A 72089-nucleotide genomic window follows, 5' to 3' on the forward strand; every position below is an offset into this window, starting at 1 on the left:
GTATTCAGCAAACTGATTGCCAAATTTCAATTTTGAGAGAATTTTTTGTTGATCTCGTATGATGAAATAAATTTTGTATGGTTGGAGGCAAAAAAGATTTTGTTCCACATCATAAAGTGAAAAAACCCGTCTAACAGGTACATTATAACACGGGGTGCACTGTTATGAGTTAAAAAAATTTACTGACACGTTCAATAGAAGTGCACACTGCCCTAGCTTTAATTCTATTATCTATAACCTCCTGAATGTTTTATATTTACTATTACAACTATTAGTATTTTTAATAAATTGCAACCAAAAAACGTTCAGAATAGGTGTAATAGACCTAGAAAATATGTACCTAATACCACTTACTCGCTGTGCTGATACTAAAGAGGTGATCGTCACTCAACCCACCATCATCAGCTCCGAGGTTTATCCAGAAACATAAAGTGCTCTCAGACATTTCTGGCAGGCTCTGCTGATAGAGAAACTCATCAGTTGTGTAGCCCTGAGTGTAGACAGGAAGCTCGAGTGACCCAGCATCTGCGCAAAAAGATGAAGCAGGCAAATCTTACCAGTGATTCCAAATTGTAGAATATGGTCCTAGGATATTTATTGACCAGTAGCAGGTATTATGTGCAAAGGGTTTCTTTTGTTCGCACTTTGCTTGAAAAGATATTAAAAAGAAACATTTATTATTGCTTCAATACTCAATTTGCACTTGTAGGTTGCGAAGAAACATCCTGTACTAAATAAAAGATAAACCTGTATACTATCTATTAGGTGAATGCTTGGCGTGGCCCGGGTAATAAAAGGATTTGCACAGAAAATCTATTTTTATTTAATGTAAAACAACAGTTACCATTCTAACTTTCAAACTTCATTTCATGAGAAAGGTGTTTTTTGTAGTTAAAATAAATTAAGAGAAAAGATAAAACAAATGTAAAGGAATTCACACTTTGTTAAACAACCGTAACTTTCAAACCTCACATCATGAGGAAAATGTTTTGTGCAAGCCAAATAAGTTAAGAAACAAAATAAAACAATTCTAAATGTGTCTAAATGCAAATCTAACATACTTAGCTAGTGATAGCTAAATTAAGTCTGTTTTGCTATGATTACAATAAAGGATGATTTGTTAATGATAAAATAATATGAACTGAAAAAAAATAAAAATCTTGAATATGTTGAATTAATAATAACAATTCGGGCATAGAAGTGTGTGTAAAAAAAGTTACTGTTTCAGCAAAAACTATTCATCAGAACTTTGAATACAATGATACCGATACCTCTCTATACTGGTACAAATGTAAAACTGAGATATTGGACTGTCTTTGTCTGACCGAACGGATAGAGAATAAATAGGCTATTCCTATTCAAAATAATACATGTACAATTGTTCACGTGAAAAGATTAGCCTTTCCTGATTTAGCAATCGAACTTTACAAAAAAATGGAAATAGAAGTGTAACGGCACATTTAAAATTGAGACAGCATATTTAAAAATTACAAATTAAAAAAATATGCAATGGTAGCAAAAAATTAGTTTTTAAACAATTTCAAAAAATAAAAGTGCCAAAGGTAATATTATTTAATAATCAAAAGTCCGCATTTAGCGTGTGCATGCGGTATACGATATATGATAAGAGCAATAGAATGCTATGGACTGTATAGCTCAGTGGTTAATCGCGTGGTTTCAAACTTACGGTTGTAATCCCTGTGAGTTCAAATCAAGAGTGCAACGAGCTTTTCATTCCAAGATTTTAATAGCTATGACTGGACATCTCAAAGGACGCACAAATTTTCAGATTTATAAATATAGATATTTCTACAACAAAGTGATAAAGAGAAGGGAGTGTAAATTTAAGCAGAATTATATAATCTGTGTTGAGTAAGAAACAGGGTGCTGAGAGCCAATTAATTCTAACATAGAATTTTGTTTTTATTCAAAAATTTTTAATTGAGATATTTTATAATACATAATCTTTTTAAACTGAAGAGTTCATGGCTGAAAGCAGAATCTCTGCCACATTATTATTTGTAGTTGTTTCCACTGCTAGCTGTAAGCGCCCTTCACATACTATACATACTCCTATCCAGTTTTCAGCAGTTTGCAATCTAGAGTTTTTGATACATCTGTAGTTCACCAACAATAGATAAATCATGTTCATAGAGTCTACAGGAAATATTTAAAAATGTTTCCTGTCATATTTTATTTATAATTTGGTAGTACTTAATATACTTTGTACTCTCAGCATAAAAGTTTGTTTTAACAACTTAGAGGATGCGAATACCAGTGTGGTATGATGGCAAAAACAAACATTTTAAGAACTATTTGAACGCGTGACCTCATCACTGGAGTCTCAAAAGGGAGATCTATCAACTCTTTTTAAAATATTAAATTAAAAGCGCTGTTGCAGTTTACTAGTACTTCAGACACTTTAGCCTTAACTGCTTGTTTGCTAAATATGTGCTTGTTTCTCATTAGCAGCAACTGCTGTGTGGGTATCACAAAATTTATTGATACAAAAAAAGTCAGGCACTGCAGCAATTGTATTGGTAGGAGTAGAAAACTCTGACAGAAAGAATGATAGGCAGCACTTATTTTATCTGATTATTTGTTTATGCTGTTCTTGCAGTTCATTTTTATGGCTATGGGAATTGAAAGTACACATATTTTCAATTGCTGAAAGCAACTGTGTTTTCCCATTGAGAAGACAGACCCCAACTTCTGAATCAGTGTCAATGAGCCACAATTTTGTTTTCAAATGAAAGATGCACATGTGGTATACACCTTCATTCGAGTGGGTATGTCAAAATTTGCTTGTGCAAACATTTTAAAGCACTCATCAAAGCCACAGCTTCAGCAGAAAAAAACTAGCTGTATATGCTTACTCTCACAAGCACTGAAAAGATAATATGAAAAAATATTAGATGTAAAAATTCCTGGTCTGTTGTTACGACTAAAATGTCTTGTTTTGATTAAATTTGGGCATTCCTATAGCTTACATTCCCACAGTATTTTTACCAATCTATGATATTTAAATGATAGCAAAATCACCCTTGTTTGTTTATAATTCTGGCCTCTGAAAATAATGCTAATAATACTCAAAGTAAACATAACGGTGAATGCAGTTTAAAAATGATGTGTAATCAATAAAATTATAGAAAGCTATAAAATTTTAATCTTTACTACTGGATGTGGCATTGTTTAGATGTAGAAGAGCACTTTAACAATAAGTACAGAGAGCTCAAATCTATACTATATTAGGAGCGGGGTCTGTTTGTCAATTTGTTGGAAGCCATGCTAAGAAAGTTAAAAAATAGTCAGAAGCTATGCTAAAAGCGTTAAGAAAACGATTGCCTTCCACGATTGCCGCATCAGGGCCTTTGGATCCAAAAAAAGCATACCACTACTGGGCTACCCGAGACAAATTGCTGTGTTATGTAATATGTATGGATATAGTAATTACACGGAGCAATTTCTCATGGCACACTTGACTGCTAGCGTATTAGTAAATATAACAAATGTCAGTTACTAAGCAATAAGCCTTTCATATCGACTTTTATATAATCTTATTATTGTCTGCCGCCTCAGGAAGTTATCTGATGACACAAATGTATCAGGTATTTGTTTGCTGAATATATTTATGTTACAGGATGCAAAAAGAAACAAGTATAACAACGTGTGCATTTTCAATCTATTTCAATTGGCTTTGATTACTGGTAAAGCTTGCTTATTGCAGAGAAACCATGAATACATATCAAAAACAAATGTAAACAACTTCAAATAGATTTACACCATACAACTCCTTTGAGCTGCATGGCTCCTGATATAAAAATGCTTGTTACACAAGAGTAGAGATTCAGCTGTATTCTCATTTTCAATCTTGTCAATTGAGTAAAATTTACATTATTTCTAATTCATGAGAGTGTGAAACAAAGCTCCTTAATTTCCAAAATATGTTACCAACATAAAAGCTATGTCTAGTGTCAGTATATATACATGTATGTACCGTCTTCAAATAATTATTCTCTGGTCTATCCTAGGCATGCAGCTCTATGAATTTTGTATAGTGCCGGTAGAGTCAGTTGTGACAAACAATGTTTATTGTAACCAGAGTCAGTTGTGACAAACTATGTTCAGTGTAAGTATATATATGTACCGTCTTCAAATAATTATTCTCTGGTTTATGCTAGGCATACAGTACCATGAAGCCAATACTCGGAAAGAACTGATATGGAATGCAATCCCTTATGGCCTTCAAATGTGAGATAGACTATCATTGATTGTAACTCATTGAAAGTTTGTACAGCTAAAAGATGTCAAATACAGTTTTGGCAGGAGCATCACATGCTGTTTGCGTAGCGGCACCTGCCGACATCTGTTAGTATAAACATCACATATACACAGTTGCTCCTGCAGACTTCTGCTAGCATAAACACTGACTTCTGCTAGTAGAAATATCCCATATAAACAGCTGTTCCTGCAGACTTCTGCTAGTATAAACGCCACTTATGCATAATTGATTCAGCAGACTTCTGCTAATGTAAGCCAACTATAAGAAAAAAATCTGCAGTTTTTGATAGTTTGTAAATCATTGAATCGTACAAAAATCTGCATGATATTTGTACAATACAAAGTACTGTCATAGACAAAAGACAATTTTAACGTTTTTGTTATTTTTGCATACTTACTACTAGGTTAATGACTGGCCTTGCATGAGCAATGAAAAAGATTTTGCACAGAAAATTTATTTTTAATCAGCATATACAACATTTACCTTTCTAACTTTTAAATGAAAGTGTTTGTTTATTTTTGTGATGTCTGGCCAATGCATAATTCAAGTATTTGAAAGCTTAGGGCATAGCTAAAACAGGTCTTTACAAACATTTCTTACTTCTTACGCTACACATTGGTTAAAGATTCAAGACAGCTTACAAACAGTGGCAGGTAATCTAGTTGCCAGTAGCTAAGTTTTTTTACTTTATGATTTTAGTAACCTAAGCTAGTCTAAATCTTTACTATAATAAAAGCCCTGTCCATCCTTCCATCTGAGCACTCAGGAAAAAATCAAAAAGATACAATTAACAATTTGTAAAAAAGTTACATGACAATATGTGAGCGTCAAATTATAAAGACCATATTTACAGTTGATATGATTATGCCTTTACGATACATTAATCAACATTCTTGAAATTTTTAGTAGTATTTATTTTTAGATATGGCTGGTAAGATCAGCTTTATAGAGTCTACGGTAAACATTTAAAATCGTTTCTAAAAAAATGCCATATTTTATTCATTATCTGGTAGTCAATATATCTTGTATTGTCTGTATGTTTGTGTCTACAACTTCAAAGATGCTAATATCACTGTGGTGTAATAGCAAGAACAAGCATTTCAAGAACCACTTGAAAGCATGACCTCATCACTAGGGCCACAAATAGAGAAATCTATCAACGCTATTTAGAACATTAAAATACAAGCACTCTTGTGGTTTGCTAGTACTTCAGGCAATTCAGCCTTGACTGCTTGTTTACTAAATATGTGCTTGTTACCCATTTCTGTTTTTGTCAGCAATTGAATTGCTGTGTTAAGCTGTGTTTACGCCAGCTGATTTCATGCAGAGTGGCTAGACGAGTTGGCCTATTGGCTGAGAATCTCCTTGAGCAAAAAGAACTACGGATTTCACGATCAATTTTGTTCAAAGAGAAATTTTATCAGGCTGTGATCGATCGGTGGCCTATAATTGTAGACCAGTTTTTTATTTGAGTAGCCAATGAAGTTACTTTTACAGCACATCACTTACTGTCATTTAAAATGAAAGCCATTCTTTTACATTTGTGCCCATTTTTGTCATAGTTCCAAAGGTAGGTAATAGTTTAGTTGAAAGCACCACTGAAGAGTGATAATACCAGAATTACTGTTCACATTTAATTATTACAGCAATGGCATAATAGTTAAAACATCTGATTCAATTATTACACTGTTGCTGTAATAAATAAAGCAGAGCATGTTAGAAAAATATGGTCTTCCATATATTTATCCATTATTAGTGACGAACTGGGCAGTGCAAATTAATTGGTAAATTTGCTAAAATCGTCCATGAGAACTTTGTAGGAATTAGTAAACAAAATGTACACCTTAAATAACTAAAATTTATAACTAAAGTTATTTGACCAAGCAAACCAAAAATGGCTACATTATGCACTCTCGGGCTAAACTCGAACTGATGTGAACGAAAAAACTCCCATAAATTTTTTTAAAATATTGCCTACATAAACTGTGTTTGAAAATAGGCTGGTGGGAAAGCACCTTTAGTGTCTTAAAAATGTTGATACAAACATTTTTTAGAAATTCAAATTTTTTTGAAAAATTCCATATTTACTAGAATTTATTAACAAACAAAAAATACCTGTCAGTGTGAATGCAGCGAGTATAAGTATTAGCTTAAGGAACTCTCTTCTCATCTTCATCCTAGAAGCAACCAAACAGCCCTGTATACATCTAGTTGCTGAAGTGGATAAACTCCAACAGTACTAGTTATAATTTTCACCCATTTTGAGTTTATTGATTTTTTGAATGCCCAATGAAAATAGAGCGCCTGGCTTATCTCTCGTTGCTACAACACAACGTTAATAATTGCATTGCAAGATAAGACAACTTCTAACAAGTATCAATAAATTATTTATATAAACCGTGTTACACATTTGATTTACCTATGATACTGAGTAAAGAAGTAAAAACTAGTGATAAATGTTGTTGTTATTCACCCCACAAGCACTCTAAAATACTGCTATTATTAAGCCCATACCAGTAGTCAAAGAAACCTGACTTGTAAACAACAGGTTGAGATTTGATTCTTAAAAAAATGCTACCACTGTGACAGGAATGGCATCCAACCTTAAATTTCTTTCCGCGACCAGTCATGCTTCTGGTAGCCGAGGCTTCCTTATCACTGAACTCAAACATGCTCAGCTAAAATTACAGGGCTATTGTTTGTTTGCCAATTCTTTTAAAGCACATACAGCCTTTGTTTGCTGCAAGCCAAAAAGACATCATACTCGACCATCGAGGGATTGTTTACACCCACTATTAGTAGTACCTGGTTGAAGATGTGTTTACCAGAGACAAGCAAGTTAGAGGCAGATCACCAATTACAGTAGGCACTCCCACAGCATAAATGATCCATTCCAGGAGCATTTACTTTATAGAAATTTTATGTTATTAAAACAGGAAGAGACATGTAGATTGCCTAATCATTCCAACACTTTTCCAAACTCACTCCTTTAGGCATACAAAAAAGACAAACTGGACTTTACTTGTTTAATTTGTGGACTTCACCGTAAATGTAGTGGCAGTCGGTTTGCCCGTCAACTTTCCTCCATTTTATGATCAATCCCACTGGTTATATAGACCATGATTGCGATCATTTTACAATAAGTTGACGAGGCACATTTTTGACGTCCATTTACAACGATTTGCTTGTCTTTTCTAAACAGAAGAGTTTACTCTGCAAGGTAATACTGTAAAGGTTTTGTGCCACCCTTACTTACTCCACCAGTATAAGACTCGATGCATAAGCTTATACATGTATTTCTGCTTTGTTCATAAGAGTACAAGAATAGTCAAGCACATGCAATGAACAGGCCCAGAACAGCTCTGCTCTCTACTACAAATGTTCAGGCTGATATAGCGGGTAGGCCTTGCCTCTCGTTGCACTTGGCTCGGCTTTGGCTCGGCTTGGCTCGGGTTTGGCTTTGCTCAGCTTTGACTTGGCTTAGCTCTGCTTGGGTCGGTTTGGCTTAGCTTGGCTGCAGGTGTACGCCATCTACCACACACTCCCCCATTGGTGACTAGGGTCTCCAATTAATATCTTGGGGAAGTACCAGTTGCGCCAGGGCTTCATGCTGGCAGGCTCCGTAGCGAAAGCACTCCACCTCGTCTAGTAACAGCTGGTGTTCTTAGCCCTAAAAGTGCCCTTGCCTCAGCACATTCTGCATCGTCTCTGCAGCGTTCTCCCAATTCCGTGCATCTTGGGCCAGCAGCCGAGCCTGGCTACGCTGGGTTTGCAACAGTGCCTGGCTAGCCGGGGCATGTCCTTCACTTGATCTTCCACTTGTGCAACAGTCCGAGCAGACAGATATTTGACAGCTTTTACCACTGTCTTCTTTGGTGCATTGTTTTCCTTTGGCTCTGATTCTATGACGGGCGTGCTTTCCCTAATTGCAACAGCCGACGGAGAAGAATGCAACTTTGGTGAGGGAGGCTGATCCGTCTTTCCTTGGTCTGTATGGCAGCCTCCCGGCACTCCTCTCCCTCCTCCGTCAGGGTCTCATTTAGCAGCGCCTCTGCTCCCTCCTCTATTATTTCTAACACGGCCAAGCCCGGTCTTTGTGCCATGTCGATTTCCTCGTTGTCTCCCTTGTAGGCCATAACATTTGCCGGTGTTGGCCTGTCTATCGCTTCCTCAGCTTCTTTCAATCAAGCTAATTTTGACCGAAGTCAATAAATCTTGTAGTGAGGTGTTACCTTTGCTGTCCATCTTCTCGAGTGCTTTAATTTCGTCCAGAGAAAATGAGTGTTTTAAAAGAAAAGCTTTGGTCGCATCCGTGAGAGCTGTTTTACTGCTTTCCTGTTCGACCTTCATACCGTTTTCCGACAAGTCCATAGAGTAGCATATCTAATCTCCGTACCATTCTGGCTTTCTAGTGTTCCGGGCCAGCCTCGGATTGTGCCGGACTGGAGTTGATGAGATTTCTGGCGCCGCGGTTTCTCCGGCCTCTTCCTGGTTTGATTCCGGTTCTCCGGGAACTTCTTCGAGTGGGACCGAATTGATTATTACTGAGCTCGGTCTTTGCTGATCCTTTTCCTCCGGTCCGGCCAGGTTTTCTTCGGGAGTTGTCTCCAGCCCTTGTTTTTCTGCAGCCTCCATCAACATTTTCTCCCAGTTGGGGGGAGGCAGCATTACTGGTAATGGGTCGTTCCTGACTTCCTCCGGCTTTCTCTCTGGCTTGCTGTGTCGAGCCTCCTTCATTTTAGGGCCCCTTTTTGGTTCTAGAATGGCCGGGGCTTGCCCCAGCCTTTCTGGACAAGCATGGTAGGGCTTCAACCTTGCTTTGTTCTGGATGGAGGACTGACCTGGTCACTCTACCAGATAAGTGTGGTTGCCCCAGGCCTTCAGGATTTGGTATGGTCCCACGAACTTTGCCTGTAGCTTGAGGTTTTCTCCCCGCCTCCGGCGTTGTTCGTGAGCCACACCCAGTCGTCAGAGGTGTACAGCGGAGGGTTCCTCTTGATCCTCCTGCCTTACCTTTATCTGGTTTCGCCAGAGCGTTTTGAGCATGGTTTGCAGCTTTCGCTGCACTGCGAGTGTATGCTCATGGGTAGGGAAAAACTCAGTGGGTGGGGTGACTCTCCGGCTGGTCCGGCAACTTCAGCTCCCGTCCCAACATCAGCATATTGGTTGTTTCTCTGGTTGTGGAGTGGGGAGTGCCTCGGTATGCCCTCATCAATTGGGGCAGTAACAGGTCTCACTCGTCTTGTCTTCGGGCTAACAGTAACGCCCTCATGGAATCCCCAAGTCCATGGTTGTTCCACTCTACGATTCCGTTGGCCTGTGGGTGGTACGGAGTGGTACGCGTCTTCCTCACGTTCCAGAGTTGGCACGTTTTGGTGTTTAGTTGACTTTCAAACTGTGCCCCCTGGTCCGTGTAGATCTGCTTCGGTAATCTCAGGTAACAGAACACTCGTTCATCCAGAGTGTTCGCGACCAACGCTATCGTGGCGTCGGGCAGTGCCAGTGCGTCCTACCATCGAGTGAAGTGGTCTGTGAAGACCAGCACCCACTTTTTCTCCCCTAAAGTGGCTGGCAGTGGCCCGACCAGGTCCATGGCCACCTTCTGCCAGGGTCCTCTGGGGTAAAACCTCTTCTTTCTTCCAGCCGCCTTGTCCCTCCATTCTTTGCGGCATGGCACACCTCGCAACTCTTTACGAGCCGTTTGACCATGGATGTTAGTCCGAGCCACTACCAGGACAACTGGAGGTGGCTTGTCGTCTTTACCACCCCAGAGTGGGCCAGGGTATGCGTTTGCCACACCGTGGTTTCCCGCATAGCCGGCAGGCAGATGGCGCACCATCTAGCACAGCCTTGCGGGCCAAGCGTGCCTCCAGCACGCTGTCTTGTCGGATGCTCAGGGAGCCTAGCATGTGGCTCAGTATGCTCAGCTCTTTGCTCCCTACTTTTAGGTGTTCTGCTGACACCTCTTCTGCCGTGGCGATTGCATGATAAATTATGGCCACTGGTCTTTGTCCTGTGGCCTGTAGTCTTGCCAGCTCGCCTTTCTGTCCTGACTTTCCTGGCGGGGCAGGTAGCCCCTCGGGGTACCAGCAGCACTCAGATTCAATTCCACCACTATTGGGGCCGGAGTCCCATGCGAGTTGTCGGCCGGCTCCCTGGGGTATGCGACGTTGCTCAGGGTCAATCCCGCTCTGTCGAGGGCGGGAGTCCCATCCGAGCAACTGGTCGGTACCCATGCAACTAACGGTCCTTGCTCCCTTGCCAACTTCTTCTGAGAGGGGCCTTCGTCCCTCTGTTCAATGCTCACGCAATGTCGGCAGTCCTCGCAGGTTTGCCTACTCAACCCATCTGCGTTCCCGTGGCGAGTTCCTGACCAGTGTTCCAGGATGTACCAGAACTCTGCCAGGATCTCGAGTGACCTGGTTCAAAGGTTCCTTTCTTCTACACAACCACCAGAGTGAGGAGTGATCTGTCCGTAAAAGGAACTCTTGTTTATACAAATAGGGCCAAAAGTGCTTCACCGCCTTAACCACGGCGAGCAATTCTCGTCAAGTGACGCAGTAATTGCGCTCCGAGGGGGTGAGGGTTATGCTGTAATAGGCAATGACCCTCTCGCAGCCCTCTTGTACTTGGGACAGCACAGCCCCTACTCCACACCCACTGGCATCCGTGTTCAAGATATACTGCCTCTAGGAGTCTGGGTAGCCCAAGATCGGGGTGGTGCTGATACTGTCTTTCACCTGCTCCTCCTCCGTCCATCTCCAGGACTCTCTCTTCGCAGTCAGCCGGTGCAAGGGATGTGCTATGGTGGCGAACTTTGAAATATATTGTCGGTAGTAGCCGACTGTCCCAAGGAACCCTTGGAGTTCCTTAACCCTTTTGCTGCCAAACATGTACAAATTTTGCTATCGACCTAGTGCCAGCGATTTTACCAAAAATTGCCGATATTGCTTCATGATATGTATACAACATTTTTTCAATTTCAAACTCCATCTAAAACATTTTTCGTAACATATTTTATTTTCCTAACATTTAAACTAACACTGCTATGCAAAAAATTCAATGTATCTATACTTTGTGTGATAATAAAGCTATGTGAAGCAATCACTACGAAGCTAAGACGATCCTCCACAATGTTCCTTACTCTTACAAAACTATTACTTTTACCACTATCAGAGTCACTACTGCTACTTTAATTATTTGTATAATCATGAAAATCTAAGTCTGAATTGGCTATAACGTCATCAGCATAAGTAATTACTTGTTTTCTGACTCGCACGCGGTATGTATTGAATTCACACAAAAATTGTTCGTTTTTAGGTTAGTAGTTCTCATACAAAAGTTTAAAATTGCTTCGTTATTTTAGGCTAATTTTATAAAAAATATCTTCGGACAACATTTTCAATACCTTGAAAGTCCTAAAGACCGTAGGTTATGTTGTCTGTGAATAATAAAATGAAGTTACTACGCAATTGCTGGGAAAGTCGCAATTATGCGTCTGTGGCACTCAACCCGAGAAAACGCATAAGTGCGTCTGTACAAATTTAGTTGGCTCTCGAACTGCGCCCCTTGGTTTTTGGAACTGCCCCAAAAATGCATAAGTGCGTCTTTGGCAACACAAGGGTTAACTCCGCGCGAGTTTGGCCACTCTATGACTGCCTTGACCTTGTCGGGATCCATAGAAACTCCGTTCTGGCTCACGATGTGACCAAGATAGCGGACCTGGAGTTGCAATAGTTCTCATTTCGACGGCTTCAATTTCAATCCAGCCTTATGTAGTCTTTGGAAGACCTTCTCCAGTCGGTGCAGGTGTGTGTTAAAATCCGGAGCGATGACTATGATGTCATCGAGGTATAACAACAGCGTTCTCTAGTGAAGGCTATGTAAGACGCGTTCCATGAGCCTTTGAAAGGTGGCTGGGGCGGAAGTCAGTTTGAAAAGTAGCACCTTCCACTTCCACAACCCGGATCGTGTCGAGAAGGCCGATTTCTCCTGTGCTTACGCATCCAGGGGCACTTTCCAATACCCGCTCACCAGGTCTAACGTGCTAAAGTAACGACTGCCAGACAGCGCTTCCAGGCTGTCGTCAATCCTGGGTAGGGGGTAGGTGTCCTGCTCGATGATGGCGTCTTGCTAGGTAACGGCGTTCAGCCACCGGTAATCTATTCAGAAACACTACTTCCCGTCTTATTTTTGGACTAGCACCCTCTGGGAGCTCTAAGCTTTTCCAGCTGGTTTGATGAGTCCCCTCTTGAGAAGGTCCTGGACCTGCCTTTTGGCCTCCACCTCCTTTTCCGGCACAAGCCTGTTGGGGGAGGCTGCTGGATCGGCCAAGTGCCTTCCTTGAGTGAAATAGAATGTTCCACCTCGGAGGTCCTTCCTACGTTATCGTCGCCCGTGCTGAACACGGTAGCATACCGACTCAGCAAGGAAGCCAACCTCACTGTCTGACTCTGCCCTCACAGATCGGTCAGGCCGACTGAAACAACTCCTTAAAGATGTGGTTGCGTCAAATTTGAGTTGATCTTAAAAGAAACCATTTTTTGATGTCACACCAAAATGATGTCACGCGTGATTTATCTGTCAATATATCTCGTATTCACATCGGCTATTTGCGATCAAAGTCTAGTCCTACGCGGCTCTATTGGCATATATTTTATTTTGTATTTTCTCATGTCGGTTAGAATAAATCTTTAAACCCCGCTACAGACACATTATTATGAATGTTTCAAAGGCCTCAAATAACGAAAATTGAAAATCTGTCTTACTCACTTTCTCTAAATGCTGTGTAAACATTTGACTACCGACTACCAATTCTACCGGTCTACGGTAATTCTGTCAAGCAAACTATGCAGAATAAGATCTTTGTATCAGCACAGTTCCGCCGCTACCCACACTAACGATATACAGCCTCCCAAAAGCCTCGCCCACATTATGTCCGTTGCTTATCCTTGGGGCGGGGCTGTATATCATTGCCCACACCGAAAACTAGTTTCTTACTACCGTAAGTAAAATAAGCAAGCCGCGTCTTTCAAAAGAATATACATAGGGATAAAGTTTTAAGGATGAGAAGTCTGCTGCAAACTGGATTTAAACTCACATTCTCCAGTTCCGCGGACATCTATATACCGTATCCAATTCACTACAATATTCTGCAAATCATGTTTTGCATTATCTTCAACAATATAATTTTATTATATAATTTTTACAAACAAAAAGATTTGCATTCCGGCATAAAGCTTTTATTACAAATATTCATCAAGTCGTGGCAACCCACATAGTTTTAGCTGATACAATAAGACAAATTCATCTACTGCAACAAACTCAAACAAAACATCATGGTTTATGCAGCACACATTCAAGTCTCTCTTTCCCCTTTATGGCAGTTTCTACACTGACAAAGCTGCTCCGGGTGGTGGGACGACATAAACATCCTGTAATTAGTAAATCAAATGCAATAAATATATGACATTTATAAATATGTCATTCTAAAGCGTATCTACTGTAATCTTTCAAATTGAGAGTTTGATAGATTGCGAGTGTAATTTTAAAAATGAATAAATGTTTAACAAAGACACAATACGCCAAGCCAATGATTTGAAGCTTTGATTCTGGAAGTTAAAGATTTGCATTGGTCAATCGATTTTTTTCACTTTCTACAAGTAAAAAGTGAACATCTAAAGTCAAATCATACATCTAATTTACTAGATAAAGCTGCCACAGAAAATTTGAAGCAAATGTAACTAGGTGAACTGATAAAAAAACATAAAACGATGATTAGTGATAGCAAAAAGTTATAATTATATTAATTAGTACATGTATTAATGAGTACTAAAGTGCTACCTTTAGTATATTCATCAATCTAAGCCATTGTATTGTTAGATGCCAAAGAATAAAAAGAAGCCGTCAAGAACTCACTGTACATACGTATCTCGCACCCCAGGAGGTTACACTTTAGCCTCACACAGGGAAATATAATCTGAATGTAAACTCAACAGGAAACTCTATAGGAGACTTAAAGTAAAAGATAAATTTACCTCCATTCTCCGATCTTCCTCCGTAGAACTTTAACTACCTGATGTCAAGAAGAAGTCACCTTCGCAGTAACTTTACAGCAATTTTTACAATTATGTTGTTCGCCAATAAAACATGTCGATTGAGTAATTCATTAAAGTAACGATGTTAATTAATTTAGTAAATATCGATGTCCATGCGATTTAATAATAGAGTAAAATCCGTAAACTTGAGATTACAGACAACGTGTTTTACGAGTGATAACATTTATTACGGCCTATATAAAAATTTCGCGCTGATGATTGGCTAAGGAAGCGACCTCATATTTATCACTCGTGGTTTCTTTTCAGATGTATTGCTTGTGACGTCACAAAAGAAGCACCCGCTGGAACGTGAGCTTTTTAAAAGAGGGTCTCATTTAAACGCATATATCTCTGGACAGGGTTGGTCTACAAAAACAAAAATAGCATCAAATTGTAGCTGATATTTTAGCCTTTTATGGGGCTTAATATCATTAAATTGAATTTTTTGACGGAACCACATCTTTAAGGAGAATCGGCACTTCATCGGTTGAAGTTGGACCGGCTTCATACAGTAAGGAGTCGTCCTCCTCGACCTGTGGGATATCCACCCTGTGTAAGTGCCAATAGTGGCTCCAGACTGGAAGGTCAATGGCCGTTCCGTCAAGTTCATACAGCGGGTGATGACCTGTCCTTTGGCTCCCGGCTGATTTATGCCACTCGCCACCAGGGGTCCGTTGAGGAACCATTCGATCAGCCCCATGGAGCAGTAATTCCGTGTAGTGATGCGACAATGTATCGCCATCTCTGTCTGGGCTGGTACCACCACCCCTTTGATCACCTGTACTTTACTTTGAAACAGTCGTCCTTGCCTGTCTGTGCAGACTAGCTGCCTGCCATCCACTCGGACCACTGGTTGCTCAAACTCGAGAGAACACTGATAGGTCATGAAGAGTGGCATTCCCAGTATGGCATCTTCACTTAGACGACTGACTACGAAAACTTCCTCCGTCCTTGCGCCGCTCAGACAAATTGGCAACCGGATTATCCCATAGAAGGAGAGCCGAAGCCTGTCAGCCAACAAATGGTGGCTGTCGCTCTCCTCGAGCTGGTCTCATGTGGCTCCCGGTAGTCGGTGAAAGATCTGTTTATTTATCAGTATCGTAGTGCACCCGTGTCTAAAAGAAACTAGATGGGCCGCCCCTTCACTCTTCCTGGAAGGAAATAGCTGATGGAGTGAGGTCGGCTGAGAGCGCGCACTATAGTAGGGTTGTCCAAGGCATCTTCCGTGGAGCCTGGAAGACTCTCTTTCCGTGACGGGGCGAAGTCAGTCCTTTGAGCCGTCTCATGTTCGTGGTAGACCCGTAGTTGCTGGGGTTGCCACTCCCAAGACGGGGAAAGTGCCGGTCCTGCCGCTTTTAAGGCAGGCTTTTGACTGTCTTATCCTGTGGGGGTGGTCCTCGGTGTCTTGGGTGGAGGGGATTTGATAGTCACCCTCCTTCGTTTCCGGTTACATCCTTGCTGCTCATACAGAGGGGAGTAGGCGGTATCTGGGATCGGAAAGGCATCGAGGCTGGCCTCACTCAAGGACTGATAGCAATTTCGTGTTTCCACAAGCCCTTCCTGTGCATGAAATTCTCTCAGTCTAGTCCTTGCTGGTTGAGACCATCCGTCAGCGTTCACCGAATCTCGTGTGGCTTTGGTATGTCTCCGGGGTTGTTTTGGTCTTGGCACAGTCAGTAGCCGGAGCTACTGCTTTGGCCTTTCCTCATATCCAAAAGCCGGTTTCGAGTAGCAAGGGCAGTTCTTTCGTACGCCCCCTGGTTGGCCACAACCTCAGCAAAGGGTAGCTGGCTGACTTATTTTTTTGGTCGGAGTGTAAATTCGCTCCTGGAGCCGTTCCACTTTCTCCGTGAGAGATTTGACTAGCCGGGCTAGTCGTCCAATGACGTTGGTTTCGGCCGAGTTTACCTGGTCAGAGGATTTTCTTTCCAGGGCTCGCACCAAAGATCTGGCGGGTTTGCTTTTGCCCCCTTCAATATAAAGGTAGTCATTTCTGGCTCATACAGCGTCAGTTAGTGTGGGCGTGTGTACGGCCAACAGATGTCGCTGCAGGGCAGGATCCCTTAGTGAGCTGCAGAATGTCTCTATGGCCATGTTATTCTGGTGACGGTTCGGCAGGTCTCTGTATGCAATGCGTACCAGCCTTTCGACCTCCATGGCATGTTCCTAGAATGACGTTTCCTCCTCTCGTCTAAGGGCGTTAAGCCGGTTTAGCGCCTGTCTAGCGGACAGCCCGAATCTTGCCCGGAGGGCATTAAAGATGGCCTCCAGATCTTCAGCTCATCTACAGTCCTCGGCTCGTTTGCTCAGTGCCTTTTGGAAGTGCAACAGCGTTGCTCCTTCTGTCCACTGGTTGGCGTCGTCCATCTCCAGGAAGCAGGCAATAAAATATTCTACGTCTCCATTTCTTGTGTGCTGGGGAGTCCTAAATCGTGGTGCCGGTTCCTGGGCCCTTGGCATCAGTAGCACCCGTTCTAGTGCTTTGACTAGTCAGTCGGGTCTCGGATCGGTGCTTCGTGCCCCTCTATTGGCCATGTTTGGGGCTTTCAGTAAGTTTCTGCTCTTTTCCTAGAGCAGTACATCTACTGAGTCCGCGGCCGTCGGCTCTTTTTTGAGTTTCTTCCTGTTTCCAGGAGTTTCTTCAAGTAGGAGAAGTGCTGCTTTCTTAGGCAAGTCCTGTCGAAGCCTTCAGTAGGTTTCTGCTCCTAGATCAGTGCATCTACTGGGTCCGTTGCTGCAGGGTTTTACACAGCTCTTTCTCTGGGTTTCTTCCTGTTGCCAGGAAGTTCTTCCATTAGGAGCAGTGCTGCCGTTTTTCAGGCAGGCCCTTTCCTGTGTTGTCTGGGTTTCTCTCTACTGCCACTTTTAAGGCAGCAGAGAGTTCATCCAGAAATCCAGTGATCCAGTACGAGTCTCGTGGTGGAGTTCTTTGGGATCGTCAGAACTCCCACTGCTGTCACCAGTGTAAAGGTTTTTGCCACCATTACTTACTCCACCAGTATAAAACTCAATGCATAGGTTTATACATGTCTTTCTGCTTTGTTCATAAGAGTACATGAATAGTCAAGCACATGCAATGAACAGGCCCAGAAAAGCTCTGCTCTCTACTACAAATGTTCAGGCTTATATAGCGGGTAGGCCCCGCCTTTCATTCTACTTGGCTGGGCTGGGCCCGGCTCTGCTCGGCTTTAGCTTGGCTTGGCTTTGGTTTGGCTCGGCTCGGCTCGGCTTGGCTGTAGGTGGACGCCATCTACCACAATGGTGTATTTTTGGAAACAATTTTAAGCATTTGCTGTAGGCTCTATAAAGCTGATCCTACTAACCATATCCTACAATTAAGACTACAGGAATTTTTAAGAATTTCTATTAACGTATAGTGAAGGCATAATCATAGCAACTGTAAATATTTTCTTTGTAACTTGATGCTCACATATTGTGATGTACCTTACCATAAACATTATACAACTACAGCTGGTGATCTACAATGGTTACCTATACACCCTTGGAACAGGGATGTCATATGCATATATCATATGCATTCACACACGTGTAGGAATTCTGAATATATTTTTTGCCTCATACCCTTTTGTAAAAAGTATTTGGCTTGTAATCCTTTGTTTTTAGTTTGTAAATTTATGATTCGAATGGCTCTAAAACTTCTTTTAAAAAAGCAAAAACTGATTAATCGTAACAATAGCAAATTTACAGAAAAAACAGAAACATTAAACTTGTCTCTTGTCTATTAATTGTATTTTGAATTGCACATGTACTGTAAAAATGCACTAGCAGAAGTTAGCAGGAACAGCTATGCATCTATGGTGTTTATACTAGCAGAAGTTTACAGGAGCAACTATGCATATGTGGTGTTTATACTAATAGAAGTTTGCAAGAGCAGCTATGCATGTGTGGTGTTTATACTAGCAGAAGTCTGCAGGAGCAACTATGCATGTGGGTTGTTTATACTAGCAGAAGTCAGCAGGAACAGCTATACATACGGGTGTTTATACTAGCAGAAGTCAGCAGAAACAGCTATGCATTTAGGTGTTTATACTAGCAGAAGTTTACAGGAGCAACTATACATATGTGGTGTTTATACTAATAGAAGTTTGCAGGATCTGCTATGCATACAGTATGTGATGGTTAAATGCGAATACAGCTAAACCTCTACTTTTGTGTTACCAGCATTTTTACATTATGACCCCACGCCGCTGAATAGACTTGCTTGATATAAAGTTATTTGAAGTTGTTTGTACTTGCTTTTTTTGTTTTTTCATGACTTCTATGCAATAAGCAAGCTTTCCTATTTATCAAAGCCAATCAAAATAGATCTAAAATATACACTTTGTTATACGCGTTTCTCGTTGTATCCTGTTACATAAATATATTCACCAAGCAAATACCTGATACTTTTCTGTCACCAGCTGGTTTTCTGAAGTGGCAGACAATAATAAGATTATATGGAAGTGGCTGTGAGATCAAAGTGCTCTCCCATGTTTGAACAATGTTACAGGTGGTAGGACAGATATGTGTTTCAAAAGCTTCATTCATTTTATTGATTACACATGTTTTGTAAACTGCATTTACTTTTCTGTTTGATTTACCGCATGTCAGCAACAATTTCAGAAGCCAGAATTATAAACAAAGCAATAAGGTTTTTGATATAGCTCAATTGTTATAGAAAGGAGTGTAGGTCATAGAAATGCCCAAATTTAACCAAAGTGAAACATTTGACCATGTAAACAGACTAGGCGCTTTTAAACCTAATTATTTTGTAATCGTCTTCTCAGTACTTGTGATAGCAGGCATATATATGTAGCTAGTCTTCATCTGGCAAATGCTGTGACTTTTGTGAGGGCATAAGATTGATTGCACAAGCAGATTTTGACATACCAACTCACAAGATGGTGTAACATATCTGTGGATCTTTCATTTTTAAACAAAACTGGTTCAATGGCACTGATTCATGAGTTTGAGCTTATCTTGTCCATGGGAAAAGGTCGTAGCCTTTAGCATGTGAAAAAGTGTGTACTTGTGATTCCTCTTGCTATAAAAACCAAATGCAACAGCTGCATTGACAAAGAGTCAAGTGAAATAAGACGTGTCTATCAGCCTTCTTGTCATAGTTTTCTGTTCCTACCACGATGCAAATGCTATAGTGCTTGATTTCTTGTATCAAGAGATTTTAAGATACCAACACAATAATTGAATTGCTAATGAGAAACAGACTTGGAAAACAAAAAACATATTTAGCGAACAGTTAGTTAAGGCTAAAGCGTCTACATTAATACATTAGTACAACACAACAGTGGTTGTAATTTACTGTTTGGAAAAAAGTTAATAAATCTTCCTACGTGAGACTTCAAAATCTGTTATAGGTCATAGTTTCAAGTGGATCTTCAAATGTTTTTTCTTGCTAGTACACCACAGTGATATTAGCATTTTTCAAGTTGTAGATTAACATTTATATAGACAATACAAACTATATTAAGTTCTACCAAATCATAAATAAAATATGGCATTATAAGTAAGTCATGTGATAAGATTAAAGAATTTTGCCTGACAACTCTTAGATAACACTATGTGTAGTTCCAAGTCATTGGTGAACCATTCAAAGTTGTTTCAAAATATTAGTTATTTCATCATCATCGTCATTATTGGTATTAATTCTGCCTATCTGCTATTCATCATTTAAGTTTTTTAAAGTGGGCTCAGCAGATTTTTTTTCAAGACATTTTTGATAATAAAGCTTTCAATGATTAACATATAACACAGATTATGTCCATGTGGTTGAATTTAAACTCCCATCTCTTTATTACCACCAGTGTTGTATAATATAGATGGTACCAAGGTCTAATATTTATTTAGTTCAGGACATTGCTTTATAGCTTAAGAGTGCAAGTTGAGTAACGAAGCAATAGTAAATGTCATTTTAATATCATTCAAAACATCACATCAAAAGGGTGAATGAGAGAAACCTATTGAACAGAATCCATGCTATTGGTCAATTAAACCTCTCAAGCTGGTGATGAAAAACCGAAACATTCAACAACTTTATTATGGAAGTAAAATTATCAGTGTAAACGATGATTAAAGTTTGTGATCATTGGTGATATCTGCCTGCTTTATCTAATTGCGCAGATGCTGGGTCACTCAAGCTTCCTGTTTACACTCAAGACTACACTAATAATGAGTTTCTCTATCAGAAGAACCTACCCGAGATGTCTGAAAGCACCTTTTGATTCTGGATAAACCTTGGAGCTGATGATGATGCTCTGTCTTATGACCACCTGTTTAGTGTCAGTACAGAATTTGAATGATATTGTTAAGAAGATTGTTTAAAAAATAGCTTGTCTCTGAATAAAATAACTTTCATGAACCTTTTGTTTTTTTTCATTAGTTGATTAATAACACAAATCCTTTTTAAACAATGTATATTATAAAACAAAAAGCTGTATTTCTTCGCAGTCTGCTATGCACACCAGTCTATTAAAAGGCACTCTGTTAAATGCGGGTAATGCTAAGAGATATTTATTTGGTCAGTTGGCTACAGTTGAATAGCTGGTAGCGTTGGATCAGACCATCCCAGATAAAAGATGAGGTTTTGTGAAAAATAGTACAGACAACTAGCTAATAATGCTGGTCTATGGATATTCAACTCACTATGTAGAAGTTTTCACACCCTACAGCTTGCTGTTGTTAATTTAAATCTCTTTAGAGACTACGCGATAGAATTTTGGCAATTATTTTATTTGTGAATATTTATTCAAAGTTACAATAATAGTTTTACTTATAAATATATGTTATTAAAATATAACAAAATACGCATATTTTGGTTATAAGCCTATGAAAACTCAAAAACTTCTACTCCTACCAGATTACAAAAATCTTTATACTTCCAAATCTAACTTTCACTTCAAATAAATTACTGGTTTAGCAATCAGTTTATAAAAATTTATCAAAACTTGTTTTTGTTTTAGCGGTTGAAGCTGTAATTATGTGTTTCACAAACTAAAGGTATCTGTTTTTTCCACAAAACATGCTTTGATGTTAGTAGCGCTGAGAATAAGCACTGCATTTGTTGGAAGTGCCCTGTTTGTTAAATATGTACATGCACCATTTGTTAGCAATACAATATTAGTTGAAGATGCATTAAGTGTTAGAAACACTCTATTTGTCAGAGATGTACACATCACTATATACTATCTTATTCTATACTACTAAATGCATGTGTACTTCTGTTATTTCCCCCAGCTGAGGTCTCAGTCTATGTTGTTATTTCACCAACTATGTATCCATCATTGATTTATCTAGTCTTGCTGACTAATATGTATTGATGACCTGACAGAAGCAGCAATATAAGGTAGAGTACCCTCTTTGTAACCCACAGTAGCCTTTCAGGGAACTGCACGCCAACCTTTTGCAGTCATGTCAGGCACTTCAAACAATCAGGTCATAATTGTTCAGTACACATGTGTGCTACTCAGTCATATATCATACATTTTAGACTAGATGTTTAAAATTATGTTTTTTGATATTTTAGCTACATACAATGCCTATATCATGGAGTTTCACCAAGGTGTTTACATTGACTATGGCAACACTAGACACATTGTTGCCACTACTCTGGCAGATGTTATCCATCTTTTCATTGGTTGGCACAGGCATTTCCCTACTTTGATAAGTGGTAGTTTTCTCAAGGTACATTAGGTGCCCACAACTCATATTACTTGAGTTTAGCCTTGAACTTATACTTGATCTGAATATTGATTACTTACAACAATGATTCACAAATAAAATAACCATTTGGTAATTGATAGTTTATAAAATATTCTGATGACAAATTAATTGATAGTTCTGTTTACTTTATGCAAGGATTGAAAGCTTTTTTTAACTTTTGGGCCAGAAAGATCGTCTGCTCCTCTACATGTCATGCTAGACTTCTATTGTTGAAATGGTGAACAAGGTTTGCAGCTACCTTTAGTAAATTTTATGTATAATAACAATTATATGTGCATTAAATATCTAGGAATTTTGGCACCACAGTTGCAACTGATTGTTGTATTTATGTAAGGCCAATTAATTGCATGGTTGAAATAATATCTACCACTAAACCAATATATTAGTCATTAAAACCTTTTCTTGTTTTTTGTCTATGTCAAGAATAATAGCTTTGGCATCTATTAGGCTCAAATGAAGCCATGATAGAAAAATACTTATATAAAATGATTGAAAATAGCTATCATTCCTGACCTAGCAATAATTCAAGCCTAGCTTGTTGGTATCTCATAGGTGATCCTTCCCTATCAAAATGCATTGTTACAAACTTAAGTATATAAACTAACAATTGATGATAACTCTAATATATTTTAGTGGTATGCAGAAATGAACACGCTTGGTGACCTTGAGCTGCTAGCTACTATTGACATATCTTCATACACTATACCTTCAGGAGGGGCTTTGATACTCATGCAGAAACAAGATGGACACTGTAAGGATTTGTTTTGTTGCCATTTGACATACCGATAAGAAACTTTGTCTCTCCATTCTAGAATGTTCCACAAGTTATGGAGACATTTAAGATGAGAATAACAATGAAATAGACCTAGTAGACATCTTGCACCATTGCGTCTAGTTGTAATATTACTGCGATGGTACATTTCGTAGGCACGTGGTATATCAATCAGATACTTTGACTCTCTATTCAAAGTTGGGTCAAGGTTGCGTTTTGAAGCTTTGAAACTTTCATGTGCTATCCATTTTGGGTTACAAGTGTTTTGCTTTTTACTAATTCCCTTAAAGGTTGACTCGCAACAAAATTCACATTACAGTTATTTGGTATCAAAAGGTTCACCATGTCTTACTCTGTTTTGTTGCAAGTGCAAAATATGTGGAAATGTGATTACAAGCTCTTAAAAGCTCAAAAACGAACCGTTAAAGTTGATTCAAAGTTATTTTTGGCGCTTCGAAACTTTCATGCGCTGTCCATTTTATCTTACAATTTTTTTATCTTTCTGCTAGTTTTCTGTAAATATATTTATATAAAATTTAATTACTTCCAGTGCAGCAGCGCCTTTTCTCATTACATATATAGACACTCTCTACTAACAGCCTTAAAATATATTTTGGTGCAGTCACCTCTCTGGAAATAAACCAACTTGCAGTTGGAAAGATTGCTTGGGTCAACATGTGGGACTATGCTATGAGTGATGAGGAGATCAAAATGTTGAGATGTAGAGATGAAGGAAATGTTGTCAACTGGAACACTTTGTCTCAACAAGGTGCCTCTCACATCCACTATGAGGTGTTTGAGTGCCAAGGTAACCTGTGAAAAGTATGAAATTTTAAATTATGTCAAGCTCAAAATACTTTTGATTGGGGAATGAATGCAACACAATGTTCTTAAGTGAAAAATTGTTTTAGAGCGAGTAGGCAATGTTGTAAAAGTGAATGAAAGCCAATTGAAAGTTAATTCATAAAATTTAACATAATAAATGGTTAACATTTGTTATAGGAATTAGATGCTGATCTGCATGAGTACAAATCATCGACATGTGACTCGAACTCAATCCAACATCCAGACTTTAAATAAATGTCTATGACTGTTATAGTAAATATGCTCTAGGTACTGTGTCTTGACATTTTGATGGAAAAAATTATCAATAATTTAAGTATGTAGAGTTTTGATTGAATAATTTACAGGAGAAATGGAGATCTTGAACACTAAGTATGTTACTAACAACAAACAGGAAGTGACTCTGTGTAAGATCTCAGGAGAATCTCTGAATGTAGCCATGAACTCTGAGGTAGCAGACACTCCTACTAGATGTATCCTCCTTTGTACCAGATCTTACAGTTGTTTATCAGCTAACTACCAATATTCTTCTGGCATGTGTACACTGAATGATAATATAGATCAGGGTAAGGAAGGTGACTTTATCACTAACCTTGGCTCTGATTATATGCATTTTACTGCAAGGGAATGTGTAGAGGCATAATTTTTTAAAAAGACTCTTGTTTGGTGTTTTTGTAGATTTGAATTTTCGCTCGAATCTGATTTGTTGAATTTAAGAAAAAATGTCTTGGAATTTCATTGGCCTAAAAACTATTTGTTTTTAGCAGCATTTTATTGTTATTTTTAATTAGCTGCAGGTTTGCCAATAACCAAATAAAGTTTGGTAATATTTATCCCATTTGTTTGTCAGTAATTAAATACAATATTCAGCAAGTTTGTTTTCTCAAAGAAAAAACTTTGGTAAAAACTAACCAAACAAAAGCATGAGTGCAGTAGACAAACTTACACAAAGGCGTGAGTGCAGTAAATTAGAAACAAACTTACTTACAAGAGACATAATCAGATAGGGAAAAGTTCAAAAGAGAAAGCTAGTTTAAAGTCAAACAAAATTAGTACACTAACCAATCAAATATAAAAAGAGTATGCTGGCCAATCAGATATAGCGAAATAATACATTAGCCAACCGGATATAGAAAAAGAGTACACTAGCTAACTTGACATATAGAAAGAGAATGCTAGCTAATAAGATATAGAGAACGAGCTCACATAAGGTATTGTTAAAACATGGTTCATTGCAATTCAATACACAGAACTTAGAAACCTAGTGTCTTTAACGCCAAAGTCCTGGCACCAACTATAGTAAACATGGGTTGGCCATTCAAATATTAGGCTTCTCAAGCATTTGATAGAATTTACAAACAGTTTCAATGATATCCACTACCCAAACAATTGTAAAAAGATTACACTAGCCAATCAGACGTAGAGAAAGAGTACAATAGCCAATCAGAAATGGAGAAAGAGCACACTAGCCAATCAGATATAGCGAAAGGGTACACTAGCCAACCAAATATAGAGAAAGAGCGCATTAAAGGTATTGTTAGAGCCTAGTACATCGCGATTCAACAAACAGAACTTAAAAACCTGGTGTCATCAACACCACAGACCTGACACCTAGTTACAGTAAACCAGTATTGATCATTTGAATACTGAGCCTTCCAAGTATTTAAAAAAATGTACAAACAGTGATAGTGATATATTTTATACCCAAAGAACATTTTATACCTAAAGGTATTCTTGTCATTTTATACAATAAATTAATTAAGGTTATATTTCAGAAATCTTAAATTATTGTAGGTGGCTCAATACTTTTGCACATGACTGTGCATTGAAGAACCGCAGAAACTATGAATAAGCCATGCATTAAGTTTATTTATACCATCTTATTACTGTATATATATAGCATATTTATATTTGTAGCAGGTCTGACTGTCAACCATGAGGTTGGTAGTTCGAGTCCCGCTTGATGCTGATCTGACAAAAAGGTCTCAGCAAGCTTTCAACTCTGATTTTCTGGGTGTTCCAAAGCTAGACCATAACTTGCAGGCCTGGTGTACTACACGTACATTGTGGGCACGTTAAAAATCCACCTCTGACCTTCACACATTAGGCAAGTGAAATAGGTATCTGGCTCTGTCAGACTGCACGTCTTGCGGAATGCATTCCCTCAGGTTAGTCTGACAGTTCCAGAAGTGGTAGACACTGAGAACAAGGTCACCTCTACTGTACCATACTGCTTGAACCAAACATGCATTGGTAAGATGCAAGCCATTGTCTATATCAACAGCCAGCCAATAAAGTACACCAGTACTTTCAGGTTGTACTAATATACTTATGGGCAACTTTTAGAGGCTTATGATGGTTGTAGTGGTCATGATGTCCTGGACTGTCCAGTCAGCAAACAAAATAGATAACTTCAATGCATATATGGATACATCATCACATTTTTTCAACATCTGAAAGTCAGGGAAGGGCGAACTGTTATACATGTTTACCACCTCGAGACCTTTATAGTTTTATAAACTTTAAGATCCAACTTCTACTTGTTTTTCTGTTATAGACTAAAGTCTCTATATGTTTAGTATTGTTATTTTTCTAGTTGATTATTGCTTCTTTTTGCATCCCCATGTGTTTGTATCCAGGTTTCAGGCTAAGTTGAGTTTATAGTAAGCGACGCGTTTATTTAAAAACAAAATAAAATTAAAAAAAATTTTTTTTATAAATAAAACTATTATTGCAATTTTATTTGAGTAAATATTTGCAAGTAAAAATAATTGCTAAAACTTCCATCACCAAATCTTTAACTAAAGAGATTTAAATTACTGAGAAAGCTGTAGGACGCGACAACTCCCACACAGTTAGTTGAATATCCAAAGACCAGCCTTAATAATGTAGCTAGTTTTCTTTACTATTGCTCACAAAACCTCATCTTTTATTAGGGATGAGCTGACCCAATGCTACCAGTTAGCTAACTGTAGCCAAGTGACCAAATAAACATCTCATGGCATTATCCGCATCTAACAGAGTGTTTTTAATAGACTGGTGTACTTAGTAGAGTGAGAGGAAACATATTTATTTATTAACTTTATTTTATAATATACATTGTTATGAGGGTTTGTTTTATTAATCAACTGATGAAAAAGCGTAAGGTTCATGAAGTTTATTTTTTTAGAGTCAAGATATTTTTAAACAATATTCTTAACAATATCACTCACATCCTGCACTGACACTAAACAGGTGATCATAAAACAGAGCATCATCATAAGCTCCAAGATTTATCCAGAAATAGAAAGTGCTCTCAGACATCTCTGGCAGGTTTTTTTGATAGATAAACTCGTTAGTTGTGTAGCCCTGAGTGTAGACAGGAAGCTCGGGTAACCCACTATCTGTGTAAAACCGAAACTGAGTTTTCACTCAAATATCATAGTTTTGGGCAATTAAACCTTAGCGATTTAGGAAAGAGAGTTTTCATGTCTTTGTCTGTCTCATAAAGCCGAGTATTACTGTATAAGAGTGCTACTTCCTGTTACTAAACTACATTTTTTTCTGCAAAACTGGGTCATAAAAGTTTTTGGACAAAGTACAATAGCAAATTTACTCGTATAATAAATTTGTTTCTGAAGCTGTTTTATAAATAGAAACTCATTTTACCATATACGTAAATATGCTGATTTGTTCAGCTCCAACAAAACTCAGGCATTATATTTGTATGAATTATAAACATCTCCACGTTTTTAAATTTTTGGCTTCCAATCTTTTGTATTTAGAAGCTTACTTTATTCAGAGTAATATTTCTACAAAAAAAATATGTTGCAACTTGGAAATTCAAAGTAAGCTGCTTCGTTGAAAAGCTTGGAAATTTTGAATTTACCAGTCAATGGCTGAGCAACACAGTCGCACTACATTTTAACTGAACAGTCCATTTGCTCAAATGGCCAGCAGAACATTTTTAAATTTTTTAGTTTTTTCACCTGAAACTGTTAATTGCTATTTGGAGCAATACTTTTTCAAAAAAGACTTTTCATAGCTTGGAAGTTTTGTATTTGGAGCTTTTTGTTAGTTGTGGTTCTACTGTCAAACATAAAATGTTTATTCTGCGTCTGTTATTCTCATTGCTCCAATCCTCCAGTATTTGTAGTTTTAAGGTAATCGAGACATTTATACGAGAAATAACTTGAAATAATCAGATTCAGTTAATGAGTATCTTGACCAAAACATCACATTTTTAGATAGAATATTTAAAAGTGAAAGCCAGGCAGTGTCTAATTAACTTAGTGAAGCAAAAACCAGTTTATTTATCACCAACCTGAATATATAAAACTATATACCAACTCTATTAGAGTCTACGATATCTGTACAATTGTAAGCTCACTGCGACACATTCTTCTAAGGGAAGTTTCAACTTTGGTGTCACAAATTCTCAGCTTAGCTGTACAACCTAGGACAAATATATATATATATATATATATATATATATATATATAATATATATATATTATATATATTTAATATATATATATGCGTATATACTGTATATATAATATATATTATATATATATTATATATATAATATATATATTATACATGTATATATATAATATATATATTATATATATATATATTATATATATATTTGCACTGGATTTGATCTCAAAACCTCAAGATTTAGAGGCAGCTAGCTTAACCCTTAGGCTTGGTTAAAACCTCGCAAAAACACCCAAAAGTTGGGTAATTTATTTTTGAAAATTCAATAAAATCGGTATTTTATGAACATGCATAGCTCAAACTGAAATTTATTTCTATGAACAAAATCTTTTGTACACCAACATTCATTTACATGTGTACTACTACAAAAAAAACTTCAACCATGTACATTTGTCCCTGTATGAAATGCTTAGAAGCATTCCTTTTGGTAGAGTCCAACGCTATAACATAGCCGCGCGAGCTACCATAACAATCGTTTTTCTCTGTATATTCCAAGTATATTAAAAGTCCCAAAAAGTTTATATCACTTCTATCATCTGAATTATTTTTATTCTGATCAAAAAAAAATCGCTAACGTTCGCAGGATCAAATAAATTTTATTTACTGTTTTAAACGACGAGCCGATGTTGACTGGTTTTTCCAATTTGTATTCTTTTCCAAGGAGGAGCAATTTCTTTAGCTTTTAGCACAAAGCAACGTCTCTCAGATAATCGTTTCATATTGTAATTCATCAACTAATATCTTGTTGATGATACTTAAAACTTACTACCGTTCATATCATTTGTTTAACGTTACTAGGCAACAGCTTTGTAAAAGTCTACCGAAAGCGACATAAATGTCGTTTCCCCTTGCAACCAATAAACAAAATTTTTGTCATTTCCCCAGCCAACGGGTTAAACATTACACTAGGTGTTTAACTGAGCATAGCTATTAATAATAGGCGAAATATTCATTACATCTGTAGAAATACTCATGCTCGAAGCGGTTGATGCTTGCATGGTTGACAGCTACGCGTAATGGAACGGTTATTAAGCCGTCTGCAAACACGGGAATTGTTTTAGCAAAGGTCAGCCTACCTTTACTAGCATACCAGGTAAGTTAGTCAAATTCATTGTTTTATTGATTTATTATCCATGCAATGCCGGGGCATTCAGTTAGTTCTATAATTAGATGTCATTGGTTTATTATTCCCTATAAATGGCGACTAGACTTTTCCTGATAATTGTAGTCAAGTTTTCGTTTAAGTTGATTTTTTGGTTAAGTTTTCTATCTCAAGATAGTGATTGACAGTCATGCATCATCTTGTTAGCTAACACTACTGCCTTATTGTGTCAAAAAGTTATGTAGCTCCTGAAAATTGGATCACGGTGCATTGAAATAACATAATAATGATTTGTCATCTCTGCTGACTCTTAATAATTTATTTGTTTGTTTACTAAAATTACTTGTCTTTTAAAGATTGAACATATTAAATTACTTATGTTGTGGTTCTTTTTGTAAATTCAAACAAATAGTTTCCAGCATAGCTTTGAATGGAGATCATTTTTAGTGTGGAAATGTGCCTACAGCTAAAGTTATTAGTTAAACATCAGATGTTAAAGTAGGAAAATCAGTAAAGGCAGTGTCACTTATCTCACAGAAGCTAGCATCGACAGCCGGATGTATGAATTGTGGGAACTCAGTATTTCAGTATGTAGGTACATCAAACCTTCCAAGTTGACAAGAAAAATAGTATAAATTTATAAACATTCATAACGTAGATAAGTACACTTTGGTGAGGGCTTTAGATTCTCACAAAATAAGTATTGACTTACTACAAAGGTGTGTTGACTTTTAGCTATTATAATTATTCCCTTAATAATGGTTATTATTTATAGTTATTGCTGTACAACATGAAGTAAACAAATAAGTAAAGTTTAGCCCACCCATGTAGCTAATGCCTTTTAGTTTTAAAATGGTTTACATTTAAAAATTATTTTAATAAAAATACACACTCAGCAATTATGTAGCTCTCTCTCAACTCATTTATTGAGCACATTTAATAAAATCCATAGCTACAATACGCTGTATTACTTGGCTAAATAACTTCAACTTTTCTAAATAGTTATGTGCCTTTAAAAATTCAACTTGAAATAATATGATTTAAATTTCATGAAATTTTTAATAGAGAAACTTGTTTATGCTGCTTTAGGCGTAAATAGAGCACTTATTTTCAGTTTTATGTGAGTATTAACTTTGTTTTTGCGTATCCAATTGACAACCTTTGAAAACATAACATTCTTTCACCAAGCTAGAGTTGTGAAACCAAAGCATTAGATGTTCGGAAGGCAGCATCAATTACTTAGTATTATTTTTATCAGACAAAGGTAGCTTCAGCAGTCAAGAATACATAGAATGAGAATCTAAAAATTAAATCATTACATAACCATGACACAAAATCTTTTTATAAATTATAGTAGAACACATTTTTTGCTCTGCCACTTTTATTGATTTTTACAAAACTATGTTTTTTGCAAATACTTAACTCAATTATGTTTAACGAAGAAAATGCAAGGAGATAGCAGTTTCTAGAAAAAAACGTGTATGACTGTCTACATAACTTACGACATTTGATTTATGCAATACATTCATACAGGTATTAATTTTTGTGTTGGTTGTCATGTTGTGAGTTTTAATAAAATCAGCAGATACTAATTCCAATTTTTGACTTTAATTTAGATTAGCAAAAAGCTGTTGTGAGTTAAAAAATACCTGTTAAGATGAATTTAGTCAGTAGAGCTATTATAAACTTCCTTTAGATGATGATTTCAGACTAACATTAACAGCACATGATATGTCTACTTCCTAGCCTCAAGTAAAACTGCTCCTACAGTGCCTACTGCTGCTCATTAGCTCTGTGAAAATAACATTTTGATTTTTTTCAAATAATGTTTTATTTGGTCGTGTCTAACTATATATTTTACTTATGTATATTGATCATTGTTTCCTATACGCTTAAACCATTGTGTTTGATGTACAAGCTGTGTTTTCAAGCTCTTTGTATGTCCAATATTCTTACAAAAGCTTACGCTCTCAAGGTCCTTGTGATTTTACAAACTTGGAACACTTTTGTGCTTCTAGCGCATCTATCACTTCCATCTCCGACTATAAAAATATGACATGTGTCAATGGGTGCAGCAAAACTAAAAAAAAAGAAACTAGCCAAGAGTTTCACCAAATAATTTGCGCCGATTAAAACTTAAGTTGATTTGATGAAATGCAAAATCACAGCCAATGAAAAATGGAGACGACAGTGCCTTTATATTGAATGTTAAAAATAAGAATTCCAATTATTGAGACGCCATGTGAGTTTGTTATTAAGTTTCAAAAGTCAACACATTTGTTCAGGAACCAGATGGCAACCTACATAGTTTACTTTTTTAATGTTTTAGCGTTTCTTGTCATAATAATTATAACTATAACTGTTATAACGTTTCTGACAAGCCTTCCTATTTATCAATCAGCTGCAGAGGTTGAATCAGTTTCTTTGTTTATTCAGCGATAAAATATATGCAGTCATCATATAACACAAACATCCACAAAGCTTAAAACAAACCAAACAGGCAATGTTATACAACACTTACATAAAATGAATTATTCCGAGTAAATAATGTTTTTAATTATTTTCAAATGTTGCACTGTTCAATCACAAAAGCAACAACATTCATTCAAAAAACAGCTAATCAACACAACACGACTAGACATTTTAATAAATAACTCTGGAGATTTGTTTGTTATAGTCTCAAGCTTCTACACATTCTTTTGCAGTAAAATGCACATAATCAGAGCCAAGGTTGATAACAAAGTCCCCTTCATTACCCTGATCTATATCATCATTCAGTGTACACATGCCAAAAGAATGTTGGTAGTTAGCTGACAAACCACTATCAGATTTGCTACAAAGAAGGACACATCTAGTAGGGGTGTCTACTGTCTCAGAGTTGATGTTCATGGCTCCATTCAGTGATGCTCCTGAGATCTTACACAGAGTCATTTCCTGTTTGTTGTTAGTAACATACTTAGTCTTCAAGATCTCCATCTCTCCTGTAAATTATGAGATGAAAACTTTAGAGACTGGGATTATTAGTAATTATAGCCTTCGTAGTAGTATGTAACTATATTTTAGTACACAGTTTTAACAAACTTCATAAAAAAGAGCAATATCATTTTCTGTAACAGTTTACAAATTGAACTTTTTTGCAAACACCATTAAATGGGTTATAAAAATCAAGAGCAGATAACCCTTAACTTTATTCAAAGAAACTTAAGTGTCTGTGTCCTAAAAGCGCGACACTTGAATTTCATCAGCTCTAAATAACCTAAAAAGTATTCATAATACTATAAAACTCCCAACAACCTCTAGAAGGTTTTATGGATTACATGATCAGCTCTTTAATCAATCTCAAAATGCCCTATATTAAAAATAAATAAGCATTATTTTGTAAATAAAAGTAATACAGTCATAACTTGACATACGAGTGCAACAACATGCAAGAAATTTGAGATTCGAGAAAATTTTGACCAAGTTTTTGCCTTGAGAATTGAGACAAATTTGAATTACGAGCATAAAAGACAGTTCTTGATGCGACGGCGCTATAGCCAAGTATGCTATAGCGCTATAGCATACTTGGCTATAGCACTATAGCCAAGTATGCTAGAAGCTGCTTTTAATAACAGCATTGTTTAATCGTTCATGTCAGTTCAGCTTGGAAAGTTTAAAAAAGACAAACTAGAATATTGTAAATAGTAAAAGGGAGGCAACCAGCGTCAAGTCCACCCATCAAGTCTCTCTCAAATCTCTATTAGCCACTTTGTCTGCCTCAAAGGTAAGAACTCCATACAGTACTGTACATAGTAATGTTAAATTGTTTTGCAGATCACAACCACTAGATAAGTATTTGTTACTTTGTGAGTGTATGTGGCTAATTAGAACAAATAAAACATGTTTTCTATTGTAATATTCTGTTTTTAAGTGTGTCTTATGAAAAAAAACAATGAACTAATTTGTATTTAGTTATTTTATATAGGAAATATGGCATTGAGTTATGAGAAAATTAACATATGAGCTCATTTCCGAAACGCATTAAGCTCGTATGTTGAGGTGCGGCTTTAACATTGAATGACTTAAGCTAATAAGCAACCAGAAATTGATCTACATGGTATATTGCATTTTTAAGCTGCTGAAGACTTGTAATTGAAGTACCTTACATTTACATGTTGATGGAAAGAGCTTATTAGCACACATCACACATTTCCATGTATGAATCTAGTTAAAATAATGTTCATTTCACTTTGTTAGAGAGTATGATAAAAAGAATATGAATGATACCAATATGAATTGGAAGATAATAAAGAATGAGTCAAAAGTTAATCTACAACTGTAAAAGTGAGTACTAAGGAATCACTATACTGCCAACTTTTATGTAAAAGCTACAAAATAAGTAATGAAAATGCGCATAATGCGGCTGTTATATATTTCTTTGATTCAGCAATCTGTCTGAGCTAAAATATGTCAGTATACACAATAGTTGTGCTCTCATGCATATAGTTCATATCACTGTTCTCACATATCAGTTAAAATAATTCACCTTGGCACTCAAAGGTCTCATGATGGATGAGAGAGGAACCTTGTTGAGACAAAGTGTTCCAGTTGACAACATTTCCTTTATCTCTACATCTCAACATTTTGATTTCCTCATCACTCATAGCATAGTCCCACATGTTGACCCATGCAATCTTTCCTACCGCAAGTTGGCTTATGTCCAGAGAGCTTACAGTATCAAAATATATTATAAGGCTGTTAGTAGAAAATGTCTATATATGTAACAAGAATAGGAGCTGCAGTACATGAAGAGTTGATGGAACCAGAAATATCTTCTATCCAACAGACTAGAGGGGCAATAATTACCGTTATTGTTATAGTTTATAGTATCACACTGCGCTGTTTAAATATACACTCTCATGCTCTCTCTACTGTTTTAGCATACAGTTATCTACTGTTATAGCTTTTGTCGACAACATGTAAATATTTGTATTAATTCTTTATAATTATGAAGAAAGTTAGCAGTATTTATATTACTGTTAACATAGAACTAATAGTACTATAGCAGGAATATTAGGACAATATTTAACTGTACAGCCAATCTACTAGTTTATATGTTTATTGTTTCTATCTCAACAGTTTCAAAAAGACATTGAACACATAGTCAAAATGTTTGATTGATATATTACATGGCAACAAAACAAATCCTTACGGTGTCCATCTTGTTCCTGCATGAGTATTAAAGCTCCTCCTGAAGGTAGAGTGTATAATGAAATAGATACACTCGCGAGCAGTTCAAGGTCACCAAGCGTGTTTGTTTCAGCATACCACTAAAATATATTAAAGTTAGCTATTTCTCTCTCTTTGCTTGTAATTCAGTGTATATAACACATTGGAAAATAAAAAACGAATGCAAAAAGGAAAGGTGTTAATTGTATGGTTCCCAGATGCCAATGTTGCAATAAAGGCAATAGATTATATTACATAATTGGTATCAGAGAGGCAGATGTTGTCATGAATAAGCCATGACTAAAATAACATATTTGCAAAATCAGTCTTCAGAAACAAGAAACTTCCAAATCTACAGCTTTTAGTATTTTAAGGTACTATAAAAACTGCAGAATATTTCTTCAAATACTTAAAAACTCCAGTTGTTTAATGCAACAATTCAAATGATGAACATGAAGTTCCTCGTATGACTAGTTCCAAAATGAATTCAAAAATCTTTTGATGAGCAGATGTTTTAGTTAACCTTGTTTGAATATATTTATTGGAGCGTAATGCAAACACTTACATGTATTTTGTATTTATATTATATTACATTACATAATAAGCTAGATTAAACAATATATTAAAGTAATACAGAAATATCTAGCAGCTAAAAACTGTTGTAAGAAAAATAATTATACAGTTGTGACTTGAAAAATAATGTTTTTATCTACATGTATATAAGAATGTCAATGTAACTATCAATCAGAGTTGTCCTCTCCTACCCTTAGAAATCCACCGCTTATAGTAAAGCAATGCTTGTGCCAACCAGTGAAAAGATGGATAACATCTGTTAGACTTGAAGCAATTTCGTAATCTGTACCACCATAAAGTATGAAAACATCTTCGTAGAATCCCATTGTGTAGGCATTATCTGTTGCTAAAACAATAAAATAATATAAACTACACCAGTAGAATTTTAGAGGAAAGTAGAAATGATGGAGGAGCAAACATATTTCTAAAACAGACTGCAGTAAAAAGCATTTAGTATTTCACCATCGTCAGGTCCAAAAAAATATTGCTAAATTCAAATTGTTGCTATAATTTGAAATTACATAAATATCAACTGTATTATATTGCATCATAAACAAGGAGTCAAGAAGGTTATTTACCCTATGGAAGCGCTTTGGAATGCTATCCTTGGTGACTGTCCAAAATTAAAATGGAAAATGGGTTGAGTTTAATTTGGTGAATGTTGTGTGAAACACTGTTAGTTGTGTCTACTATCTCAACTACCATAACCATGAAATGTCAGTAAATATTATCATTTTAAATGCTGACCTATGAACTATGTGACAAGGTTATGTAATAAGTGTCAATTCCACCTACCATAAAACCTCTATTTGAATGCCACCTTTATTTGAACACTACCTCTATTTGACCACCACTATAGGAGAAGGGTTGAATTTAACTTAATGTCACCTCTACTTAACCACCACTTTGACATTCGTTTATCTTTACAAACTCCCAATAGCAAGTGATCAATAGAAAGTATCTACAAAATTGTGCTAGTAATGACTTGGTTACATCATTACCAAATAATTATTGTGTCATTATTGTTCATATTGAAGTCAATTTTTTAACTCCAAAGCTTACAAGTTTTCTTTTAAAACTTTAAAAGTGACACCATAGAAATAATTAATAACTGTATCAGACTAATAGTAGATTTTTGTTTAACTCGATTTTGATACTTTGACATATGTAAAAGGCAGTTCCAAATATGATGAACTCCGTAGGTTACCACTATTTTGATTTTAAAACTTAGGCTTAGCGCGCATGCGAGTAAAAGTTTATCATTATTTTTGTGAAAAGTGTTCTAAATAGCAACGCGTAAATGTTTTGTTCTAACAAAAAATTGTTCGGACGCTAATATCCACTAGTTCAGCAGTGTCGGTGCAGAAAAAGAGTTTAGGCTCGAAAACAATGTAGAAAGTATTGAACAGCCCAAAAAATATGAAATGGTTCCAAATGAAAGCAACAATCAGAACACAGCTGGCCAAGCAAATGATGCAAATATTATTGTTTCAAAAAGGTTAATTTTTGTTTTTGCATGTCTTATAAGGATGGTTCGTTTATTTCTCTTGTCCTTGAACAATATATTTGTAGGATTTGATAAGTTACTACTATATAACTTATAAATTTGCTGATTTAAAGCAGATTATTTGATAACGTCATTGCGGTTATCTTAACTCGGCTTACAATGGATCAATGCTAACAAATCCTTTTGTATTTTACATAAAAAGTTAGTTTTGACTACGAAGCGTAGCTAACATCAATGGGTGCAATGAACTTTTACTTAAAGTTTTTACATCTATATACATATATGTATGTTTCTCAAAGTATCTCGTATGCGGATGGATATGTGTTTGTACGCATTCCGGCTATAGATCTTAAAATCTTGATGTTAAAATCAAGCACCACAACAGATTTGAACTCACATCGATTACATGACAACTTAGTAATCCAGACGCTTTACCACTGAGCTAGAATGCCATAGTGGTCAAAGATGTTTTAATGTCACGAATACACAATGCGCGTGTTAATTATTTTAGCCTTCAGCATCGACGAGTTACGATGCTTCTGTTCAGAACTATTTTGGGGCCTAAGTATATGCAACGCGATGCTTATTCGTCTTTTTTCGTTAGGGCTAATTTATTCAGCCCCACGATAATTAATCTCGAACTTAAATTTTGGTGAATTATGAACTAATTATATACGTTGATAAAAAATATCGTTGCTGAACTTGCAATGGCGAGTTATTTGTATCCGTTATACGGTATATCCGGTATCCGTTTAAATAAAAACATCTCGCAATGATATAACTAATGCTAAAAGTTTAAGGTTTACTAAAATACATACAAAACTTAGTTCAAGTATGTGTTTAGTAAAGTAAATTTATTTAAGTTAGATTCAGCGTTTATGTTATACGTTTGTCACGAAAGTAAAAACTCTTCACGCAGTACATTGTAATGTTATATTATTTTGGGCCCGCAGACCATAACCACTAAATTCACTAAAATCATTTTAGGTACCTATAGTTACTAAGGTTAACATAGTATTTTGGCACTATTTTTAATGATGATGATTAGTACCTATAACCTACAATATTAGCCGACATGTCAATTTTTGCATGCCAACACTGAAACGAACTGAAATCATATAATTCTTATATCAAATAGTTTTGAATTGTAATCGTAGCAAAATAAACTATATTTTGCCATTACTTGCTAATGATTTCACATTTACATTTAAACACCTTTACATTTTTTATTTCCTTCTAATTTATTTCAATGAAACATTTCTTTCAGGTTATGAAATTTTAAATTTACAGTTGTTCGAAAACCTTTACAGTTGTTTTATTTATTTTTAATTTAGTCGTCCTACACAAAACCTTTTCCTCGTGATATGAAGTTTGAAAATTACAGTTGTTTGACAAAGTTTCAAAACCTTTACAGTTGTTTTTTATTTTTTCTCTTAATGTATTTCAACTACACAAAATGCTTCTCTCATCTGTAGTTTGAAAGTTAGAATGGCAAATGTTGTTATATGTTAAATACAAATCAATTTTCTGTTCGAAGACTTTTTTATTACCCGGACAATGCCAGTAGCACAGCTGGTATATATATATATATATATATATATATATATATATATATATATATATATATATATATATATATATATATATATATATATATATATATATGAATCTTAAAGTCTGTATGTACTTCAGTTTGCTCAGCTATAGCTATTAAAATATTGGAATGAAGAATCCGTATCGCAGAAGATTTAATCTCAGAACTTCCCATTTGTTAACTTAATAGTCGCCATAGAAACAAGATTTGCTCTCAAAATAACCACGAGTGTGATTTTCTCAAAATGTATTTTTAGGAATGCGCTTTGATAATTTTTCAGGCTTGTGAGCACGGCTGGATATTATTACAAGCATTATTATACCACTCACTTGTAGTAGCATTTTAAAATTTAACTAAGTTTTTTGTTAATTAATTTAGATATTGTTTCTATGATGCTTGTTTAAATAATGAAAACAACACATTCTGAAATTTATATTACTGTGTGAAATATGAATATGTAAATCGCAATTTATTTTAATATGCATTTACATAAAATACTGTCAAAACTACTGACATAAACAGTTAAATGTGTACTTGGCATCTTAGAATAGAATATTAGATGAATGAGAAATGCAAGTCCACATACAAACCAAAATATGGAAAAGGTATTGCTGTACAGCGCTCCCCCACAATACGACATTAATTTATTCCGGTGTTGACATCGTAAGGCAAAAATGTCATATAGTGAGGTATTGAAGCCTATAGTAAGCATCAAATGCAAACAACACTTGATAAAAAAATCAATTTTTACATATGTACTGTACTTATTAAAAAATAGTAACAAAATGGTATATTAACTTTAGTAACTATGGTTAGCTTATAGTAACCCTAATAACTCTAGCTTCGTTGCAATGGTGATCATTTTCTTCTTCCTTTAACGCCATTATCAAACTTACGACCCATGGCTAACGAACTAGAGTTATATGTTGCTATATAGTTATGTACATATAATAAATTAAAGTTCATAGTGAATATTACATTAAATACAAAATTCCACAATAAACTTTCCCTTTGCTTACTTTTCACTAACTTTCGTCTCACTTATGCAATATCATGCATTTACGAAACAATTTACGAAGAATGCTGAACTGAGGGGGAAAGCAAGCATCGTGTCTCATTGATGCATTGTGAGATAGATTTTGGCAAGTTGCATATCGGCATTTATGTTATTCCAATGTATTCAGCAAACTGATTGCCAAATTTTAATTTTGAGAGAAATTTGTGTTGATCTTGCATGACAAAATAAATTTCAAATGGTTGGAGGCAAAAAAAGATTGCGTTCCACATCTTAAGGTGAAAAACCTGTATCACAGAGACATTATAACGCGGGGTGCACTGTTATAAGTAAAACAAAATTACTGGTGCAATCAATAGAAGTGCACACTGCCCTAGCCTTAATTCTATAATCTATAACCTTCTGAATGTTTTATATCTTCTATTACAATTATAAGTATTTTTAATAAATCGCACCAAAAAAACGTTCAGAATAGGCGTAGTAGACCTAGAAATTATGTACATAATACCACTTACTCGCTGTGCTGATACTGAAGAGGTGATCTGCACTCAATCCATCATCATCAGCTACGAGGTTTATCTAGAAACATAAAGTGTTCTGAGACATCTCTGGCAGGTTTTGCTGATAGAGGAACTCATCAGTTGTGTAGCCCTGAGTGTAGACAGAAAGCTCGAGTGACCCAGCATCTGCGCAAAAAGATGAAGCAGGCAAATTTACCAGTGATTCCAAATTGTAGAATATGGTCCTAGGATATTTAATTGACCAGTAGCAGGTATTATGTGCAAAGGGTTTCTTTTGTTCACACTTTGTTTGAAATGATATTAAAAAGAAACATTTATTATTGCTTCAATACTCAATTTGCACTTTTAGGTTGCAAAGGAACATCCTGTACTAAATTAAATATAAACCTGTATACTATCTATTAGGTGAATGCTTGGCATGGCCTGGGTAATAAAAGGATTTGCACAGAAAATCTATTTTTATTTAATGTAAAACAACAGTTACCGTTCTAACTTTCAAACTTTATTTCATGAGAAAAGTGTTTTTGTAGTTAAAATAAATTAAGAGAAAAGATATAACAACTGTAAAGGATTTCACACTGTCAAACAATCGTAACTTTCAAGCCTCATATCATGAGGAAAATGTTTTGTGCAAGTCAAATAAATTAAGAAACAAAATAAAACATTTATAAAAGTGTCTAAATGTAAATCTAGAATACTTAGCTAGTGATAGCTAAATTAAGTCTGTTTTGCTATGATTACAATAAAGGATGATTTGTTAATGATACAATTAATATGAACTGAATAAAAAAATAAAAATCTTGAATATGTTGAATTAATAATAACAATTTGGGCATAGAAGTGTGTGTAAAAAAGTTACTGTTCCAGCAGAAGCTATCTATCAGAACTTTGAATACAAAGATACCGATACCTCTCTATACTGGTACAAATGTAAAACTGAGATATTGGACTCTTTGTCTGACCGAACGGATAGAGAATAAAGAGGCTATTCCTATTCAAAATAATACAGGTACAATTGTCCACGTAAAAAGATTGGCCTTTCCTGATCTAGCAATCGAACTTTACAAAAAATTGGAAATAGAAATGTAACAGCACATTTAAAATTGAGACAGCACATTTAAAAATTACAAATTAAAAAAAGATGCAATGATAGCGAAAAATTAGTTTTTAAACAATTTCAAAAAATAAAAAATGCCAAAGGTAATATTATTTAATAATCAAAAGTCTATATTTAGCATGTGCATGCGGTATACAATATATGATAAGAGCAATAGAATGCTATGAACTGTATAGCTCAGTGGTTAATCGCGTAGTTTCAAACTTACGGTTGTAATCCCTGTGAGTACAAATCAAGAGTGCAGCGAGCTTTTCATTCCAAGATTTTAATAGCTATAACTGGACATCTCAAAGGACGCACAAATTTTCAGATTTATAAATATAGATATTTCTATATTTTATAAATGTAGAATTTATTTATTATTTAAATTTATTATATTATTTATATATAATTTGTGTTGAGTAAGAAACAGGGTGTTGAGAGCCAATTAATTCTAACATAGAATTTTGTTTTTATTCAAAAATTTTTAATTGAGATATTTTATAATACATAATCTTTTTAAACTGAAGAGTTCATGGCTGAAAGCAGAATCTCTGCCACATTATTTGTAGTTGTTTCCACTGCTGGCTGTAAGCGCCCTTCACATACTGTACATACTCCTATCCAGTTTTCAGCAGTTTGCAATCTAGAGTTTTTGATACATCTGTAGTTCACTAACAATAGATAAATCATGTTCATAGAGTCTACAGGAAATATTTAAAAAGTTTTCAAACAACTTGCCATATTTTATTTATAATTTGGTAGTACTTAATATATTTTGTACTCTCAGCATAAAAGTTTGTTTCAACAACTTAGAGGATGCTAATATCAGTGTGGTGTGATGGCAAAAACAAACATTTTAAGAATTATTTGAACGCGTGACCTCATCACTGGAGTCTCAAAAGAGAAATCTATCAACTCTTTTCAAAATATTAAATTAAAAGCACTGTTGCAGTTTACTAGTACTTCAAACACTTTAGCCTTAACTGCTTGTTTGCTAAATATGTGCTTGTTTCTCATTAGCAGTAACTGCTGTGTGAGTATCACAAAATTTATTGATACAAAAAATCAGGCACTGCACTATTTGTATTGGTAGGAGTAGAAAACTCTGATGAAAAGGATGATAGGCAGTACTTATTTTATCTGATTGTTTGCTTATGCTGTTCTTGCAGTTCATTTTTATGGTTATGGGAATTAAATGTACACATATTTTCAAATGCTGAAAGCAATGGTGTTTTCCCACGGAGAAGACAGACCCTAACTTATGAATCAGTGTCAATGAGCCACCATTTTGTTTTCAAATGAAAGATGCACATGTGGTATACACTGTAGTCTGAGTGGGTATGTCAAAATTTGCTTGCGCAAACATTTTAAAGCACTCATCAAAGCCACAGCTTCAGCAGAAAAAAACTAGCTGTATATGCTTACTTTCACAAGCGCTGAAAAGATAATATAAAAGATATTAGATGTAAAAATTCCTGGTCTGTTGTTACGACTAAAATGTCTTGCTTTGATTAAATTTGATCATTCCTATAGCTTACATCCCCACAGAATTTTTACCAATCTATGATATTTAAATGATAGCAAAATCACCTTTGTTTGTTTATAACTCTGGCCTCTGAAAATGATGCTAATAATACTCAAAGTAAACATAACAGTGAATGCAGTTTGAAAATGATGTGTAATCAATAAAATTATAGAAAGCTATAAATTTTTAATCTTTTCTACTGGCTGTGGCATTGTTTAGATGCAGAAGAGCACTTTAACAATTAGTATAGAGAGCTCAAATCTTTACTATATTAGGAGCAGTCTGTTCGTCAATTTGTCGGAAGTCATGTTAAGAGAGTTAAAAAATAGTCAGAAGCTATGCTAAAAGCGTTAAGAAAATGATTGCCTTCCACTATTGCCGCACCCGGGCGGCATATCACTACTAGACCACCCTCTACTAAAACACCTTGCTGTGTTATGTAATATTTATAGATATAATGATTACACGAGACAATTTCTCACAGCACACGGAACTGGTAGCGTACTAGTAAATATAACAAAGGCTAGTTGCTAAGCAATAAGCCTTTCATATCGACTTTTATATAATCTTATTATTGTCTGCCGCCTCAGGAAGTTATCTGATGACACAAATGTATCAGGTATTTGTTTGCTGAATATATTTATGTTACAGGATACAACAAGAAACGAGTATAACAATGTGTGCATTTTAGATCTATTTCGATTGGCTTTGATAACTAGTAAAGCTTGCTTATTGCAGAGAAACCATGAATACATATCAGAAGCAAGTGTAAACAACTTCATATAGCGATGCATCGAGCAACTCTTTTGAGCAGCGTGGGATCATGATGTAAAAATGCTTGTTACACAAGAGTAGAGATTCAGCTGTACTCTCATTTGCAATCTGGTCAATTGGGTAAAATTTATATTATTTCTAATTCATGAGAGTGGGCAACAATGTTCCTTAATCTCCAAAATATATTACCAACTTCAAATCTTTGTAAAGTGTCAGTAGATTCAGTTGTGACAAACTATGTTCAGTGTAAGTATATATATATATATATATACTTATATATATATAAGTATATATATATATAAGTATATATATATACTTATATATATTATATAATATATATAAGTATATATATTATATAATATATATATATACTTATATATATATATATATATATATATATATATATATATATATATATATATATATATATATATATGTATGTACCGTCTTCAAATAATTATTCTCTGGTCTAGCCTAGGCATACAGTACCATAAAGCCAATATTCTAAAAGAACCGTTATGGAATGCAACCCCTTATGGCCTTCAAATGTGAGATAGACTATGGATGTAATTCGTCAAAATTTGTACAGCTAAAAGATGTTAAATACAGTTTTGGCAAGAGCATCACATACTGTATGCATAGCAGCACCTGCCGACATCTGTTAGTATAAACACCACATATACCCAGCTGCTCCTGCACACTACTGCTATCATAAACACTGACTTCTGCTAGTAGAAATACTCCATATACACAGCTGTTTCTGCAGACTTCTGTTAGTATAAACACTACATATGCACAGTTGCTCCTGCAGACTTCTGCTAGTATAAACACCATATATGCATAGCTGCTCATGCAGACCTCTGCTAGTATTAACATCCCATACACGCAGTTGATTCAGCAGACTTCTGCTAATGTAAACCAACTATAAGAAAAAAAATCTCCAGTTTTTGGTTATTTGTAAATCCTTGAATCATACAAAAAGCTGCGTGATATTTGTACAATATGCAGTACTATTCATAGACAAAAGACAATTTTAATATTTTTGTTATTTTTGCATATTTACTACTAGGTTGATGTCTGGCCTTGCATGGGTAATAAAAAATATTTTTCACAGAAAATTTATTTTTAATCACTATAGACAACATTTACCTTTCTAACATTTAAATGAAAGTGTTTGTTTACTTTTGTGATGTCTGGCCAATGCTTGATTCAAATATTCAAAAGCTCGAGGCATAGCTAAAACAGGTCATTACAAACATTTCTTACTTCTTATGTTACACATTGGTTACAGATTCAAAACAGCTTACAAACAGTGGCAGATAATCTAGTTGCCAGTAGCTAAGTTTTTTTACCTAATGATTTGAGTAACTTAAGCTAGTTTAAATCTTTACCATAATAAGAGCCACGTTCATCCGGTTGTTTGGGCACTAAGAAAAAAATCAAAAAGATACCATTAACAATTTGTAAAAAAGTTGCATGACAATATGCGAGCGTCAAATTATAAAGACTATATTTACAGTTGATATGATTATGTCTTTACAATACATTAATCAACATTCTTAAAATTTTTAGTAGTATTAACTTTTAGATATGGCTGGTAAGATCAGCTTTATAGAAACTACGGGAAGCATTTAAAATCGTTTCTAAAAACCATATTTTATTCATCATCTGGTAGTCGATATATTTTGTATTGTCTGTATGTTTGTGGCTACAACTTCAAAAATGCTAATATAACTGTGATGTACTGTAATAGCAAGAACAAACATTTTAAGAACCATTTGAACGTATGCCTTCATCCCTACAGCCTCAAATAGGAAGATTTATCAACTTTTGTGGTGGATGGCGTCCACCTGAAACTGAGCCAAGCCGAAGCCAAGCTGAGCCACAGCCGAGTCAAGCCAAAGCCGAGTCGGGCCGAGCCAGGCCCAGCCAAGTAGAACAGAGGCTGGGCCTACCCGCTATATAAGCATTAACACTTGAGTTAGAAGGCAGAGCTGTTCTGGGCCTGTTCATTGCTTGTTACTTGATCATTCTTGTACAACGTATGAACTAAGCAGAAATATATGTATAAAATCATGCACCAAGTCTTGTACTAGTGGAGGAAAAGTGAAGGTTGCACAAAACCCTTACACTGGTGGCAGCAGTGGGATCTCTGACGATTCCAAGAACTCCACCACAAGACTCGCATTGAATCACTGGATTCTGGATGAACTGGGCTTGCGTGAAAAACGGCTAACACTGCTCCTACTGAAAGAACTTTCTGGCAACAGGAAGAAACCCAGAGAGAACTGTAGAAAGCCCTGCAGCAACAGACCCAGTAGATGCACGGCTCTAAGAGCAGAAACCTACTGAAGGCTTCGATCAGACTTTCATAAGAAGGCCACACTGCTTTCACTGGAAGAACTTCCTGGCAGCAGGAATAAACCCAGGAAGAAGCCGACGGCCACGGACTCAGTAGAGGTACTGCTCTGGAGAGGGAGCAAAAACCTACTGAAAGCCAAACATGGCCAATAGGAGAGCACGAAGCTCTGATCCAAGACCTGACCGACTAGTCGAAGCACTAGAAAGAGTGCTATTGATGCCAAGGGCTCAGGAACTGGCACCACGCTTCAGGACTCCCCAGTACACAGGAAAAGGGGATGCGGAGTATTTTATTGCTCGCTTTATGGAGGTAGCCGACGCTAACCGGTGGACGGAAGGAGCAACTCTGTTGCACCTCCATAAGGCACTGGGCAAACATGTTGAGAACTGCAAATGGGCCGAGAGTCAGGAAGCCATCTTCAATGCCCTTCGGGCAAAATTCGGGCTATCCACCAGACTGGCACTAAGCCAGCTTAACCCCCTTAGATGGGAGGAAGGAACAACATTTCAGGAGCATGCCATGGAGGTCGAAAGGCTGGTACGCATTGCGTACGGAGACCTTCCAAACCGTCACCGGAATAGCATGGCCATGGAGACATTCTGTAGCTCACTAAGGGACCCTGCCCTGCAGCGACATATGTTGGTCGTACACACGGCTACATTAGCTGATGCTGTAAGGGCCGGAAATGATTACCTCCAGATTCAGGGAAGCAAGCGCAAACCCTCCGGATCTTTGGTGCGAGCCCTAAAAGGAGGATCTCCTGACCAGGTAAACTCGGCCAAAACTGGCGTTACTGGACCACTAGGTCAGTTAGTCTAAACTCTCACAGAGAAGGTGGAACGACTCCAGAAGCGGGTCTACGCTCCAACCAAAAGGAGAAACCAGCCAGCTACCCTTTGCTGGGGTTGTGGCCGACCAGGGCATGTACGCAAGAACTGCCCCCGCCACTCAAAACTGGCTTCGGGAGACGAGGAAAGACCACAGCCGTAACTCCAACTACTGACTGCCAAAGCCAAGCAACCCCGGAAACATTTTAAAGCTACACGGGATTTGGTGGAAGCTGACTGATGGTCTCAACCAGCAAGAACTAGACCGAGGGAAGTTCGCGCACAGGAAGGACCTGTGGAAACACGAAATTACTATCAGTTCTTGAGTGAGGCCAGCCCTGACGCTTTCCCGATGTCAAATACGGCCTATGCCCCTTTGTGTGAGCAACAAGAATGTAGCCCAAAACAAAGGAGGGTGACCCCCAAATTCTCTCCACCCCAAACATCGAGAACCATCCCCACCAGAACGGACAGTTGGAAGCCTGCCTTAAAGGCGGGGCTTGTCTATCTTAAGAATGGCAATTGTGAGAATCAGCGCAAGCCCTCAGCTGACCTCACTCCACCAGCTATTTCCTCCCAAGAAGAGTGGAATAGCGGCCCATCCAGTTTTTCTTAGACACGGAATGCACTACAAACCTGATAAATAAGCAGGTTTATGACCGACTGTCCGGAGCAGTGCAAGACCGATTCGAGGAAAGTGACAGCCATGGGCTACTAGCTGACGGAACTGGCTCTCCTTCTACGGGATAAGCTGGCTGACAATTCGTCTGAGGGACGTGAGGACGGAGGAGGTCTTTGTAGTCAGTCGTCTAAGTGAGGATGCCATACAGGGAATCCCATTCTTCGTGGCCCATTAGTGTACTCTCGAGTTTGAACAACCAGTGGTCCAAGTGAATGGCAGGCAGCTAGTCTGCACTGACCGGCATGAACGACTGCTACAGAGCAAAGTACAGGTGATCAGGGGAGTGGTGGTTCCGTCCCGGACGAAGATGGCGATACATTGTCGCATCTCTACGCGGAATTACTGCCACATGGGGCTGATCGAAGGGTTTCCTGAAAGACCCCCAGTGGCAAGTAGCCTGAATCAGCCAGAACCCAAAGGACAGGTCATCACCCATTGTATGAACACAACAGAGCAGCCATTAACCTTCCAGTCCAGAGCCACCATTGGCACATACATGGGGGTGGAGATGCCACAGGTCGAAGGAGACGACCCCTTACTGTACGAAGCCGGTCCGACTTTAGCCAATGGAGTGCTGGCTCACCTTAGGGAGTTGTTTCAGTCGGCCCGACCGCATTGTGAAGGGGTGAGTCAGACAGCGAGGTTAGCCTCCCTGCTGAGTCGGTATGCCACCGTGTTCAGTATGGGTGACGACGATGTAGGAAGGACCTCCAAGGTGGAACACTCTATTTTTTTCAATGAGGGCACTCGGTCGATCCAGCAGCCCCTTCTCACAGGCTCGGGCTAGAAAAGGAGGCAGAGGCCAAAAGACAGGTTCAGAACCTACTCAAAAGAGGACTCATCGAACCAGCTGGAGGGGCATAGAGCTCTCTTGTGGTGCTAGTCTGTAAGAAGGACGGGAAATGGCACTTTTGCATCAATTATCGGCGGCTGAACGCCATCCCCAAGCTGGGCGCCTACCCCCTACCCAGAATCGACGACAGCATGAACACGCTGTCTTAGAGTCGTTACTTCAGCACGTTTGACCCAGTGAGCGGGTATTGGTAAGTACCCCTGGATGCGGAAGCACAAAAGAAGTCGGCCTTCTCAACACGATCTGGATTGTGGAAGTGGAAAGTGTTGCCCTTCGGATTGCCGTCCGCCACAGCTACTTTCCAAAAGCTCATGGAACGCGTCTTACATGGCCTCCACTGGTAAACGCTGTTGCTATATTTTGATGACATTATTGTCATTGCACTGGACTTTGACACACACTTGCACCGGCTAGAAGAGGTCGTCCAGAGACTCCACAAGGCCGGATTAAAACTGAAACCGTCTAAAAATGAACTATTGCAGCCCCAGGTTTGCTACCTGGGTCACATCGTAAGCTAGGAAGGAGTCTCTACAGACCCTGACAAGGTAAAAGCAGTCACGAATTGGTCAAACCCGCGCGGAGTGAAAGAACTCCAAGGATTCCTTGGGACAGTCGGCTACTACCGACAATATATCCTGGAGTTCGCCACTATAGCGCAGCTCTTGCACCGGCTGACTGCAAAGGGAGAGTCCTAGAGATGAAGGAAAGGGGAACAGATCGCTTTCAACAAGCGGAAGGACAGTATCAGCACCGCCTCGATCTTGGGCTACCCGGACCCCCAGAGGCAGTACATCTTGGACACGGATGCCAGTAGATGTGGAGTAGGGGCAGTGCTGTCCCAAGTACAAGGGGGTTGCGAAAGGGTCATTGCTTATTATAGCAAAACCCTCACCCCTTCGAAGCGCAATTACTGCGTCACTTGGCGAGAATTGCTCGCGGTAGTAAAGGCGGTGAAGCACTTTCGGCCTTATTTCTATGGACAAGAGTTCCTTCTACGAACGGACCATGGTTCGCTCCGGTGGTTGTGCAGGAGGAGGGAACCTCCGAACCAGGTAGCCAGATGGCTTGAAAACCGAGTGGAGTTCCGCTACATTATGGAACACCGGTCAGAAACTCGCCACAAAAACACAGATGGGCTGAGTGGGCAAACCTGCGAAGACTGCCGGCAATGCGCGAGCATCGATCAGAGGGACGAAGGTTGCTCACGCAAGAAGTTGGCAAGGAAACAAGGGATGTTAGCTCTGTGGGTACTGACTTGTTGCTTGGATGAGACTCCCACCTTCAACAGGGCGGGCTCAACCCTGGGCATTGTCGCATACCCCGGAAGGCCGGCCGGCAACTCGCATTAAACTCTCGCCCCAACAGTGATGGGATTGAACATGTGTGCCGGGGGTTCTCCCTACTAGGGGCTACTAGCCCCGCCAGGGAAATCAGGACTGAAGGGCAAGCTGGCAAGGCTACAGGCCATCGGACAAGGACCAGTGGCCATCATGTACCATGCTATCGCCACAGGAGAGGAGATGCTAGCGGAACACATCGAAGTCGGAAGCAGAGAGCTGGATATACTGCACCACATGAGGGGCTCTCTGCGCATACGACAGGACGGCGTGCTGGAAGCACGCATGGCTTCGTAGGGCTACGCTAGATGGTGCACCATCTGCCCCCTAGCCATGCAAAAAACCACGATGTGGCAAACGCACGTCCTGGCTCACTTTGGGTTAGGAAGGACGACAAACCGCCTTCAGCTAACTTGGTACTGGCCCGGACTGACGTTCACAGTCAGACAACTCATCAAGAGTTGTGAGGTGTGCCTGGCCACAAAGCGTGGGGGGACAAAGGCGGCCGGAGAGAAACAGAGACTCTACGCTGGACAACTCTGGCAGAAAGTGGCCGTAGACCTGGTGGGGCCCTTTCCGGTCACACCAAGAGGAAACAAGTAGGTGCAGGTCCTCACCAACTACTTCACCTGATAGCAGGACGCACTGGCACTGCCTGATGCCATGGCACCGGTAGTCGCAAACGCGCTGGACGAGCGAGTGTTCTGCTACCTGGGGTTGCCAGATCAGATTCACACAGACCAGGGGGCGCAGTTTGAGAGCCAACTGATAGCTGAACTGTGCCAATTCTGGAATGTGGGGAAAACCCATACAACTCCTTATCACCAACAGGCCAACGGGATCATTGAACGGAATAACCGGGGACTCGGAGACTCTTTGAGGGCACTACTTCCGGCCATGGGACAAGACGAATGGAAGCTGTTGCTTCCCCAGCTGATGAGGGCATACTGAGGCACTCCCACTCTGCAACCGGAGAAACAGCCAACATGCTGATGTTGGGCCGGGAGCTGAGGTTGCCAGACCAGCTGGAGAATCACCCCCACCGACCGAGTTCTTTCCTGTCCATGAGCACGCCCTCAAGGTGCAGCGAAGGCTACAAACAGTACACCAGGCACTATGACAGAGCCAGATAGAGGTGAGACAGGAGAACCAGGAAGAATCACTGCTGTACGCCCCAGGCAACTGGGTATGGCTCACAAACAAACGCCGGAGACGGAGAGAAAATCCCAAGCTGCAGGCAAAGTTCGTGAGACCATGCCAGGTCCTGAAGGCCTGGGGCAACCACGCATATCTGATGGAGCGACAGGGCCAGTCTTCCATCTAAAATTAGGCAAGGCTGAAGCCCTACCATGCTTGCCCAGAGAGACCTGGACAAGCCCCGGCCACTCTGGAGCCAAGTAGGGGGCCCTAACATGAAAGGGACTCGACCCAGCAGGCGGGAAAGAAAGCCGGAGAAAATCAGGAGTGACCCGGTGTCAATAATGCCGCCCCCCAACTGGGGTCAATTGTTGATGGAAGCCACAGAAAAACAAAGACAGGAGACAACTCTCAAAGGAAATCGGGCTGGACCGGAGGAAGGAGAGCGTCAAAGACCAAGTTCAGTAAAAATCAATCCGGTAACACTAAGAAAGAAGTTCCGGGAGAACCGGAATCAAACCTGGAGGAAGCCGGAGAGACTGTGACTCCATAAATCCCATCAACTCCAGAATCCCATCAGCTTTAGTCCGGTACAATTTGAGACCTGCTCGGACCACTAGGAAGCCGGAACGGTACGGAGATGGGGTATGCTATTCCATGGAATTGCCGGAAAACGGTCTGGAGGTCATACGGGAAAACAGCAAAACAGCTCTCACGGACGCAACCAAAGCTTTCCTTTTAAAGCAATCTTTTTTTTTGACGATGTTAGAGCGCTCGAGAAGATGGATAGCGAAGGAAACACATCACTACAGGATCTACTGACTTTGGTCACAATTAGCTTGAAAGAAGCTGGAGAAGGGATGGATTGGCCAACGTCGGCAAATGTGGTGGCCTACAAGGGGAATAGTATGGATTTCAACATGGCACGAAGACCGGACTCTGCCGCACTGGAGATCACAGAGGAAGGAGCGGAGGCACTGCTAGCATCAACCCTAACGGAGGAGGAAGTAGAGGCCCTGCTCAATGAAACCTTGTCAGAGGAAGAAGAGGAAGAGTGCCGGGTGACTGTTATACGCACCAAGAGGAGATGGATCAGCCCCCTCACCAGAGTTGTCTTTTTCTCCACCGGCTGTTGCGATTAGGGAGAGTACGCTCGTGAGAGAGCTGGAGCCACAGAACAGGAGAACAGGCCACGAAAGAAGCCAGTGGTGAGGACAATTAAGTATCTCTCTCTCCAAACTGTCATGCGAGTGGAAGAGCAGCTGAGGGATGGGAGCTGCCGGATCTGCCAGTTTACGACCAGCACCCGGCGGATCCGCCTTCATGTGCTGCAACACTATCCCGTGTTTGTATGTCCTTGTGATTGGCAGCACATGTCACAGGACTAGATGCTGATAAACCATGCTACTCACCAGCAGGGGGAAGTAGAGCCAGTGGTGTATCTGGTCGGCCAGGATACCTGGGGCAGTTCTGCCAGGAGAACATACGGGGCTTCCTGACGATGGCTCCCTGCACTCTCACTGTTTGAGGAAGGAGACGCCACAGCCCACAAAAAGGAGTCCAGCAGGCCTGGATGCAGCCCAGTTCTCCGGCCCGGATTCACCCAGCCTCAACCCGGAGGAGCCAGGCAGCCATAAAACGATCCGGACACCGCACACTGGCCGAGATAGTGGGACGGACTCTGGCTAGCCAGACTCTCCTGCAGACTCAATGCAGCCGAGCCCGGCTGTTGGCCCAGAATGCACAGGGCTGAATGAGGGCCGCGGGAACCATGCAGACAATTCTGAGGCAAGGACACCTGGAGGACCAAGAGTGCCAGTTGCTGCTGGACGAAGTGGAGCGCCTCTGCTACGGAGCCCGCCAACATGAGGCCCTGGCAGAACTGGTGCTCCCCCAAGATGTGAATTGGAGACTCTAGTTGCCAATGGGGAGGGGTGTGTGGTGGATGGCGTCTACCTGAACCAAGCCAAAGCCAAGCCGAGTCAGAGCCGAACCGGACCGAGCCGAGCCGGGCCCAGCCAAGTAGAACAGAGGCGGGGCCTACCCGCTATTTAAGCATGAACATTTGAGTTAGAAGGCAGAGCTGTTCTGCGCCTGTTTATCTCATGTTACTTGATCATTCTTGTACAACTTATGAACTAAGCAGAAATATATGTATAAACTCATACACCAAGTCTCAGACTAGTAGAGGAAAAGTGAAGGTCACACAAAACCTTTACACTTTATTCAAAGCATTAAATGACAAGCACTGCTGTTGTTTGCCAGTGTTTCAGACACTTTAGCCTTAACTGCTTGTTTACTAAATATATGCTTGTTATCTAAGTCTGTTTTATCCAAGGTATGTTTCTCGTTAGCAGTTGAATTGCTGTGTTAAACTGTGTTTACACCAGCTGATTTCATGCATAGTGGCTAAAAGAGTTGGCCTACTGGCTGAGAATCGCCTTGAGCAAAAAGGAACAAGGGAGTTCAAGACCAATCTTGTCCATAGAGAAATTTTATCAGGCTTTGCTCGATCGGTGGCATAATCTAGACCAGTTTTCTATTTGAGTAACCAATGAAATTATTTTTACAGCAGACCACTTACTGTCATTTAAAATGAAAGCTATTCTTTCACATTTGTGCAGATTTTCGTCATAGTTTCAAAGGCAGGTAATAATTAGTTTGAAAGCACCCTGAAGAGTGATAATACCAGAATTACTGTTCACATTTAATTATTACAGCAATGGCATAATAATTGAAACACCTGCTTCAATTATTAGGCTGTTGCTGTAATAAATAAAGCAGAACATGTTAGCAAAATATGGTCTTCCCTATATTTATCCATTATTAGTGACGAACTGGGCATTGCAAAATAATTGGCAAATTTGCTAAAATCGTCCATGAGAACTTTGTAGGAATTAGTAAACAAAATGTGCATCTTAAATCACTAAAATATTATAGCTAAAGTTATCTGACCAAGCAACCAAAAAATTGCTAAATTGTTCACTCTCGGTCGAAACTCGGACTAGTGTGAACGGAAAAAACCAAGCAGATAACTCCCATAAGTTTTTAAAAATATTGTCTACATAAACTCTGTTTGTAAATAAGCTGGTGGGAATGCACATATAGGGTCTCAAAAAATCTTGATACGACCATTTTTTTAGAAATTCAAACTCTTTTAAAAAATCCAGAATTACTAGCATTTATTAAGAAATAAAAAATTACCTGTGAGTTTGAATGCAGTGAGTATAAATATTAGCTTTAGGAACTCTCTTCTCATCTTCATCCTAAAATCAAACAAACAGCACTGTATACGTCTAGCTACTGAAGTGGATCAACTCAAACAGTACTAGTTATGATTTATTACTCATTTTGCAAATAAAAGTTTATTGATTTTTTGAATGCCAAATGCAAATAGAGTGTCTGGCTGGTTTCTGGTTGCTAAAACACAACCATAATAATTGCATTGCAAGGTAACACAATTTCTAACGACTGTCAACTAAAATATTTATATAAACTGTGTTACAGGTTTGATTTACTAATAATACTAAGTATAGTTGTTAAAACTAGTGATAAAGTATGTTGTTATTATTAACCCCACAAGTACTCCAAAATACTGCTATTATTAGTCACATACTAGTGGTCTAGTAAACCTGACTTGTAATCAACAGGTTGAGGTTCAATACCCAAACAATGCTGCCTGTGGTGACAGAATGGCAACCAACATTAAATCTTTCTCCGGACCAGTCATGCCTCTGGTTGCCAAAGCTTACTTATCACTGGACTTAAACATGCTCAGCCAAAGTTACAGGGCCATTGTTTGTGTGCCAATGCTTTTAAAGCACATACAGCCTCTGCTTGCAGCGAATGTAGGACGTTTCGGCTGTGGACATTCCGGCCTGAACGTTTTTGCTGTGGACGTTTTGGCCTAGGACGTTTAGACCTGGACGTTTCGGCTTCATATTTTTTATACCTAGGACGTTTCGGCTGATATAAATAATTTTTTCAATATGACAATAAAAACACTTTTTCAAGCTAATTTTTTTTCAGTCAGTCTTTTCTTTTGTAGAGCGCAGCAAAGCTGGACATCTTATAGGTGGATCACGTTTTACACATCGCCAGATCTGGTTGTATTTCTTGAACTCATCTTTCTTTGTATACATGTGCCCTTCTAAGCAGATTTTCGCTCTTCCTCGTTTTGTTTTAATGATTTCCATGTTGAAATAGATTTTATAATGATGGTACACATTGGTGATCCGGTATTTATAAGAATTAATGATCAACTCATTGAGAACTACTTGTCGACTCAAAGGTTGAATATATGATTGAAGACTACTCAATTACTTCTGTTATTTGCTTATTTCAAAAAAAGGCTCAAGCAAACTATTAATTGTATTTATCAGGATCATACTTAGTTACTTTATTTTAATGATTACCTCAAAGAGTTGTTTATGGACACGAAAGGCTCAATAAACCTTTAAAGACAATTCCTTAATGCAAAGGCTTCAGCAATTGTAAACTGTTAATTGCATTTATCAGGATCACACTATTTGCTTCATGCCCTATCATGGTAATTTCTCCCCACAACATTAAATGCACTTTGCATAGACTATTTAATAATTGAAGTTTATAATTTTGTCTTAGTAGAAATAAATGAGGATAGAATATATTAAATACATGCAACAAAATGAATTAATTTATTTCTAAATACTAGTTAACCAAAGGGTAGTTACAGGACCGTTGTTTGTGTGCCAATGTTTTTAAAGCACATACAGCCTCTGCTTGCAGCAAGCTAGGAAGACATCATACTTGACCATCGAGGGATTGTTTACACCCACTATTAGTGGTACCTGGTTGAAGATGTGTTTAATAGAGGCAAGCGAGTTAGAGGCAGGTCACCAATTACAGTAGGCGCTCCTACAATGGGAATAATTCGTTCCAGGATCATTTACTTTATGTTTCTATGATATAAGAACAGAAAGATACTTGTGAATTGCCTAATCCTTCCAAGATTTTTCCAAACTCACCCCTTTGGGCATACAAAAAAAGACAAATTGACTTACCTTGTTTAATTTGTGGGCTTCACCGTAAATGTAGTAGCAGTATTAGTTTGCATCGTCAACTTTTCTCCTTTTCATGATCAATCCCACTAGTTATATAGACCATGATTGCAATAATTTTCCAATAAGTTGATGAGGCACACCTTTGATGTTCATTTACAACGATTTGCTTATTTTTTCTAAGCAAAAAAGGTTATTTTGCAAGGTAATACGAATAACAAATAATTATTTTATTTGTCAGCAAGAAAACAAAGCAACAAAATATTTTACAATAAAGCTATACCACCTGTTTGTTGTCCATCCATATCCAAGGTCAAAGGTAGAATAAAGAAAACTTTTGACAATACTCCAACTCGGGACATTTGGATTGTTAGCCCGATGCTGTAACACCTGTACCAATCGATCACCTTTTTATTTATGAACATTTGCACACCTACCTTATTCTCTGTTTTGTCGACATATCTGATGGTCTATCACGACAAATTAGAAAGTCACGGAAGCTGTGTGTATGCCGATATGTAATAGATATAATGCTATACGCACATCAATTTTTATTTCCCCAAGTGCGTCAAGGTAGATTAACGTTCAAATCAAGTTTTTTAACTTGGCCGACTTGACATCTTCGTTATGTAGAATTTTCACGCAGTAGGAAACAAAACTTTGCCTAAAGTCTTTACGTGGTCTAGAGTTTTTCTTATAGGATGTATGCATTAAACGAGCATCTACTGAAGGGTTATATAGATGATGAATAACTAGGACAATTGATAAATGCTCAGAAATCCTTATAATTCCCACAGTGTATAATAATCCAACACGTAATAGAGGTCTCAGTGTATTTAAGCCTGAGAATTTCAATTGTCTATAACTATTCAACACATAATGGATATCTCAGTCTGTTTAAACCTGAGAATACAAGCACTGATATCAATAGTGTTTTAAACCTTTGTCAACATGACATCACAAGCGACATAGAACACTTTGCTCTAACAATAGATTATCTCAACACTCTGGTGATTATTACAATACAGGGTACTGATCTATGGAGAGTTGTTAACTGTTCACTAGTATTAATGCTTTGATTTAAACCGGCAGCATATATTTGACACTGATTCTCGAGAAGCGCAAACCCTTTGATTCCAAACAAATGCCAAAGATGCCATAACGCTGTTGTTCTGAATATAAAGAAAACAAATGACTTTGATTAACTCAAGAGCTGTCTTCACGTTGATGACTGTTTAATTCATTATTGATACATAATATAAAATCAATATAATAAAATATATTGGATACCTTGGCGTTTTACCTAAAAAAAATTACAAGTTGGCGGAACATGAAAATTAAAATGGACCTAATTTGAAAAATTGAATATGCAAACAAAAACATACACAAGCAGCAAGAATATAGAAATTACTGCACACAAGTAAAAATAGGTTTATCCAACTTATTAGACTTACTAATTTGGTTATGAAGCTGAGATGGTTGAACCAACATACCGTAAAACCTTTAATTAAATGCCATGGCACTCTATTTCTTAACCCTTGTTTTAGAGTGGCGCTTTATTAGAGGTGACGTTAAAATAAAGGATGGCATTGTATTTTTTGAACACCTAATCAGAATTTCGAGAAGATACTTTTAACCTTTTCATGCGGGAAAAGTTGAAAGTCCACTGGGTTAATGTCACGCTGATTCAAATGGTGCAACATTAACCCAGTGGCTGCAAGAAAATTGCTAACTTACCTCAAGCTTGTCGTAGAACTCTAAATAAATGTGCACGAGGAAGTTGATACATGTCTTTACCAGTTTTGATTCATTGCTTCCAATTAACCTTCAATGATCGTATAGCCTGCATTGCAATTTGTTGGAGCTTTAAACTTTTCTATTACATTTTAATTTTGAAGGCATGTTTTCTTTTTAAAACTATATCTAAAAACGTTGTTTAAAAAAAAATTCCACTAATCGATATGTTAGCTACAGTTTCCAGCTGAAGCTGGCTTTTTATGTGCGATAAAACAGTAGTTACGAGTGTCGATCCATTGTAAGCCATGTTCAGATTACCGCAGTAATGCTATTTACTAGTATGCTATAAATCAATAAGTTTTTAAGTTGTATAATAATAATCTATCAAATGCTACAAATATATATTCAAAAGTAAGTGACATACAAAAACCATAATTACCATTCATGCAGAAACAAAATTTAACATTTTGGAAACAAACATTTTTGCATCATTTTATCGGCTGGTTGCGCTCTGATTGCTCCTTTTGTATAAAACAATTTTGTCATTTTTAAGCTGTTCTAATACTTTCCACATTGTTTGTTGACCTGAATTTTTTTTTACTGCTGAACTAATCGGTATTAGCATCTAAACCATTTTTGGCAAGGAAAAATTTTTACGCATTGCTATCTAAAAAACTTTTTTGCAAAAATAAGGATAAATATCCAACCGTATGCGTGCTTAGCAGAAGTCATTCAAAGCATTGTAATTGCCAAAAAGTTTTCCAACTCGCCGATGTATAGAGACCACATTAAACAAAAAACTACTATCAGCTTGATACAGTTACCAATTATTTCTATGGTGTTGCAATTAAAGTTATTAACGATAAAACCTAAAAACTTTGAGTTAGAAAACGAACTTTGATACAAACAGGAACAACAAATGAACTAATTGTTATTTGCGCAATTGAGTCATTATTAGCCCATTTTTGTGGACATTTTTCTACTGATTTCTGGTATTATGGGCTCGTAAAGATTAAGAATGTCAAATAGAGGCAATCAATTAAAAGTGGCATTTAAATAGAAGTGGCATTCAATTTAAGGGTGATAAGCTAGTTTTCAACCCTTTTATAGTGGCAGATAATAGAGGTGACGTTTAAATAAAGGCGGTTACCAAATAAAGGTTTTACGATAATTATTAGTGATACATTTTTGAGAGCAGTAATACAGCAACTATGTGAGTATTAGTAACAATCTGTTCCCATTCATTCAGTTATTTGTTCAACATCGTTCTCCATTTATGACCGGTAAGAGAATTATATGAAGCATTCGTAAAATACATTGAACAAGTTTATCATAGCCTTAAAATGATAAAATCTTTATAAATATATTGTACCACGCCGTTGCTATGTAGCGTTAGTAATAGGCAAGATATTGGTTCCATTTGTTGAAAGACTCTCACTTAAAGCTCTTGATGCAAGAGTGGTTAACAATTACATGTAACAGAACACTTATTAAGCCGTCTGCAAACATGGCAAAATTGTTTTATCAAAGGTAAGCTCATCTTTACTAGCGTACCAATTAAGCTACTCAAATTTATTGTTTTAATAATTTATTACCCATGCAATGCCGGGGCATTTGGTTAATTCTATAATAAAAGACATTGGTTTTGTATTCACTTTAAACGGCGACTAGACTTTTTCTGATAATTGTGGTCAAGTTTACGTTTAAGTTGATTTTTTGGTAAAGTTTTCTATCTTACAGAGAGTGATTGACAGCCATGCATCATCTTGTTAGCTAACACAACTGCTTTATTGTGTCAACAGGTTATGTAGCTCCTGAAAGTTGGATCATGGTGCATTGAAATAACATAACAATGTTTTGTCACCTCTGGTGACTTGTAATAATTTATTAGTTTTTTTAATAAGTGCTGTCAGTACTAAAGATTGCACAAATTAATTTACCTATGTTTTTGTTCTTTTTGTAAACTAGAGCAAATAATTTCCAGAATAACTTTGAATGGAGATAATTTCTACTGTGGAAATGTGCCCTGTTATAGCAAAAGTTACTAATTAAACATCAGATGTTCAAAGGGAAAAAGCAATAAAGGCAGAGTCACTTTATCACACTGAAGCCGGCATCGGCAGTCATATTTAGGAGTAGGGGGAACTCGATATTTCAATATGTAAGTACATCAAGCCTTCCAAGTTGACAAGAGAAGCAGTATAAATATATAAACATTCATAAAGTAGAAAAGTATATTTTATGAGGGCTTTTAATTCTTACAAAATAAGTAGTGACATACTACAGAGTGTGTTGGCTCTTAGCAATTCTAAACATTCATTTAAGAATGGATATTATTTATAGTTGTTGTTGTATAACATGAAGTAAACTAAAAAGTACAATTCAGTTCACTATTCCAGATAATGCTTTTTAATTTTAAAATAGTCTACGTTTAAAAATTATTTTAAAACGAATATACAATCAGCTATTATATAGCTTTCTCTTAACTTGTTTAATAAATGGATTTAATAAAATTCATAGCTACAGTACGATGTATTACTTGCATAAATTACTTCAACCTTTCTAAGTAGTTATAAACCTTTAAAAATTCAACTTGGAATAACTATGTTTTAAATTTCATGACATTTTTTAAAGTTTAACTTGTTTATGCTGTTATGAACATAAATAGAGCATATTGTTTCAGTTTTATTTGAGTTTTAACTTTGTTTTTGCGTAACCCGTTGACAACCTTTAAACACATAACATTCTTTCACTAAGCAAAGGTTGTGAAATCAAGGCATTAGATGTTCGGAAGGCAGCATCAATTACTTAGTATTATTTTAATCAGACAAAGGTAGCTTCAGCAGTCAAGAATGCATAGCATGAAAACCTAAAAATTAAATCCTTACATAACCATGACACAAAATCTTTTTTCATATCATAGTTGAACATATTTTTTGCTTTGACATTTTCATTGAATATTAAAAAACTATGTTTTTCACAAATACGTAGCTCAATTATGTTTAACGAAAAGAAAAAAAACAAAAAGGAAGGAGATAGCAGTTCCTAGAAAAATATGTTTGTCTACATAGCTCACGGCATTTGATTTATGCAATACATTCAAACGGGTATTAATTTTCATGTGTCGGACGTCATGGTGTGAATTTTAATGAAATCAGCAGATACTAATTCAGATTTTTAACGTTAATTTAGATTAGCAAAAAGCTGTTGTGAGTTAAAAATACCTGTTAAGATGTATGTAGTCAGTAGAATGATTGAAACCTCTCCTCTGATCATCATCAGCTCCTAGCCTCAAGTAAAACAGCTTTTACATTGCCGATTACTGCTCATTAGTTCTGAGAAAATAACCTACTGATTTGTTTAATGTTCTATATGGTCGTGTCTAACTATATATTTTCTTTATGTATATTGATCACTGTTTTCTATATGCTTAAACCATAGTGTTTGATGTACAATCTGTGTTTTCAAGCTTTTTGTATGTCCAATACTCTTATAACCTTTCACGCTTTCAAGGTCCTTGGGAGTTTACAAACTTGGAATAGTCTTGTGCTTTTAGCACATTTATCACTTCTATTTCTGACTATGAAAATGAGGCATGTGTCAACAGGTGCAGCGAAACTGAAAAACTAAACTAGCCAAGAGTTTCACCAAATAATTTGCACAAAATAGAATCTAAATTGATTAGACTAAGCGCAAAATCACAGCCAATAAAAAATAGAGACAATAGTGCATTTATATTGAAACTTACAAATAAGAATGGTAGAAACAAACATAGCAAAAGTAAGAAAGTGGAAAGGGCTTTTTAAATAATGAGATGCCATGTGAGTATTTTGTTACGTGTCAAAGGTCAACACATTTGATCAGGAACAAAATGGCAACCTATGTAGTTTACTTTTTAAGGTTCAAAAGTTTCTTATTATAATAATTATAATTATTACTGTTATAACATTTATGACAAGTATTTTCATTTATCAACCAGCTGCAGAGGTTGAATCAATTTCCTTGTTTATTCAGCAATAAAATATATGCAGTCATCATATAACACAAAGAACCACAAATCTTGAAACAAACCAAACAAGCAATGTTATACAACACTTACATAAAGTAAATTATTCAGAGTAAATAATGTTTTTAATTATTCTCCAATGTTACACTGTTCAATCACAAAAGCAACAACACTTATTCAAAAAAACAAGTGGTCTACATAACACCTCTAGCCATTTTTAAAATTGTTTCAGAAATTTGTTCGTTGTAGTCTCAAGCATCTACACATTCCCTGGAAGTAAAATGCATATAATCAGGGCCAAGGTTAGTAACAAAGTCCCCTTCATTACCCTGATCTATATCATCATTCAGTGTACACATGCCAGAAGAATATTGGTAGTTAGCAGACAAACAACTATCAGATCTGGTACAAAGAAGAACACATCTAGTAGGAGTATCTACTGTCTCCGAGTTGATGTTCATGGCTCCATTCAGGGATGCTCCTGAGATCTTACACAGAGTTATTTTCTGTTTGTTGTTAGTAACGTACTTGGTGTTCAAGATCTCCATCTCTCCTGTAAATTATCAAGCGAAAATTTTACATACCGGACATATTGGTAATTATAGCCTTCGTAGTAGTATGTAACTACATTCTAGTACACAGTTTTAACAAACTTCATGAAAAGGGCAATATCATTTTCTGTAACGGCTTAGTGATCAAACTTTTTTGCGAACACCATTAAAGGCGTTATATAAAGCTGAGAGCAGATAACCCTCCACTTTATTCAAAGAAACTGTTATAGACTGTGTCCTAAAAGATCAAGGCTTAAATTTCATCAGCTCAGAATCGCCTAAAAAGTATTCCTTGTGTTATCAAACTTTCAACAGATATTTAAAAGGTTCTATAGAGGGTGTATACTAAAAGTAAATAGCTATTATTTTGTAAACAAAGATAATACAGTCATACCTTGGCATATGAGTGCAACAAAATACAACAAATTTGAGACATAAGCAAAATTTAAACCAAGTTTTTGCCTTGAGCTACAAGACATATTTGAAATACAAGCATGCGAGACGGTTATTGACGCAACTACTAGGTGGCCATGTATAGTAGAGGCTGCTTGTGAGAACAGCATTGCTCAATCTTTCTTGTCTGGTCCGTTTTTAAAAGTGTTAAAAAAGCTGGCTAAAATAATGTAGATAGTGAAAGCGAGGCAAACCGAGTCACATCTACCCATCAAGTCTCTCACACCGCTGTTAGCAACTATGTCTGCCTTGAAAGTAAGAACTCCATATAGTACTGTACTTAGTAATGGTGAATTGTATTGCAGATCATAACCATTAGACAAGTATTTGTTACTTTGTGAGTGTATAAAGCAAACTGTAACAAATAAAAACATGTTTTCTATTGTAATATTTTTAAGTGTCTTTTAAAGAATAAGAATGAACTAACTTTATTTAGTTATTTTATATAGGAAGTATTGCTTAAAGTTATGAGAAAATTACCATATGGGTTTATTCTGGGAAGGCGTTAAGCTTGTGTTTTGAGTTGTGACTTTACCATTATATGGGTTTAACCAATAAACAACCAGACATTGGTTGATGCTGCATTGTTAAGTTGCTGAGCATTTTTAACTGAAGTACATTACAACTAGATGTTGATGAGAAGAACATATTAGCATCACGCTCTTAATGCGTAAAACTAGTTGAAATAATGTTCATTTCACTTTGTTAGAGAGTATGATAAAAAGAATATGGATGACACCAATGTGAATTGGAAGATAATAAAGAATGAGTCAGAAGTTAATCTACAACTGTAAAAGTCAGTACTAAAGAATCACTATACTCTCAATCTTTATATAAGGACTAGAAAATAAGTAGCGAAAAATTGCATGCAAGTTTTTCTTATATATTTCTTTAATTCAGCAATCTGTCTGAGCTAAAATACGTCATTATGCACAAGATTTTAACTCTCCTGCATATAGTTCATATCACTGTTCTCACATATCGGTTAAAATAATTTACCTTGGCACTCAAAGGTCTCGTGATGGATGGGAGAAAAACCTTGTTGAGACAACGTGTTCCAGTTGACAACATTTCCTTCATCTCTACATCTCAACATCTTGATATCCTCATCACTCATAGCATAGTCCCACATATTGACCCAAGCAATCTTTCCTACCGCAAGTTGATCTAAGTCCAGAGAGCTGACTGCAACAAAATACATTAAAAGGCTGTTACTAGAGAATGTCCATACATGTAATAAAAATAGGTGCTGCAGCATATTAAAAGTTAGTGGAACTAGAAATATCTTTTATCTAACAAACTAGAGGGGCAAAAATTACTGTTACTATTGTTTTTTTTATATTATTTCATTGTGCTACTCAAATATAGACTTTCTCTCTCAAAAATGTTTTAGCATGCACTCAGTTTTGTTAGAGCGCAATCTCATTACCTTTTATATATGAACTTGAAATAGATAAAATTATTAAAGTTAATAATCACTAGTTAATTATAACATTATTACCAGTTGGTATTAAAATTATCTCTTTTGTTGACAACGTGTAAATACTTGTATTAATGCTTTATAACTATGAAGAAAGCTAGCAATATTTATAATACTGTTAACATAGAACTAATAGTACTATAGCAGAAGTGTTAGGGCTAAATTTAACTGTACAGCCAATCAACTAGTTCAAATCATTATTATTCCCATCTCAACTGTTTAAAAAAGACATTGAACAGAGAGTCAAAATGTTTAATTGATATATTACATGCTAACACAACAAATCCTTACAGTGTCCGTCTTGATCTTGCATGAATATCAAAGCTCCTCCTGAGGGAAGAGTGTATGATGAAATGGAGGCATTAGCGAGCAGTTCAAGGTCACCAAGCGTGTTTGTTTCAGCATACCACTAAAAAATATTGAAGTTATCCATTTCTCTCTCTTGGTTTGTACTTCAGTTTTTATAATACATTGGAAATAAAAAACAAATGCAAAAAGAAAAGGTGTTAATTGTAGGGTTCCCAGATTCCAAAGTTGCAATAAAGGCAATAGATTATATTACATTTTTGGTATCAGAGAGGCAGATGTTGTCATGAATAAGCCATGACTAAAATAACATCTTTGCAAGATTAGTTTTCAGAAACAAGAAACTTCCAAATTTACAGCTTTTAATATTTTTAAGGTACTATAAAAACTGCAGAATATCTCTTCAAATACTTAAAAACTCCAGTTGTTTAATTCAACAATTCAAATGATTGACATGAAGTTCCTTGTATGACTATTTCCAAAATGAATTCACAAATTTTTTGATGAGCAGATGTTTTAGTTAACCTTTTTGAATATATTTATTAGAGCATAATGCAAACACTTACATGTATTTTATATTTATATTATATTACATTACATAATAAGCTGGATTAAACAATATATTTAAAGAAATACAGAAATATCTATTAACTGTTAAAATAAAAATAATTATACACTTTTGATTTCAAAAATAATATTTTTATCTATATAAGACTATCAATGTAACTACCAATCAATCAGAGTTGTCCTCTCCTACCTTTAGAAATCCACCGCTTATAGTAAAGCAATGCTTGTTCCAACCAGTAAAAAGATGAATAATGTCTGTTAGACTTGAAGCAGTTTTATAATATGTATCTCCATAATATATAAAAACACCTTCGTAGAATCCCATAGTGTAGGCGTTACCTGTTGCTAAAACAATAAGATAATATAAAGTACACTAGCAGACCTTTAGAATAAAGTAGAAATGAAAGAGGAGCAAATATATTTATAAAACGGACTGCAATAAAGAGCGTTTAGTATTTCACTGACGTCAGACCCAAAAAACATTCCTAACTTCACATTGTTGCTATAATTGTAAATTACATAAATATTAACTGTGTTATATTGCATCTTAAACAAGGAGTCAAGAAGGTTATTTACCCTATGAAAAACTTTAGAATGCTATCCTCGGTGAATGTATGAAAGTAGAATGAAAAAGAGGTGTAGCTTAGGTTGATGGATATTGGATGAAATGCTGTTAGTTGTGTTTACTTCCTGACTTACCATAACCATGAAATGTTAGTAAATATTGTTGTTTTAAATGCTGTTCTATGAACTATACGTGACAAGGTTATGTAATAGGTGTCAATTCCACCTACCATAAAACCTCTATTTGAATGCCACCTTTATTTGAACACTACCTCTATTTGACCACCACTATAGGAGAAGGGTTGATTTTAATTCAATGTCACCTTTATTTAACCCCCACTTTGACATTTGTTAATTTTTACAAACCCTCAATAGCTAGCGATCAGTAGATAGCTGTTAAAAAAATTGTGTTATTGTTACATGGTTACACCATTAACACTAACTCTCATGTGGTTGCTGTTTATATCAAAGACAGTTTTCTAACTCTAAACCTAACAAATTTTATTTTAAAACTTTAAAAGTGACAAAAGTGTAGAAATAATTAATAACTGTATACTGTATAATATTAGTAACTTGGCGGTCTTGATATTTAACTGCATATGAAAAACAATTTCAAATATGTTGGACGATGTACTATTATTGTTATGCTAAAACTTGTGCTTAGCGCTCATGCGACTAAAAATTAATCATTATTTTTGCAAAAAATATTTTAAATATAAATGCGTAAATGTTTTGTTCTGCTAAAAAATGTTTTGACACTAATATCAACTAGTTCAGCTGTGCAGAAAACAAGTTTAAGTTAAAAAAACATTGTAGAAGGTATCAAACAGCCAGAAATGATGAAATGGTTTTAAATAAAAGCAACAATTAGAACACAACTGGCTGAGCAATTGACGCAAGCATTTTGGTTTCAAAAATGTTTTTTTTGTTTATATGTAATATGAGTATGGTTTGTTTATGTCAATAGTTTTTGAATATACATTTGTAGCATTTGATAAGTTGTTATATAACTTATAACTTTGCAGATTTATGGCATATTATTTAATAGCATTATTGTTGTTACCTAACCTAAGCTTACAATGGATTGATAGTCACACAACTCCTCTTGGCACATTAAAAGTCAGTTCTAGCTGCAAGCTGTAGCAAACATAACAATGAGTGCGATGAGCTTTTATGCGAAATTTGTAAATATAGTTAAAAAATACAACATACTTTCAAATTTGAAAGGAAATAAAAAAATGGAAGCTCCAACAAGTTGGAACAACAGCTATAAGATCAACTCAGGTTAATGTCAAAAAATAAATATCAACTGGAAAAGATATTTTTTGGCTTTTTAATTCATACTTATTAGAAGATCTACAACAAGTTGGAGGTACGTTATTGCATAATTATTGAACCCAAAATGGTCAATGTTGCTCCAATTAAAGGAGAATGAAAAATATAGGCAGCTTTCGCTTCGTCTTTAGAAAGGTTAAGTTTAGCTTCGAAAAATTTCGACAAGCTACTCAAAAAATACAATGTTACTTTATACTTCAATGTCACACCTCTTGCAATGCCATTATAAGAAACTGGTTAAAAAAATTGAACACAATTGTGTCTAAATAGAGATTTTACGGTAATCATAGCATACTGCAGCAGGTCAGCACAAGTCAATGACTTTTGTAACACAAGACAGGAGGTTTTATCAACGTAAGAACAGCTTAACACTTATAACAAGCAAACTGAGGCCAACTAGGCATCTGATAGAATTGCCTACTTATAACAGAGTCTATTAAAAGATAAATTACATAGAAAAGTTCACACAGCCTTTTTAAATTGTTACAGATAAAGTGATTTATGTATGAGTTCGTAACGGTTAGCCTGTGTCTCATAAAGAACCAAATTTAATAACAAACATGGATTGTGTCATTGTAGCTATGTAACCAACTATTCATTTATCTAGATGTAAAACATTTTATGATGAATAATCTATTATTTTGGCTGTTTAATGCCTTGTCAAAGTTAACTTAATAGTCACCATGTAATAGTTAATTTAATAACTCAACTAATAGTCAACAAAATTTGCTGTCAACATAACTGTGAATGCGTTGTTATCAACACCTATTTTTAGGAATGCACTTTTATAATTTTTTGGCCAGTTTAGCAGCGCTGGCTATCATTACAAGCATTACTATACCACTGTTGTAACGTTTTAGAAACTCAACAACGTTTATTGTTTATTAATTTGTATCTTGTTTATAAGAGACTTGCTCAAATATTACAAAAACAACACATATTGATCTTTATATCATTTCTTGAACAAGAAATAGGTAAATAGCCATTTTTCATCATATACTTTTACTAGCTCAGCGACCCCGGCGTTGCCTGAGTATAAAAAGATCTTTGGACAGACCATTTATTTGTATCTAACATATATCAACATTTGCCATTGCTAGCCAAATGCCGGCGTTGTTCGGGTATTAAAATTCAGCCTATAAACAATGAGGGGTAATGTAGTCGCCGGCAACTTGCTATTAGCCTGGCACCTTGCCAATGGATAATTTGAATAAGCCTACTAATAAGAGCTAACTACTTGCTCTAACGATTAAGGAATCGTAAAATTACGCTACCCTTCATGACGCTGAGTCATCGCGTTGAGTCAAAACGGAGAGTGGTAGCGGATTTGCTCGCATGTAGCAACATATATTGCCAGATGAATCTATCAAACTCATGTAGCTGAATTGGTAAGGCAATGGACTGGTAAACAAGAAGGTCTGAGATCAAATCCACCGTGCTACGGAATCACCAGCCGATTCAGATACTGATCCGATATACCGATTCTTATTGAAAAATAATCCAATTCAGATACCGATTCAGATCTTTTGTGTTGCATAGATAATTGTTAGTTTTATTATGTAAACATAAATATAATGTAAAGAAATTATAAATATTGATATATTTATTTGTTTGTATTTATGAAAAGAAAATGTATATATATTCACATACTGACATACCGTGCATCTAGTAACAAAACAGTCCAGGTTTCTTGTAAATTGTTATTAATAATGGTAATTACTATTAGTTACGGTTTTCTGCTAAATAGTTGATCTGTTAAAAGTATCTGACGTTTCTGATCTTTTAAGAAAAGATCGGCCGATACCGATTCAGATACTTAACACTAGAGCTGCAGAACGATTATAAAAATTAATTGTAATTAATAACTGGTCTGAATCAGTTAATCTTAGAATTAATCTAGCAAAAACCTGCATATTCAAAAACAACTAATACAGCTACATATTAATTAATTATATTTGAGACAATTGTTAGCAGGAGTACATGTTATTTACAAGTTACAACGTACATAGGTTACAATGTAATAATTACTATAAGTATGAAAACAGTCTATGAAAGTCTATAATTAAGTCAACCAAGAGTTGAGGCAGCACAGTTTTTTCACATTATCCAAATAAAGAGATACCCTCTTCCTACATACAATATTGCCAGCGTTAGAAAAAAGCCACTCGCAGGGGACAGTAGTAGTAAATATTGTCTGTGACAGCTGGTGATGATTTCTGAGCAGTAGGATGACAATTAGTTAAATTATCTTTTAATGCTGATGTGCTGTGGTGGTAGGCAAATTTCTTCATGCATATAGTGCACTTCGCTTTCTTGTTTACACTTCCAACAACGTATGGAAATGCGCTAGCTAGTATGAAAGACATTTTTCTGCTTTCATGTTCCAATAAAGTGTCAATCTTATATTACTAATATTCTAAAGCTGAAATATGATTGTGATTCTTTGAAAAATTAAAATACATGTATAATTTACCTTTAAAAGTTTTCAAAAAAAAATAGAATGTGAGATACATGTATTAAATGATACTGAAATCGCTTTTCTTGCTCTTACCTAGAAACATGTTCGAACAGCTAATAACATGGCCGCTTACGGCTAGATCGGCATGGTGCTTGTGCATTGTATTGTATAAACAAACTTAATGTTAGCAACTCACTTTGTGTTTTCATAATCGAGTGCAAAATAATTGTGGTTGTATATAATTGGTAAAAAAGTTCTGCTTGTCATAATATTTATTTGTTAGTAAATTAAATGGTAGTAACCTCCTATGTTAGTTTTATATATTGAACACTACAAAGAAACCACATCATGATCACCAACTCGGTTGTATTTTATTTAAAGATTAATTGGCTCAACTCAGTTAATCGTGTATTTGTATTGATAGCGTTAATCGTTTAATTAACGCGATCATTGTGCAGCTCTACTTAACACCCATATCGGCACCAATTCCGATATTTTAATCGGGGCAGCTCTAAAGCATTGCATCTCTCGCAGGCATTACGGGAGAGATTTTTGCAAACAGCTTATCAGTATTTTTGTTTATCAGATGTATGCAGCACACCAAATGCCAAATTTGAATTTAGAGAGAAATTTTTGTAACTGTTAGATGGCGAAAAGATGTTGTATGGCGAGGAGCAAAAAACATTGTATTTCACATCTAAGGCAAAATACCTGTATAACAGAGAGGTCGTAATTTGGAAGTGCGCTGTACTAAGTTTGAGATCTTGTATGGCACTTCCAAAAGGAGTGTACACTGCCCTAGCTTTAATTCTATAATCTATAATCCTGATTGCTTTTTAATTTCACAACTATGAGTATTTTAAAGAATTGCAAAGGTAAGAACTTTAAAAAATGAATGCAACAGTCATAGATAGCATGTACGTAATACCACTTACTCGCTGTGCTTATACCAAAGAGGTGATCCTCACTCAATCCATCATCGTCAGCTCCGAGATTTATCCAGAAACATAAAGTGTTCTGAGACATCTCAGGCAGGTTTTGCTGATAAAGGAACTCATCAGTTGTATAGCCCTGAGTGTAGACAGGAAGCTTGAGTGACCCAGCATCTGTGCAAATAGATGAAGCAAGCAAATCTTACCAAAGATCAGGAATTGTAGGATATGATCTTAGAATATCTAACTGACCAATAGCATGGATTATGTGCAAAAGGTTTCTTTCGTTCATCCTTTGTTTAGAAATATATTAAAAAGAATACATTTGTTATTGCTTTAGTACTCAGTTTTGATTCTTAAGTTACAAGTCTAAATAAATCTTAGGCCTTAATACTATGTATCTATATTTCTACAACAGTTGTGGTGATGAGGAGGTTGGGCGTGTAAATTCAAGCAGATTTATACAATTTGTGTTGAGTAAGAAATTGGGTGCCAGAAGTCAATTTATTCTAACATAGAGTTTAGTTTCAACGTTTAATCAAAAAACTCTGACAAAAATATTTTATAATGCATAAGATCTTTTAAAATTGAGCAGTTAAACTTCGAAAGAAGCATTTCTGTTACATGAACAATTGTAGTTGTCTCAATGCTGGTTGTGAGCACCCCTCACATACATACTTCTATCCTGTTCTCAGCAGTTAACTATCAAGAGTTTTTGCTACATTTGTTTTTCACCTACCATCGATAAATCTTGTTCATAAAGGACATGGCAAACATTGTTTCTAAACAAATTTGCCATATTCTATTTTGGATCTGGGTGTTAATGTATTTTGTGTTGTCTGTATAAATGTTTGTGTCAACTCACACGGTGCTAAAATCACTGCTGTGTAATAGAACAAACGAAGGCTTCAACAACCTTGTGAAAGTATGCCTTCATTAACAGAGTCTTAAATAGGAACATTAAAAGTTTGGTTGCTGTGTTAGTGTCCCCAAAATTCTTTAAACAAGAAATCAGGTCATGATAAAAAAATAACCACTCATTTTAGCTGAATATTGGTGGATGTAGGTCTTGCAGTTGGTTTTCATGGCTAAGATAATCAAAAGTATGCATTTTTCTCATACTGAAAGCAATGACATTTTTGCATGAAGAAAATGAACCCCAACTTGTGAATCTTGGTCAATGAGCGACAATTTTGTTTTAAAATAGATGATAAATAGTGTGTACATGTGGTAGACATCATCTTTTTAGTGGGCATGTCAACATTTGCTTGTGCAAGCAATCTGATGCCATCACCAAAGCTAAAGCTTTTGCAAAAGGGCACTCGCTATAGATGCCTACTCTCACAGGTGCTGGAAAAACAATTTAAAAAAGATCAGTGCCTAGTCTGTTTAAATGACTGAGATGTCTCATTTCAGTTGAATTTAGAGATTTCTATGGCTCACACCCCTACAGCAATTCTACCAAATTGTTTATAATTCTGGCCTCTAGAAATTGTGCTAGCAAGTCGTAAACCAAACATAAAAGTGAATGCAGTTTGAAAATGATATGCAATCAATAACATGAATGAAGGCTATAAAATTTAAATTTCCTCTGCTGGCTGTAACACTATTTAAACGCAGGAAAGCACTTGGTACATAGAACTTAGAATAAATATAACAAGAGATGCTGGTAAGCATGAAGCCTCACATATCTACTCTTTAGGATCTTATTAGTGTTTCCTGCCTCAGGAAACCAGTAGGTATCAGATAAATGTGTCAGGTAATTGCGTGCCGAATAGTTTTATGTAACAGAGTACAACAACTAAGAAACAGATATAATAAAGTATATATTTTAGATCTATTTCAATTGACTTTGATAAATAGGAAAGTTTGCTTATTGCATAGAGACCATGAATACATAAAAGAAGCAAGTGCATAAAACTTCAAATAACTCTACAAAATGCAAGTCTTTTGAGCAGCATAAGGTCATGATGTGAAAGTTTATGTTACTCAAGAGTAATGATTCATACATCTCAAATTGATATATCTTTTTTTATGCATTTCTAATTAAGTAACAATAGACGCCTTCATAGAGCCTGCGACACACTTTCAAAATTGTTTCCGAAAAATATCTCATGTTTTATTTACTGTATGATCTAATAGTACCTGATATATTTTGCTTTGTCTGCATAAATGTTTGTTACAGCAACTCAGAGCAGGCTAATATCACTGTGGTATGATGGCAAAACAAGCATTTTAAGAACCACTTGGAAGTATGACTTTATCACCAGAGTCTCAAAAAAGGGAAAATTATCAACTCTATTCCAAATATTAAGCTAAAAGCCTTGTTGTT

Source organism: Watersipora subatra, chromosome 11 (genome assembly GCF_963576615.1).
Source record: "Watersipora subatra chromosome 11, tzWatSuba1.1, whole genome shotgun sequence".
Lineage (NCBI taxonomy): Eukaryota > Metazoa > Bryozoa > Gymnolaemata > Cheilostomatida > Watersiporidae > Watersipora > Watersipora subatra.